General features: G+C 35.4%; 1 long non-coding RNA gene and 1 other non-coding gene across 3 annotated transcripts; both read right to left on the bottom strand.

Annotated features, from left to right (window-relative positions):
- Positions 1 to 12864: 12864 nt before the first annotated feature.
- LOC138708038 (uncharacterized) lies at positions 12865 to 60727 on the bottom strand. 2 transcript variants are annotated; one of them, XR_011334554.1, is made up of 5 exons: positions 60308 to 60727; positions 60024 to 60162; positions 45152 to 45242; positions 30804 to 30989; positions 12865 to 22737 (listed from the first exon to the last, which is right to left on the bottom strand). It is a non-coding gene; the product is annotated as an uncharacterized lncRNA (long non-coding RNA). The 2 variants fall into 2 exon arrangements; XR_011334553.1 differs by lacking the exon at positions 45152 to 45242 and having other exon boundaries at positions 60308 to 60710.
- TRNAY-GUA (transfer RNA tyrosine (anticodon GUA)) lies at positions 46734 to 46805 on the bottom strand. The gene has a single exon. It is a non-coding gene; the product is annotated as a tRNA-Tyr (tRNA).
- Positions 60728 to 72089: the final 11362 nt, after the last annotated feature.

Below are 72089 nucleotides of genomic sequence, written 5' to 3'. Positions count from 1 at the left end.
ATTTCATACACAAAACAAGTATGAGAGGTACCTGTAACTAATATACCATATTTTGTAAAAATCTGTTAGAGAAGATATTTTTGTATAGATTCACACATATAAAAGGGTTGTTTTCCCAATCCAAATGTAACCAGACTTCGTACATAAAACAAATATGGTACTCGTAACTAATATACTATATTTCGTGAAAATCTGCTAGAGAGGACAGAAATTACTTTGTATATACTCATCCACTATGACAGGGTAATTTGCCTCACACATACGTATTGAGACTTCATACACAACACGAGTAGGTATGCTACATAATATGATATATGATATTTATTCCACTAGCTTGCATCGGTCGTGATGGCTCTTCACATTTCTGTAGACAATGCCATCACTCCCTTGGATACATATTCTGCTTACGTTTCTTTTTCTTTTCTTTTTTATCATCCAGCTATTACATATAAATAACACTGATCACTTTTCTGCCACTTCTCTCATCTCTGTTTCACCTCACTTCTTCTTCTACTTCTCCCTCCCTTTCCCAGTTATCCATCCTATTCTTACTAATCTCATTTAACTAAACACTCACTTCTCTCAATTCCTTATTAAGGGAAGTATAAATGGCAATTTTGTTGAAAATTTTTAAATTTTTTTTATGCAGAAACATTATTTGGAATTTGCTGTTTAATTTGGTGTACGATTTATTAAATTTGATTGACTGGAAGTATACTTAATTCTTTTTTTTTAATTAGCTGCATAGGCCATTTTTAGAATTTCACAAACTATTGGTCAGTTAAAAATTAATATCTCAAGAACCTTAAGGTCTACAAGGCTGTGGTTTGGCATAAATTATAGTGGAAGCATTGCTGCATAAGTTGCTAGGACTTTTATAACAGTTTTGATTCTTGTTTACGTTATGCATCCGATATTCTTATTGTAACTTGGGTAATTTTTTCCTTCTTTATGTTGTTGTGCTAGTACACCATTGATCTTGCATATGAATTATTACATTTGATCATGACAAGAGCAAAAGGAGTGTTCAAAAAAGTAAAAAACAAAGGAAATCGGTACTACAGATCTTATCCTTGTGTATCAGAGGTTGAGAGTGGGGTTAGGAATCAAAGTTCACCTAGTACTTCAGCTCCACACACTGCGACATCTTCAAGTTCTTCCTCCAAAAAGAAACTTGTGAAATGTGATGAACTATATTCAAGTAAGAGAAGTGCAAATAATAACAGCATTAGCATTATTATAGATTTGAGTATTCTCAATTCAGTGTTCAGTGAATTTACTAGTTGTAGTTTATGTGGAGGGAAAATAAACATCACTGAAGATGCCTCTAAAAGATATGGGTTAGTTTGTAGCTTGAGTTTCATGAAAAAATTGGAAAAGCCAGAAAAATTTTTTTACTTCAGAAAAGTGCAAAAATAATTAATTATTTGAGTCAAACATAAGATATTTTTATGGACTGAGATGCATTGGGAAAGGGCCTACTGCTGGGAAAATATTATGTGGTATAATGAATCTGCCACGCCCCACTACAAGCATATCAAAACACAGAGACATTTTACTAGAAAAAGTGGCAGAAGAATCAATGAAAACTGCAACACAGGAGGCAGTTGAGGAAAATAGAGACAGTGAGACACCTACAGACATTACAATTGCATTTGATGGTATTTGGCAGAAGAGGGGCCATCAGTCTTTGAACTCCTGTGCAGCTGCCACGAGCACTGACACAGGTAAGGTCCTAGATGTAGAAATGTTATGTAAACATTGCCATGGATGCAATATTGCTGGGTCAAATGCAGACAAAAAGGCGCAGCATGAACCAAGGTGCACCAAGAATTATACAGGCTCTAGTGGAGGCATGGAAAGTACCTCAGCTGTAAACATTTTTCATCGGTCTCTACAAGAACGAGGTGTTCGCTATGTGCAATTCATTGGAGATGGTGACTCTAGCTCATTCAAATCTGTTGTTGATAGCAGACCTTATGGCAACAAGATACCAGAAAAGTTAGTGTGTGTCAACCATGTACAGAAAAGAATGGGCACACGACTTCGATGGAGGAAGCAGGAGCTGTCGAAGACACCGCTGTCTGATGGCAAGACTATTAGGGGTTGTCTGCTAGACAATACCATCAATCAACTATCAGACTACTATGGTTAAGCCACAAGAAGCAACGAAAATAACCTAGATGGTATGAAAAAAGGCTGGATGGGCAACCTTTTTTCATAAAATATCAACAGATGACAAGCCGATCCACAACTTTTATTCAGACGAATGGTGTAAATATAAAAAAGCTGAAGCAGCTGGAACTTTACATAAGTTTACCCACAAGAACTCTTTACCTGAGGCTGTTATGTTGGCTATAAAGCCAGTTTACAGAGATTTGGCAAATCGAGATCTATTGAAGAAGTGTCTGACAGGGAAAACACAAAATGTGAATGAGTCATTCAACAATGTAGTGTGGACAAGAATACCTAAAAATGTATATATGGGGTCTCACACATTGAAGCTTTGTGTGTATGACGCTATCATCACATTTAATGATGGTAATGCTGGCAGACTGAAAGTCTTGGAAGAGTTGGTAGCGAAGACTGGCTGGAATACGCGAGTCATACTGGAGGAACTAGACGAGGAGCGAGTCGACAAGGCAGAGCTACAAGCCCAAAAAGTGTCCAAGGAGGCAACATCATTGAGGAGGAGGAAGAGGATGCACTTGGATAATGCAGAAGATGATGAAGACTACAGTGCTGGAGAGTTTTAGCTGTTGTTTCTATTAAAAAGTGAGTGTTTGTTTAAATTAATTTTTAATTGCAATTTCAGAAAAACTTATTTTAAATTCAGACAAATAACCCATTTTCTCAGGAACTATAAAAGATTGACCCTTGATTTCTTCACAGTTCATTTATAATATTCTTCTGATACCATACCTCTAGAAATTGAACATTGAAATGATAAGAGGATCTTCTAATGCTACGTGCAAACGATGTAAAAATAAAGTTGTAAGTGGAGTTAAATGTTCTGATTGTGAAAGTTTGTTTCGTAATAGCTGTGCGAAACTATCAACTAACGTTAAAATTATAGACGAAAACACAATTAAGTGTTGTGATCAAAGTGAGGTTATGCAACAAGAACTTAATGATGAGGCATTCTATGAGGTTTTAAACGAAATATGTGGTGTGGATAATAATAAAATTGATATTTGTTTAGTGAAATACTTGTTGAAAGAGAAAGATGACGTCATTCACCATTTAGAAGAAAGAGTGAAAACTCTAGTTCAGCATATTGAAAATATAACGAATCAACACGAGATGAGAAGAGGATCTAACAAATGTAATCAAAAGATGGACAGTAGTGGAAATAACTCAAACCATCATTCAGTCAAAAGACCTGATTTTACTATTACTGACAGTGATATACAAATCAGAGCAGAAAAGGTTACCCCAGCAGTTAAACACAGTGACGTTGTTAAAGAGTCGTGTCGTTCTGTAAATCATAATAGTGGTGATAATGTTCAAAACGGTGAATGTAGTTCACAAAATAATGAGTGGCATACCGTAACGCACAAAAGTAAAGGGAAGGTACCCCGGCCCGAATTATTTCGAAATGCTAAACGTAAAACAGTTGTTGGAATGAACTGTCAACAAGAAGGCAGTAATCTGCCTCAGTTACAGGGTGTCCCGAAAACTATATCACTGCACGTGTATAGGTTATCTCCTGCTACAAAAGTAGAACACGTCATCGATTTCTTGAAGAATAAGTTTCCAGAAGTTAGAGTTGAACAGTTAACATCAAGACATCCCGATATGTACTCATCTTTCAAAGTCGACATCTACGAAGAACATTTTGAGGCGGCGTTGGACCCTAATCTATGGCCCTTGAATTCCTGTGTACGACGTTTTTTACATTTTCATCCCAGTGTAACAGAAGACAAGTGAGGAGTAATGATGCAGGTCAGTTGAAAGTGAATAATAGTGGAAATAGGAGGACTGGTAATTTTAATGAGACTATATTTTTCATTAATATACAGTGCATCAGAAATAAAGTACATGAGCTTGATGCTTTTCTTCATAATAAAGACTTAAAATTTTTATGTTTTGCAGAGCATTGGTTACATACTGATGAAGTATACTTTTACAAAGTAAAAGGTTATTCAATTGCATCTTTTTATTGCCGTTCTCAGTTAAAAAATGGTGGTGTCTGTATTTTTGTAGCTGTTGGTATTGATTTTAATGTAATTGATTTGTCTGAGTATTGTCAAGAATATACAGAGGTAGCTGCAATAAGTGTAATACATCTTAATCTCACCATAATTTGTTTATATCGTTCACCAAGTGGTGATCTTGATATATTTTTAATAACCTTGAGGCTATGCTTTTAATGATCAATAGAAATAAAATGAATGTCAGTATCTGTGGTGATTTTAATATTAATATGAATACAATTCATTTTAATAATAATCGTCTGCAAAATATATTTAGATCTATTGGATATTTTTATGTTAATAATGAACCTACAAGGATGGAAGCTTGTTTAGACAATTTTGTGACAAATATTGATAAACATAGATACCCTGTTGAGGTATTAGACCCCTCTCTTTCAGACCATTCAGCTTTAATTTTATCACTAACTGGAATTAATTATGTAGTTAATCATAGTCATTCGATAATGTACAAACGATTTTTAACTGAAAATAATATTGGTGCTTTTATATCTTGTTTGAATAATATAGCTTGGGACAACCTATTAATTAAATAGTGATAGGTCAGATGCAGATAAATTGTTTACAGAATTTTTAGATACATTTCTAGAAGTTTTTGAAACGTGTTTTCCACTTAGAGCTGTAAATGTAAACAATACTAAAAAAAAGACAGAATGTTAGAATATCAAATAATGGTATAATACCAATTTAGAATAAATGAAGAAAAGGGTAATGACATTAAACATTGTTTTTAAAGTAACAAAATCACAAGAATCTTGGATGCTGTATAAAGAATATAGAAATACATATATGAAAGCTCTGAGGAATGCTAAGTTAGCTAACAATATGAGTTATATTGAAAAGTCTAATAATAAATGTAAAGCTGCATGGAATATTATAAAGGCTGAATCAGGTAGTTCAACTCATAAAATTCCTATATCTATTTCTCCAGACGAATTTGTGAATTACTTTTCAAATTGTATTAGTGACATATGTTGTAAAGCAAAGTTAATTTCTGACACTTATGGTGTATCAGCTCAAAGTCTGTTATTTAATAACCCTATTCCTCAGGGTATGAGTTTTCAGTGGCATGCAGTAACAGAAATAGAGGTTCTAAATGTAGTTAAAAAAATGAAAAACTCCAATAGTATGAATATTTATGGTATAAGTAATACTTTAGTAAAAATATAATACATCATATACTTTTGCCACTTACTGTTTGCATTAACAGATGTTTAAAGGATGGAATTTTTCCTCAGAAATTTAAATTAGCAAAAACTGTCCCTATTTATAAGAATGGTGAAAGAAATTATGCTGGAAATTATAGATCAATTGCTATTTTACCCAGTTTTGGTAAAATACTAGAGAGTGTTGTACTCTTACAGTTGAGAGAATATTTTGAACTACATGACCTTATTATTCCTTCACAATCTGGGTTCTGTCCAAGGAAAACTACTCAGGATGCAATTGATGAATTATTGAGAACTATATATACATCTTTGAAAATAGAAATTATACACATGATATATTTAATGATTTAAGTAAGGCATTTGATTCCATTCTGTATGATGTATTGTTAATGAAACTTGCATACTACAGCATAAGGGGGATAGAACAAACATTTTTCCATTCATATTTGCTTGGACGTTCCCATATTGTTGATGTAAATGGAAAAAGAAGTGCCGTAGCTCCAATTAAGTGTGGTGTTCCTCAGGGCTCTATTTTTGGTCCATTCCTGTTTCTTATTATGATAAATGACTTGCCATAAAATGTGTCGGCTAAAACTATAATGTATGCTGACTATACAACTTTTGTTATCACACACAATAATACTGCTGAGTTAGATTTTATGAAGCAAGCTGTATTTGCTGAAATAAGAAAGTGGTTTTCAATTAATGGATTTATTGTTAATGATGAAAAAACTCATGTGTTAAGTCTAAGTTTGAAACAAACCCAAAATAATGTGATAAATGAATCTGTAAAGATGCTGGGTATGTATCTGCATCCTAAACTAAGGTGGAACAGCCATGTCAGTTATGTATGTAAAAGAATTTCTAGAGTAATTTATCTCTTGAGAAGCATCATGTACAAGATTCCCAAACATTATTTAAAACAAAGTTACTATGCACTATTTGAAAGTGTTATTAGATATGGATTACTTTTTTTGGAAATAGTTCTGATCTTCCAAACATTTTGTTACTGCAGAAAAAGGCAGTTCGTATTTTAACAATGTCACCACCCAGACTATCATGACAATCTACAATCTATATACTGGGTGTTCATTTCAAAGTGTGTCATGACGTCACTGTTGTTGGGTCACCGATTTGAAGCGAGTTCCAGCTTATATGTTAGAGAAGTTGCCTATTATTTAAGGCGTTCTTTAATCTGAACTTGAGAACGTGTACGGTATAACTTAAACGTCATAGCAACAGATGGCGGTCTGTACGGTCTGTGTGCTACCATAACCTCTTTCGAACTGTGTTTTGCGCCGGCAAGTTGTACGCAGGATATTTGTTATCATCGGTTGCGTACGGTAACATTCCACAACACAAATCAAATGCTCCGTGTCCATGTTGACCGTCGAAGTTAATGTCAACAAATACGTAAGTAATCGTCTTAACCCTCTCCCCATATCCCGACAGTGCGTATTTCCAAACAGTTCACATTCCTGCCACTACCAGCGTTACAGTACGTATCGGTACGTACTCTTCAGAATGAACGCCGTACTTGCTAGGCAACTTCTCTGCCTCTTAGGTTATACACCTCTGCGGAATTGTAGGAAGATTGAATTCTCTAGGCTCATCGGCTAGCCACATGACGGCATACAGCGAGCCATGACACATTTTGAACTGAACACCCAGTATTTTTGAACTTGTAATGTATGTAAACAAGAATATTACTAATTATACAAGTATAGCTGATCTGCATTGCTATGAAACCAGAAATAATGACCAATTAAAAGTATCACATGTCAGGTTGCAAAAAACACAATCAAGCTATGTAATTACTGCAATAAAAGTATATAATAAGATACCAACAAATATAAAGGCACTTCATGAAACACAATTTAAACTTCAGCTTAAGACATGGCTACAAAATAATCCCTTTTATAGTATGATTGAATTTTTTGAAAATGATGTAGTATTTTAGTTAAATACTATTATTTTTTACTCTTTTAATATTTTAAATTACATTCTTGTACTTTCAGGCAAATAAAGAATATGAATATGAATGGTAGATATAGCTTGTACATTTGGCGTAAAATTAAAAAAAAAAAAGTTAAGGAAAAAATGTAAAAAAAATTCTATCCTAACTCCTAGCATATGTAGTTCAATGAAACTAGAGGAGTAAGTTCATAAAGGATATATAAGTGACCTGCAAAAGTTTAATTATGTTGCATGAAGTAGTTCTTTAGAAAATGGGTCATAAAGTTAGCAAATTTAATATTAGGAGGATAGGCCATTCATACTCCCCTTTGTTCCCAATCTTGTTTACATTAAGTTGAACTCTTTCATTGTTTTCATCTTATTTATTCACTTGAATCACTAATGTTCACTGATCACTTATTCCAACTAATCTAATCTGTATATTTTCAGACAAACTAGTTTCTATACTTTCATTACATTTCCACTCCCACTTCCTTTATTATATTTGTATCATTACTTATTTATTTTCACTCCCTAGCTATTACTTGTATCTTTCTCATCCTTTTTGCCTTACCATGTTTTCTGTCATCATCATCATTTTTGCTTTATCACTTTTATTTGCTGACCCATATTTATTCTTCCAGCTGGATCCACTCAACTAATTTTGCTGTTCTCAGCTCCTGTATGCTGTCCTTCAGTTCTCCCCTGTATATCTGGTGCCATCATTATTATTTTGGTGCAAGCTTCTTGCTTCTTCCTCAATAGCTTGTTGACGTCATTCTCGTCTGCTGCTGTGCTTTGCATTATTACACTGGTCACTGACCTCTCTTCCTGGTTCCTGTGATTCGCTGACCGTTTCATTCCATCACTTGCTATTCTTTCCTGTGTGATGATGACCTTTCCATCTTCTATTTTTCTAAATAGTTCTCCATCGTATGTTTTACTACAATGTTCCTTATCTCCTCTTTTAGGTCTCTTTTTTTCATTTCGTTAACATTTGTCCCTATCTCTGCATGATTCAAATTTTCCAAACAGAATACCACACCAAACACACCAAATGACTATTTTTCCTTGCAGCCTTCATTAAAGGAATCAATATTCTTCTCCTGTATTTTACTTCATACTCAAAATCGTGTTCCAGTCTAATATTTGAGTCTTTTAAGTACTTTTTGTTTGCTCAAATTTTTTTCTTTTGCCATGCTTGAGAATGTGTCTAAAATAGGTATATTATATTTTTCCCGATTCTGTATGCTTCTTTTATTTGCCCATCACTCACATCAATCCTGAACCAATCCCAGCACACTTTCATTAGAGTCTCGTATGTTTCCAATTCCTGTTCTTTCTTCTTTTTTCTCGATTCTAAAAAATATTAAGTTCCTTCTTCTCTGATCGTCTTCACCTTACTGTTCATTTGGTCGTTTTCCCTCTGTAGAGTTTACAACTCCTTGTAGATCTCTTCAATGTTTGCTTAAAGGTTTACTACTGTCTAATATTTTCTTCAATATTCGCCATTATTACACTGTTGCGTGATGTCTTGTGTCAGTGCTTTTACTACGTTTCCTCACTGCAGACGTCCCTCCGCACACGTGCGTACTAATCTGCTGTTTGCTGTGGACTGAAGTGAGCTATATGTAAATCATATACAAAGTTTTGTGAAAATATGTTACATAGTGGGGAAATTATCAATTTATTCCACCTAGATTGCCCAGATGTCCCACTGTGCAAGGGCTCGAATAAAGGATCAGACTTCAAAGGGAAGCAAGTTGATAGGTCAGCAATTATTCACTGCAGTAAGAATGATTGCACTAACAACTAAAAATAATATTAACCCATTAGCGCCCACAGGTACCATTTGGTATCAGCTTGCACTATAAGTGTAACGTTGGTAGTACTAGCCCCTGGTATTTTAGGAGTTGAGTCTGAGGGTCATATTTGCTTCAGCTTGAAGTAGCAGATGCACTCCAGTAGACATTCCACACGTGCGAGTTGTTAGTGAGCTGGGCCAGTCTCAAGAATGTGGACGTGGTTGTGAGAAGTGAAAATCATGGAGGTTCAATACGTGTAAGTACAATATCATCCTTTTAACCTTCATTATCTTTCTAACGAATATGTGATATGTATTAACAATGAGTCAAAGAAGTGGCATGCAAATTTTAAATGTCAGTAATATAAATAACTTTTATGCAACAATGTCTTAAAGGCCACGATACCATATGGTATCACTGGGCGTTTATAACATTGAGGCATGTATATGTGCATCATATTTTCTAAATGTTATGTTGTGCCTAATTAGACAGCATAACCATAAATTATATACAATCTACAATCATAGACATAAAAGTATGGTATATTTATATATAATTAAATTATATATATTTATTTATTTTATTTATTTATTCCAGTGATGGATTGACACTATCTGAGTTATTAGATATAATAGAATCAAATGATGTAGCAAATAAAACTCAGGATATATTTATTGTGCCACCAGACGTCCATGTTAACACTGATGAAGATTCAGCAAATGAAGATGAGGGAGGAATGATATATAATCTAACAGGATGTCAGTTACGTGCTGCAGCTGAAATACGCTTAGCAAACAATGAGCAAATTGGAGGAGATTATGAACCATCTGAAATGTCTTGTAGTGTCACCTCACTATTGTACAACCTACACAGCAGTAGCTGCAACAACGACCTCAACAACATACATGTAATTTGATTCAACAAAGTTTAGCTACTTCTAGTGTCTTCTTACCATCTTTGCAGTCTACAGAACAGCAGCAGCAGCAGCAACAGCAACAACAACGACGACCTGAACAACAAGCACCTGATTTGATTCAACAAAAAGTGACTGCTTCTAGTGTCTTCCCACCATTCATACAGCCTACACAGCAGCAGCAGCAGCAGCAGCAGCAACAACAACAACAACAACAACAGCAACGTAAGCAACAACCACCTGATTGGATTCAACAAAGAAAAACTAACCCAACTACATATGACTGGATCGAAGGTGATTTGGAACATAGTAATTTTTCATTTCTTCCTGCTGACTATACACACTTTTCAAATATGCATTTGTTCACTTATTTGAAGATTTCTTTGATGATGAGACACTAGAATATCTTGTCAAAGAAACTCAGCACTATGCACATTTTCTAACTGAAGCGGATCCTCAAATTACCATGTCAGAATTGCGGTGTTTCTTTGGTATTTTGATTCTAAGTGGGTAAAATACTTTGCCTTCTAAAAGGATGTATTGGGAAACTCATGAAGATGTAAAAAATACCACGGTCAGCAATCCAATGAAAAGAAATCGGTTTCTCCAGATAAAGAGATTTTTACACTTTGCTGATAACACAGCACCGAATAGTGACGATAAAGTGTGGAAAATTCGCCCACTTATGGACAGACTAAAGAAAAAAATGCCTGGCTAATTTTGTACCTACTGAATCATTATCTTATGACGAATCAATGATTAGGTACTATGGACGCCAAGGTTGCAAACAATTTATACGGAGCAAACCCATAAGGTTTCGGTATAATGTGTGGTGTCTAAATACTAGTGATGGATATTTAGTTGATTTTGACTTGTATCAGGGCAAGAGCGAGCGTGGTGACAGTGATTATGACAGTATATTTGGCAAAGCTGTATTTCCATTAGTGCTCATGCTGGATGAACTACCAACCAAACGTGTACCCTTCACCATTTACATGGACAACTTGTTTACAGGAGTGAATTTATTCGCTTACCTGAAACATTTAGGATATGGTGTAGTTGGTACCGTAAGAGAGAACGGAGTACCAAAGTCATGTCCATTACCTGATAAGAAAGCTTTCTCCAAGGAAATCAGGGGCAAGTTTCAGCATATTATTGAACACAACAATGGTATTATTTTTGTGAGATGGATAGATAATTCTATTGTTACAATTGCATCAAACAGCACTGGACTTGCCCCAATTGGAAATGTGAAGAGGTACTCACTGAAAGACAAGAAGAATATTATGGTATCTCGTCCAGACTGTATTGCAAAATACAATTCCAATATGGGAGGAACAGATATCATGGACCAAGGGATTGTGCAATACCATATCAGTATTCGATCCAAAAATTGGTATTGGCCCATTGTCACTTGCTGTTAGATATGGCCGTAATGAACTCATGGTTTCTCTACAAGAAAATCCACAAGGGAACATCGCAGCTTGACTTCCGAAGAGAAATTGTCCAAGTGTATCTAACACGCTATGGTGTTCACAGAAATCCCCTGGAAGAGCACATCCTTCCCGACAAAATTTATCAGATTTGAGATTTGATGGACTTCATCATTTTGTTGCTCACTGCAATAGAAGAAGATGTGCTGGAGAAGGATGCAAATCTTTTGGCCGGACAATGTGTCAGAAATGTAATGTAGTCTTGTGTGTGACATGTTTTACAAAATATCATACACCATGAACTGAATGAAGAGCTTCAGGCCTCATTATTGTAGCATAGGCCATCTTTGTATTTTTGTGTAAACACAGTACTGTAAGCGCCCAGTGATACCATATGGTATCAGCTAATATCTAATAGATTATATATATATTTTTTTTCAGAAATGTGGAATTTCCTTAATTCTTACACCCTTAACACAATAATTTCATAAAAAAAAATTGAATAACTTTTTTTCTGGGCGCTAACGGGTTAATATATTCGTAATATGCTATAACCATTGAAATATATTCAAATAACAATACAATAAACGTTGAGAAAATTACTAATCCCCTTCCTAAGCAACAGCTTCCAAAATAAATAAGAAGGTTTAGATCTGGCTGTGTGTTAACAGAAAATCTTACACTGACACAATACCAAAGCTGCAATCTGAATAATGGTTCTAGTCAATTCAAGGTTTTTTAAGTCTCAACTTTAGCTTCTGAAGTGAAACTTCAAGTAATTCCTAAGTTACTCTTAAGTCTATACTTCAAACTTTGCAGTAATTATGTTAGTAATTACAAGTACAGGAATTACTTTGACAGGAGAACTGGTGTTTAAAGTTACCCACCTAACTTCTTCGGCGGCCGGGTAGCTCAGTTGGTAGAGCAGCTGGCTACGGACTGGAAAGTCCGGGGTTCGATCCCACATGGTGGCAGGATTTTTTCTCGTTGCCAAACTTCCAGAAGGCCCCGAGGTTCACTCAGCCTCCTATAAAATTGAGTACCGGGTCTTTCCCGGGGTTAAAAGGCGGCAGAGCGTGGTGCCGACCACACCACCTCATTCTAGTGCCGAGGTCATGGAAAGCATGGGGCTCTACCTCCATGCCCCCCCAAGTGCCTTCATGGCATGTTATGGGGATACCTTTACCCTTTTAACTAACTTCTTCAGAAGTTCTGTGTATTCCTGTTCTATGTCAGCTGTCTCAGGAAAGAGAATGTCTCTACATTAAAAATGTTGTATTTTTATGCTAATTTCGAAGGACAATTTGCACTCAAAATTCGACTTTCTATTGGATGCTGTCATCGTAGATGCCTGGAGTTAAGATATAAAGTAACTTACAACTGACTAATACAAATTTATTTCATAGTTCGTGACACTAACAAGACACGTATAAACATATTAGATAATTCAAAAGAACAGAAAAACACAGGATGATTTTGTGGGAAGCCATATCTCAGTATCCTGGATACTGTGGTATGCACGTAACATTGCTCAAAGCACAGGTTAAAGATAGTATAATTATAAAAAATAAAAATCGTAACTTCAAACAGAAATACATTTTTTGTTGGTACCGGTATTTTAAACTATACCAAATATCTATGCTAACTGATTATATTGTGTTGACCATATGTAGGAAATCCAATTATTCTATTTATTTTGGCTAACAGCATAGTAGCCTTCACATTGATCATCAAATCAAGTGTACGAACACTTGGGAAGGTGAAATTACTCCTATGCTGGTCAGGTCAGAGCACAACATTGCTCTTGCCTTTAAAAATATTTGGTACATTTCATAAAACAAACATTTTACAATACATCATAAATGATTACGTGAAAATTAAGTACATATTATTAATTATATAAATATTAGTTTCTGGTGTACCACTATCAAGCAATAGAATTTTGCGTCCTCAGCAGAGATATGAGTTAGCTAATTTATCGCACTCGACTTCCTGCATATATATACTACCAAGAACTAGTTACAATTTCGGTGTCTTGAAGTTTCTTGCTTTACAACCTTCGACATGTTGACACAGAGAAAGTGTCTGATTAAAGTTTTTAGTGCTGCAGGAACAATGGGCTGAGTCCTTGCATATTTTCTGATGACTTTTAGAGAATGGATTTTTCTTCTTCTTCCTCTGCAAGTTGTTCTGTAGGTTCAGAGAGTTCCAGTGTTGTAGCCTCTGATTTTATAAGGCAACGAATTCATGGCGTCAGCTGGGTTTCAGAATCTTCTAATAGCGATGACACAAGTTCTGTGAAGTCCATAATTTTTTCATAAATATGAAAATTAACGAGCCCTGATGTAATTACAGCAGCAATTATAATTATAAGTATAAGCTGATTTCCTGGATCAGTAGGTCTAGTCCTGAGTTCAGAGGCAAGACTTGTTACATCAAATCTTCATCGAACTTGAACAGCTTCACTTTTTGCTATTACCTTGTTAAGTGATTGCTTCATCAGAAGATTTTTTTTTTATTTTAGTTGGTTACTTAACGACGCTGTATCAACTACTAGGTTATTTAGCGTCGATGAGATTGGTGATAGCAAAATGAAATTTGGCGAGATGAACCCGATTCGCCATAAATTACCTTCCATTCACATTACAGTTGGGGAAAACCTAGGAAAAAACCCAACCAAGTAATCAGCCCAAGCGGGGATCGAACCCGTGCCCGAACGCAACTTCAGACCGGCAGGCAAGTGTCTTAACCGACTGAACCATGCCGGTGGCTTCATCAGAAGATTCTGTTCTTCCTTATAATATACATAATAAAAATATTTAATTTTTGGAAGGAAAATATTAAGATTTCTCCATAATTTTAGTTCTGTGCATCCCATAAAATGTGGAAACAGTTTGAATGAATCAGAATAAATGTAACAATTAGAACTATTACTTATAAGACTAGTGTTCTCCAATCTGTGATTCATAACCTCATTCCCTGTAGGTTCATCTTCGAAACAAGAAGTGTAGCACTTAAGAGTGACATTGGTTAGCTTGTATAAGCTAAACCCAAAACTGGGTATCAGGTGAGCTAATCCAAGTAGCTAAGAATGGAGAGTACAAAATTAATCTATTACATTGTTCCATAACAATTTTTGTTTTACCCAAAAAGAGTGCTATAACACAATTTGGTTATTCTTGCCTATACAGTGTTCTGTTCGCATTTCAGGAGAAGATCCGAGAAAGGAATGCGAGTTTTTCCCTCACTCTTATAACCAATCCCCGATACAGAACTGGTCGGCCAATGACTGAGCCTTGTTTGTACCAGCTGTCTATTGACAGAGCCTTGTTTGTTCGAGCCAGCCAATGACACCACCCTCATCTACCTCCTCCTTCAGAGATGCTAACTTACTCGTACTAGCTTATCCTCTCCTCTTACTCTTCAAGGACCATACTCCCCTCGCAGAGATCCCCTCATGAAATGTGAATAGTATAATCTTATTGATAAATCGTGAAATAACTTTCAGTACACTTGTTCAATATTTCATCATATGATATTGTGCAAAACTGTCTGTCCTCATATACTGCCAGATATAGTTCATCTATGTCAACCATCATGTGCTTCTCCAGGAAGGTATGGAAAATTAGTAAAGGATGGACACGACATAACTCAAAATAATGATTTACAGCTTTCAAAGGTATTTATACAAATAGTCTAATATCGGTACTATTAAAAGTAGTAGTTGCATGGACAGTGACTATATCATAATACACAACATTGCTGCACATCCCATTTAAACAAATTTTTCAGGCAAAAGAAAAAGCATTATCATTTTAATTCCCTTGATTTTCAAAGCTACTTTGGTTATAATTTCAATCATTACAGAAAAATGATCAAATTATACCAAAAGTAACTTTGAAAATTACGGGAATTAAAAGTGATAATGTTTTTATCTTTCTCCTGAAAAATCTGTTTAAATGCATATAGTGGATTTTGGAGGCACAGCGATGACATGCATACCCTCAAATGTTGAGGTTGTTATCACTGACATACCAAAATCAATTTCAACGAGACCTGTTGCAAAATTTGAGAGAGATCATGTGACCTAATTAATGAAGTAGACAATTTGCCTTAAGATGTCACATATATGTTGTAAGAGTGTGCAAAAGACAAAATTTTTATTCTGAAACAGCTAGTTCCATTTCTCTAATTAGTGAACTATATACAGTTTGTTTTTTCAGAAGAAATGAATATCATTCATGTAGGTTTGGACTTTATTTATACTTATTGCAAAGTCAGAACCTGAATCTCTCAAAGTTTTAGTCAGTTGTATAGTGTTCTGTGCATTTAAATTACGTGTTTCATCCAAATTCTTGTTCCATGATGACTGATGTTCCTCAACGTGCAACATTTTTTAAAATCCTTGCAGTTGATCAGTAACTAAATTAATATCGCGGACATCCCTTGAATCCACAATTCCAAATAAATGTTCTAAAATATAACCTCCTACATCAACAAGTCCACGTTTGGTTCGATTTTGACATTAATAACAATATATGATACATACCAGATGAAATTTTCATCATATTCTGGCAAGATATTTAAAGTATCTTTTAAATCATCAGCTAATTTATTCAGTAAAATTTTAATTCTATCATTCCAAAAATTTGTTAATCCTCCAATAATAATTCTGCTATGTTTTCTCTGGGTTCAGCAAGCACTCCTCTTATGTGATGAATCACACATGCAAGCGCGCGCGCGCGCACGCACGCACGCGCACACACACACACACTCTTCTTCCAGATCAGTATTGACTACTATGGTCGTGGTAGAAATGAGAAACTTTGGCGCTAGGTGCTTTCTCCCCTCAAGCACTTAAAAAAAAAAAAACACACACACGCACGCACGCACGCGCACACACACACACACACACACACACACACTCTCTCTCTCTCTCTTTCTCTCTCTTCTTCCAGATCAGTATTGACTACTATGGTCAAACTTTCACCTGTCAATAGAATGTCATGATCTTTGAGAAAGACAGTGTCGTTTAATTTCAGACCATCCACCAGAATTCCTGGGTTTTCTGATATTGTATACACTATGCATACAGTAAAAACTGTAAGAAATAAACAACAGTTGAGTCCTACTCGAGTATTTTAATATTACTCTTAAAGTTTATAGGGGCCTAAACATCTTTTCTACAACAATATTATTGTGTGAAACCAGGGCTAAGTAATTATAAATTTAAATAGGTTTCACCAAACACATAATGGGAATAAATATATTTACATAAATTTCAAAAGGTATAATTTTGCTCAATGCTACATGTGACTTCAAATATGCTCTAGTTTCCTTTGTTTCTTTATTTAATTGTCAATATCTACAGCATATGGGTATCTAGTTGCTTGAGCATTTTCTGTACTATTATTATCATTATTATTTATGCTAGACTCGCTAGATCTTTGAATTCCTCATTAGACTCTTGATTAGGGTTGTTATTTTGGCTCCCACAATAACATCAAAGGTCGGTCATTTCGGCTCCCACTTCAACACTGGAGACTGGTTGTATTGGCTCCTGCTTTGCATTTAACAGGCTTAGGACTAAAATATTGGCATGGTTAAAAATTTTGTTAACATAAGAACATTTCGTCTAAGTAACAAACATAATGTTAACATAAAATACTTTTCGTCCATGTTATAAACATTGACTTGTAAATTTGTAGCTCACTTTTTGCATATACTGCAGTCTGCTGATCTTCCTTTGTTGGAAGTCATTTATGGCTGCCTCAATAATTGTATCAACTGTGTTTCGCTTCTTTAATTTTCTTTTGTCGTTATTGCTTCGAAGCTTTTATGTACGTGTCTTCTTGAATTTCCTTCAATATTTCCATGAAATGATATATATTAGCATGGGCATCATTAAATTCCTGGTTGAATTTCGCATGAAACGATTCACAGCAGTTTGTAGTCCAGTCTCCTGTATTACCAAAATTAGCCCACATTTCAGGAGGGAAGTAAGATTCATAACACACAACACAAGAGCCATTCAGGGAAGAATACTGCTCCACAACCGGGAGCCGAAGTGACTGTTCAAAAGAAGAATACCACTATACACCTGGAGCTGATACGACCGTTCAGGTACAAACAACTTTTCAGACCAGGGAGCCAATATGACCATGAACTGTAGCAACGGGAGCCGATACGACTACCCCCATCTGAAAATATACAAAAACGTACTGGAGTATTTCAACTATCCTGCTTGGTATAAGGAAGGTGCTGAAAAGCTTGGGACTGTGAGTGTTAATATCGTGGCACCAGTATAGACAACAAATTCCCAGATTTTACCGTCAACATCTAAGGTAGGCTAGAGACCTTGTTCAATGCAGAAGACACTACCATAGCTGCATATTACTAGTTTTCTGTTCTTATACCAGGTGTTTTCTTCACAGACCGGTCCTGTTTGGGTATTGTTTAGAATGCCCCTCCTGTCCTCTTTTTCAATTCTGTTGGATGTACCCAAATAGCTCACATTCATAGCATTGGATGCTCAGTCAGGTACTTTCTGCATGTCCCTCATCTAACTCTTGCCCCTTTGGTCAGCTACTTCCAAAATTATTGCTGTTATAATTACCGAAACTGCCTCTGAAGTAACTTCTCCACGACAGGTAACCTCTTCCATGGATCACATCAAAATTGTGGGTGCTCCATTTATTTTCATTGTTATTTCTATTAATTGTTTGGCTTTTTACAGTAAAAAATATGTCTATCTTTCAAGTTTTTAGGAGTAGTAATCCCTTCATTCTTTCCTGCATTGTAACACTAGTGTAGTTGGCATCCTGAGCCAAACTTTCCTTTCTGGAGTTCCCTTAAGGATATGAATGAATGCTGCTACTACTCGTCCATTAGCTTCCTTCTTTACAACATCTCGTTCTGATACAAGTGCATCAGGATCAATAGTTTTGATACTGTCATCTGACTCTATCGCAAAATTCCTCTGGGCTCTCATGTTTTTCTTGTACCACATTATGGAACCATGGATAATGGAATACCTTAGTCTTCTTAAAAACTCTAAATGTAATTTCTAAGATTTGCAAACTAGAAGTGGTATCAAAATAAATACGAAATGTTCCTCGCAATTTCAAAATACCTATCTGTAATATGTCTGCTTCTGAAAGTCTTCCCATTAACCCCACTGTCTTCATCTGGTCGAAAAAGCAGTAACAGAAATACTATGAGTCACCCTTCCATGTGTCTACCAATTTGCAATGCTTAAATCTTTCAGAACTACACAGGTGGACACTATTAAGCTCCTGGAGCAAGACTATTGTCCGAAATTTTGAATTTGGTTCCAATCTTATTTCAGTTTCCTTTTGTTTGTTTTAAGGTGCATACACACGAACAATGAACGAATGATGAAGCATAACATCGTTGTTTGTTTGCTGTTCAGAGCAATGTACAAATCATCAGCACTGCTGATTATCTGCAGTAATGGCAGATGGATATAATTATAGCAGTGTAACCATTGTTATTATTATAGACAGTTTAACAAAAAAAAAGTTATAAAAACAAAAGGCGATGGTGGTAGACACCACTCTACAAAAGTTGCAATCGATAGAGGTACTGACTTGCTTCATGATTTATGTCAAATTGAATCGGGACATTTTCACAATTTTTGTCGCATTTCAGAAACAGACTTCGAAATATTACCATGCAAAATAGTGCCATAAAATTTTCTGATCCCTATATACATCAATAAGTCTGATACCAGCTTCTTCAGTCCACTCCAGTTTCGACATCCTGTTGCTGAAATTAAACTAACCGCTGCATTCTGCTACAAACTACAAACAGTGGCAAATCCGATCCACAACGAACACCAACTTCCTTTGATGTACTGACAAGCGATGGATCACTACCGAAGGCAAACCAAACTATCGGTTTGCCCTTGCTGTGTCGTCCACATGTTCCGATTTCAATCAGCGAATACATTTGTTTGTAGTTTGTTTGCTACGTGTGTACACACCTTTATAGTTTAGCAGCTCTGGAGTATGAGCTAGTTAACAATAGTTTCACCAAAAGTTCAAACCTTCTGATTCCTAGCAGCTACAATTAATCCTGCACGGGTCATTATATGTGTTCAAAAGTCCTGAGTGCACATAGAGATTTCTGTACCCGTGGTAGTAGCTTTAAACAGACTAATATGTACGGAGATTTCAGCTGTGCATGGAGACCCATGCTCCTACTCATATGTTGCTGCTCATCCAATATTGTGGAACATAATCTGTCCACTCTATCTCAAGTAGTGGATAGACGTAATCAGATTAAAAGCCTAACATCAAAAATGAATTCGAAACCTTCAGAATGTTCGTAAATATATATCTTCTGTGCATGTATAGTTTGAGACAAGCCTTGATGGCCTTATTTCCTGAATATGGCAAAGAAGTCTCCCCCTTCCAGCCATTTACTTAAAGGGACTAACCCTCACACCAACAAAGGAACAGTAGCAACCAAACCCTCATTAAGAAAAAAATGAGGTGTTGACAAGGATCTAACATTCTAACCAAAAGACAAATTTCTCAGTTTCTATCGGTCTGGTCAGTGTATGTATCTGCAGTGCAGTGATCGAATGAAACACGTTCTTTCGTTTTTAGGCCGTAGATCAGTGGTGCGGAAGTTTGCTAGGCAAGAAATGAAGAGCAAAATTAAAATCCTGACCCTTTGTCTGAAAGAATTCCTACAAAAGGTTTAAATCCTGGTCCTTCATCTAAGATGACCCACATAAAGAAAGAGGACCTTGTTACTGGAAGAGAGCGAAATTGCGAACACAGACTGTGAAGATGATGTAAAAAGCTAAACATTTTCTGTGTTCCGTAGTTGATAAACTGGATGTGTTAATAAATAGCAATTTAAAATAATTAACTGTGGATGCAACAGGTGTAGTAATTACCACGGTAAAGAGAATTTCATCCATCAATCTCAACATATATCAGACTCCAACTAAAGAACACAAGAAGAAGAGTCACTTCTCTTCTGAACTAAGTGACGACTTTTCTTGTGACCTATTGTGCAGAACAATCTATGAGTGTAATTGAAACAGTGTGATAGTAAATGGTCTCGAGGGTACACAACCTGCTGATGGCTGTGTACTACTTAAAAACTCGGGAAATTCCATCTAATCCTACAAAGTCCTACACATGCATGTCCTCGTCATGATCCCTGGAAAATACTAAGTCATGTGAGAGCGCAAAGTGGGTTCTTGACGCTATAATTAAGACCCATCAGCTAAGAAAGAAAACCCCGACAGAAAATGATCATCCTCTCAGGATTGCTGGGTGTTGGGCATAGGGTTGGCTACTCTCTCCTGTAAAAAACCCATTGCTAGGAAACCAAAAGAATCAGAAACCAAATTTGAGGGAAGAAGAGGTGTGGTGTGGGACAGCCGAATCTGCGATGGATAGATGGGTGGATGGATGGATAGAGTTTTGGAAGACTTGAGAAGGTTAAGTATCAAAGGATGGTGGCTGGTTGTCAGAGACAGAGAAGCCTAGAAGAGGATTCTAAGGGAAGCTGAGGCTCATAATAGATTGTTGTGCTGCTGAAAATGATTAATCAAAACCGTGTATCATCTATTTCAGAGAACTTGATACAAGTCATGCGGGAAAACACTGAGCTATGTTTCCATTCTTTTTCATAAACGCTTTTTTTTTAAGTTTAATGATTCTATTTTCTTATTTTTTTATCTAATAAATATTAAGTTCTAAATACCATGGTCGCAACAATCGAAGGGTTCATAACGTATTAATAACATATTTAGCAAAAGACTCGGCATATGTTAAAGGTGCTTTCAGGCAGGGGGATGGAATAATTTTTTTATACAAACTTTCAAACTGTGTTAGGTACTGGGAGTAGGATCTATGTACAAGAGGATGATTATCCGTCAGATGGCTCAAATGAGGCTTGGATCACACAGTTACAATGAAAACATTCACAATTTATTAAACTGTACTTATCTTTTTCTCTGTTACCCTGCTAATTCATTTTTCATGTTTCTATTTTTTGCTATAAATGATTTATGTTTGTTTATTTATTTTTTAATCTTTATATGTGCTTTCGCCTTTTTACCTGTAATAAATTTTAATTCCTAAATAACATGGTCATAACAATCAAACAGTGCACGTCTTATAATGTATTTAGCAAAAGATGCGGCAACCCTGTAAAATCTGATATTTTGCAAATATTAAAGCTGATTTCATGCAGGGGGATGGGGAGAGGACGTTAAGGCTTGTTCCCAAGTATACTCTGAATTGCTTACTGAGTCTGTTTGCAAAAGTTATATCTAATCGCAATCCTGCTTGCAATCACACAAATTCAGTAGACCTTTTGTGTTCTTGAATTAACATTGTTTCAATTGTAGTATAGTATCAAAAAACTCTTTCAACAAGACATGAGTAATTACTTGAGTCTAGTGATGGTAATGGATGAGAAATTACTATCAAATGAAACAACAAATTGGTAAATTCTTTGATCCTGTAAAATAATCTATAGGCAGGACAAAAGAAGGCCATAGGTACACATACACTACCATCAGTTTAACTAAAAAAAATTCAAAAATAAAAACACAAACTAAAAATTATTAAATTATATAAGAAAAATGCACACATCACAAAAAATATATTATAAAACACAAGAGCTACCCATTTTGAAAATCTTGCAACATTCCCATCACCTATCATGCCCAGGCAATGGACAAAGGTTGAGAGGTAGGGTCCTGAGAAAGTTCAGGTAACTCACCTATCAAACTTCAATGTCAAGCAAGTTGGTAGGCCAGCAATTATTCACTGCAGTAAGAATGATTGTACTAACCAACTAAAAATAATATTAATATATTCATAGTAAGCAATAAACAATAAAACTTATTCAAATAACAATATAATGAATTTCGAGAAAATTACTAATTGCCTTCTTAAGCTAGTTTCCAAAATATAAGTAATAAGCTTTAGATCTGGCTGTGTATTAACAGACAATCTTACACTTACATATTATCAAAGCAGAAATCTGCATAATGGTTCTAGTCAATCCAAGATTTTCTAAATTACAACTTCAGCTTCTGAAGTGATACTTCAAAAGTTACTTTTAAGTTAATATACTTCAAACTTTGAAGTACAAAAATTACTTGGACAGGAGAACAACAGGTGTCTATAGCTACCAGCCTAACTCCTAACTTTTTAAGTAGTTCCGTGCATTCCTCTTCTATGTCAGCTGTATCTGGAAAGAGAATGATTCTATGTTAAAAATGTGGTATTTTTATACTAATTTTAAAGGACAATTTGCACTCAAAATGCGATTTTCTATTGGATGGTGTCATGGTAGATGCTTGGACTTATGATAGGAAGTAGCTTACAATTGGCTAATACACATGAGTACCTCCATGGAAAAAAGGTTGAATGTAACAAGTTTTCCAAGTGTTACATCCACCCTTATTCTACAGAGGTATTCAAATATATTTCATAGATCATGAGTGACACTAGCAATACACCTTAAACATATTAGGTAATTCCGAAGAACAGAAAAGCAGGACGAGTTGGTGGGATGTCACATCCCAGTATCTGGATACTGTGCTGTACACGTAGTATTTATTGCTCAGACCACAGATTAAATTTGGTAAAATTGAAGACCTCTCCGGAAAAGGATGTAACATCAAATTATTGAAATATGAGACTTAGGTTGAAAAAGTAATTTTGAAACATTCATTTTTAACAATAAATTAATGCATTCAATAGCTAAATAAACTTGCATCCTTGATTAGTCAAATGGTTCTGCTACTAAACATACGCCTAATAAAATTTGCCACTGAATTTATTTTTTTCTTTCTCCTGAAATGAGGAGTGTTGTTTCAAAACGTGTTAAATCCCCCCTCCATCGAAATTTAGTTTGATGCGATTTCGCACTTATAAGCATGTCTTCGATCATATATCATAACAAAATTGGAGCATTTCGCATTATATTCTGTGTTTTTTGTATGCGCTTTCTGATGCGTCGGATGAAATCGTGTTATGTTCGCGAAACTGATCGGTTCAAATCGTCTTAAATTCCCAACTGTTTTCCTTTCGCTGGTTTACCTGAATGAAATGCCGCATTTTTTTCCTAAGTTGTCACCGATGTTGTCGATGTAATGAATAACGGTTGCTTACTACTTTTGTGCAAAATGGATGGTTATGCAATAGTTGGAGAAAGATCAAAGAGGATCAGGAATAGGCTGAGAACAAAAACAAAAAGGAATCGCGAAATGGAAGCAAGTTAAGTACATCAGCTGTGTTACTACAATAAACTGAATTATATAAGAGATAATATTATATTCTAAACTACATGCATTTCCATATACACACAATGGGGAAAACTGGACCTTTCTACAACTAATGGTATCCAATTCACCATGCATCATTCTCACAAAGTTCCCAACATTCTATACATGGAACGAGACTCAGTCTGGAAGAGGGGCAAATGAAGTGACATCAGGAGGAATGTCATTTCTCGAAGCACTCAGTTTTGAGCAGGATGTTACTTGCATAAGATGCATAAGACTTTTCTTGACAGTTGCAGCAGGCAGAACAAGAACATGCACATAGTACACGTCCTTCCTTTTTGGCTCCAAAGCAAGGCAACCCCACACATTTCCGTAGTTGTAATGCATTTTCCAGTGCGGGGCCATTCATTTTTACCTCCTGACAGACTTTTCAGAGTCGTAGAGAAAACGTTGTGCAAGAAAGCCGAGATAATATTACCCCTCTTGAATATAGGGTTTTTTAATGAAACAGTGGGTTCCCTTAAAACTCTAGGAGGAAATTGAACAATTCGAGATTACAAATCTCTAGCTTCACAGTACAAAAAGATTGACAGAATCAAGGATATGAAAAGAGTTACGTTGAAAAGGATCTATAAAAATGGAAAATTAGAGGTTACTTTGAAAATTGAACCCACATTTAGATATGATGATCCTTTTAAAGTAGGCACTCGTATTATAAAACGAGGAGTAAGAAGAAAAACAGAACCACAAATCTTACTATACTAAGAAGAACGATGTGGATCCTTTGCTGAAAGTGAGATTTGGAGATAGTTGGGAAGAACTGGATGACGTGGGGTTCTATGTTTCTGCCTCAGCAATGATACACGATCTTCTACTGAAAATAACGAACATGGTGAACATCTTCATGAAGAATCAGGTTTTGAAAGACTCTGAAAGACTGTATTTTCATAATTATATTACTTATGTGTATTCATTTTAGGCTAAAGGGTACAAAAAAAAACAATGTACCTTCAGTTTTCTTAGTGCCCTAGTATAATTTATGATAGGCCTATTTCATTGATAATAAATACGGAACACACAATTTTAATCTCAAATAACCATTTCTGTTACTTTATAATAAATAATAAACGAATATCTGTGTGAAGAAGATAAATAAATGAAAGAGCATTGTGTAAGAAACAAGAGGTGTTGGATCAAAACGTATTAAATTCATTGTGTCGGTTCAAAACATAATAAGTAAAAAATTAAAAGTGAAATTTCTCCGCAATTGATAGGAAACACATTTCAGATTTTATCAGTATTAGTTATAAATGTCTATATTAACACAATGGCAGTTCATTTTTATACATATTCAAAACACTTTAGGAGAGAAACGTTTTTATTGTTTCCTGTAAAATTAGAATTCGGGAACATAACACGTTTTGAAACGATGCTCCTCAAATATGAATTACAGTTCTGTTTGTTGCATCCTTATTCCAGGGAGGTTTTCAAATATAAAAGATAGAAATCGTAACTTTAAATGAGAATACGTTTATTCATATTTTATACCATATCAAATATCTAAGCTAACTTGCTACACTGAGTTGTTCATACATAGTAAATTCAATTAGTCTACTTAATTTAGCTAACAACGTAGTAGCATTCACACTGATCATCAAAAGAAAGTGCATGAACACCAGGGCAGGTGAAAGTACACCTATACTGGGTCAGGTCGAAGCACTACAGTCTACACAGTCATAAGCAACACAACAACCTAAACATGTGTTAAAAAAGATGTGATCAAATTTAAGTTAGAGACACTAAGGTAATACATTGATCAGTACAGGTAAAATGTGTTTTCCAATCACGCCAGTGAACCCTTTTTGTTAGTTGTGTACAGTGAAAGTGGCAAGGTACACGGTATGTAACATTAGGAAACACACAGCTTGGAAGTGAAATAATCCTACAGATTGAAAGGGACAATAGGGTACACTTATGAATAGAAAAACCTATAATATGTATTGTGATTAAATGCACCGTTAATTAGAAAATTAAGTTGGAAGTTTCAGCATCCTGCAACATCGCTACTAACACAGTGCTCTTTCTTCTCGTAATACAGATGTAAGAGGTCAACGAACTCAGGTCTGTCTCCTTAGGCGAACCTCACTCTCTGACAATGTTGCAATCTGTTCGCATCATACAGTGGCTTGAAATCAGTGGTTTTTAATTAAATCTACCTGAAAACTGTCCACGCTATTGAAAATGAAAATTAAAAAATTACATCAAAAGTATAAATGATTCTTTAATAGATTTTCTATTGATATGGACAAAAAGCACAATCTGACTCGCAACTGTTACTGAATAAGAGTTTGTTAAACATTTGGGAAAAAACATTTTTTTCTGAGAAAACTGTGAACTTTCCATCAATATGATATTACACTTTTTTATTACATAGAACATGAGCTCTTCTCTCTAAAAATCTGCAGATATATTTCACTTATACCCTGTATAAAGTCTACTTACCTACCTACTTACAAATGAGTTTTAAAGAACTACTTACAAATGGGTTTTAAGGAACTAAGAGGTTCATTGTTGCCCTCACATAAGACCATCAGTCCCTATCTTGAGCAAGATTAATCCAGTCCCTACCATTACATCCCACCTCCCTTAAATCCATTTTATTATTATTCTCCCATTTATGTCTGGCCTCCCCAAAGGTCTAACACTCTATATACCGGTACATTTCTGCCCTGCCCATCTCAAACATCTGGATTTAATATTCCTAATTATGTTATGTGATGAATACAATGCATACAGTTCTACATTGTGTATCTTACTCCATTCTGCTGTAACTTCATCCCTCTTAACCCCAAATATTTTCCTAAGCACTTTATTCTCGAACAACCTTAGCCTCTGTTCCTCTCTCAAAGCGACAGTCCAAGTTTCACAACCATACAGAACAACTAGTAATATAACTCTTTTATAAAGTCTAACTTTCAGCTTTTTTGAGAGCAGACTGGATGACAAAAGCTTCTCAACCGAATAATAACAGGCATTTCCCATATTCATTCTCCATTTAATTTCCTCTCGAGTGTCATTTATATTTGTTAATGTTGCTCCAAGATACTTTAACTTTTCCATCTTTTCAAAGGATAAATTCCCAATTTTCATAGTTCCATTTCGTACTAAGTTCTGGTCACAAGACATAATCATATACTTCGTCTTTTCGAGATTTCCTTCCAAACCTATCTCTTTACTTGCTTCAATTAAAATTTCCGTGTTTCCCCTAATAGTTTGTGGATTTTCTCCTAACATATTCACGTCATCTGCATAGACAAGCTAGCTGATGTAACTCTTTCAATTCAAAACCCTCTCCATTTTCCTGGACATTCCTAACGGCATATTCTACAGCAAAGCTAAAAAGTAATGGTGATAATGCATCTCCTTGCTTCAGCCCACAGGGAATTGGAAAAGCATCGGATAGAAATTGACCTATATGGACTCTGTTGTACGCTTCACTGAGACACGTTTTAATTAATCGAACTAGTTTCTTGAGAACACCAAATTCAATAAGAATATTATACAAGACTTGACTCTTAACTGAGTCACATGTCTTTTTGAAATCTATGAATAACTGATGTACTGTACCCTTATACTCCCATTTTTCCTCCAATATCTCTCGAATACAAAAATCTGATCTATAGTTGATATATTATGCTTAAAACAGTACTGATGATCCCCAATTACTTCATCTACATATGGAATTAATCTTCTGAAAATAATATTAGACAAAATTTTGTACGACGTCAATGAAAGCGATATTCCTCAAAAGTGACTACGGTACAGTTGGTCTTTTCCCCTTACTTAAAAATACGTACAATTATGGACTCCTTCCCCTGTTCTGGTACAATCACCTCTTTCCAAATAGCAAATATTATACAAGTTTATAAATTTTGCTAGATAATGCGTTTCCAGTCTTGTGTATTAATTCTGCTGGAATTTCTTCGATACCTGGAGACTTGTACTTTTTCAGATTTTCTATCGCAATTTCGGCTTCAGAAAGTGTGGGTTCAGGTATAAATGGCTCAGTAACAACGGAAGACTATATTACAATTAAATGAAAGAGCATTTTCTGAAGCATTTATGGCAGTGAATATTCTGCTAAACAAACTGCAGAAGGAGAAAATGCATGGCTTTTTAGAAAAGTACACAGGAAGGAAAATTCATACGGAATCAACACTGCAAAAGAATTATGTACAACACTCATACGACAAATATACAGCTGAAGTGAGAAACAAACTAAAAGATAAGACATTTTGGGTACCAAATGATGGAACTACAGCCTCAGTCAGACGCCATATTGCTAATGTAAGTGTAGGTACATTAAATATAGAAGGTGCTGATAGACTCTACCTTCTAACCATTGAAGTGTTAGGCAAGGTTAATTCTTCTACCATATCTTCTCTTTTTAATAGTGCTATGAGATTACTTTGGTCATCATGTGCAGTAGCGTACAGTATGGAAATGTCTTGCTATTTGTCACAGATGCTGCAACTTACAAGAAGAAATCTGCTAATTTCCTTCAACAGTATTATCAGACTGTGATACAAGTGACATGTCTTGCACATGCTTGTAACATTCTTGCATAAGAAGAGCGAGTGTAATTTCCTGATGTTTGACAGCCAAATTGCCATTGTTAAAAAAGTGTAGTTAAGGCACCATATCATGTTCTAGAATTAAAAAAAAAAAAACAACAGTCTCCTGGAGTACTTATTCCAAGAACTACAATCATTACACGATGGAGAACATGGTTGAATGTATACAATTATTATTGTGACAATAACTAATCAGTGAAGTGATTCAGCCATTTGATTCAAGAGATGGCATAGCAAACTAAATATTCCAAGAACTATTTAATGATGCAGCTATTCAATATAGCATTAATTTTATATTTAGTCGAATCTTAGATGATTTCAATTCACAGGATTCAGTCTCAGACATTATTGTAGCCCACTTGAAGATGTTGTTATCGTTTGAAAAGTACTATCCCAAACACAATGATCCCCAGGGCAAAACGTGGATTGTGAACTCTTTTGTTGAACACAAGGAGACAATCTTCTTCATATGAGGAAACCCTTCCACTTCTAGAATTATCATCAAAGGACAGGAAAGTACTCTCAAATCTTTAATTCGAAATTCTGGATAGGAATGAAAAATGAATATCCAAATTTACATGAAATAGCAATCAAATTTCTTCTTTATTTGTCCACCACATATTTTTATGAAACTGTATTTTCTGCCATGACTATGCTTAAAACGAAACAAAGGAACCGCCTGCAACTTTCTGACCGTCTCCATTTGGACATAATTTCAATTCACCCCAGAATTGACAAGCTAATTGACAGAAAACAGCAACAAAAGGCTCACTAGCCTCGTTAAAACCTTAAAAATTCTCAGGTATAATAAAAAATAAAATAAACTAAGAACTAAGGTTAAATTTTTAAAAAATTATAATTATTTCTGTGTTAATGTGCTGTGTTTTTAAATTCATAACATTAATTAGTGTTGGAAATAGTGTGTACACTTGAAAGATTCACACATATTTATACACAAAATTACATACATTGCACATAAAACATTTGGCATGTGTATGTGTGGTAAGTGTTCTGCTGACATCATGACACCCTTCTGCTGCTTTTCCTGCTGACTTCTATGGTGTGTTACAGTGCATAATCATTCTCCTTATTACCATTTCTTTTTTAAACTAACATCATTAAAATGAATTTAATAATACAATAATCAATGTTATAAATTTTATAAGTCTTTCGTGGTCAGAAAGGGATAATATGTAAATAAAAATTAGCATAAATTATTTCATGATTTTGGACTCAGGCAACTAAAACATGCTATAGAATTTCATTAATCCAGTGATTGATGATTAATTTAATTATTTGTCAACATGTCATGATGTATTCGTAGTGTACTAACAATCTTTATGTCTTAAGATTACATCATACTTAATTATTAACATTATGTTAATTAAATATATGAATGTTAAAGGAATTTATGAGTAAATTTGTTGGGACTCAGCCCTCATCTTACAGAAAAAGAATTTACCAGGTCATGGTGTCGCAAATTTTGAGAAAAACTGTATGACAGGTTTTTTCAACTAATTTTTTCTACGTGAGTCATTCTATGTGAAATGGAACACTTAAAAAAAAAACACTACATTTTTATAAAAAGTTGAAACTTATTTTATACATTTCCTGTATCAAAGGAAGTAACTTCACAGTGTTAATTTTCATGTAACATAACTTCTTACAAAACTACTCATAGTCAAATTTATAGACATTAGCCAGTTGCGGTGTTCTAAGTATTCTGTAAAAACCTGGCTAATGATATTTAAACTAAACAGATTGTTCTCCATGCACAACACATGAAAGAATGGGGTTTATTAGTTTCTTCACTCCTTTCTTTCTTCCAAGAGAAACGTAAATATACAGTGCTATAAATAAATCAGTAGGAATTTCTGTGTATGTTCATATAACATTGACTTTAGGTGAATATATAATTTTATAAAAATAAAATGCATAAAACTGCCTCAAATTTTATTTTTAATTCTATAAAGTATATTCTAAAAAGAGGGCTTCATTTTACCTTTAAATTGACATACACAGCAATACTCTATGATGAATATAACCAGAGATAAGCTTAGTTTCAAGTGAAGAGATGCACAAAATTTTGATAAATTAGACAATCAATAATGGCTGAAATATAATTTTCTCTGACAAACGAAACTATGCATGCCTTATATGTTATCCATTAGAATACAATGATAAGAGTTTGAGAAACATCGGAGACCCTAAGGTCAATGATCACCAGATTTTATTCAATTTGAAGTGGAAGGACTGATGTGTAAGTTGAAAATTTCAATTAAATTGGATGCGAAATCTATTGTACTAACACATTAAACACTGAAAAATTTATCAATAAGTGTTAACTAGAGGAAAGAATTTCAAATTACATAAATACTTTTTAACTTTCATACCTCTGAACATCTTAAACCCTCCTGTTTTGTAAATGGGACTGTCTTGTTTCTTCTTCCTGTTTTCAGTAGAAATGTTTGATAAGCAGGATGATTCAAATATCGTTTTGCAGGAAATTTCTCCATGTTGCAAGTGATGGCTGCCCCAATTATCCCTATTACGACCAATCTTGTAGACTGATGGTGGGTCTTTCCATGAAATAAAGGACAAAAACAATGAATTACAAAATGATCATTCTGTTTGAAAGTTAAATATTTCCTTTAAGTACATTAAGTGAACATTCATAACATTAATATATTTTCTTCTACAAATGCATTTTCTCGCAAGTTAGTTTGGTTATTAATAGAGACGAGAATTTCATGCACTATAAAATCCCAAAATATGCATGCATTCATGCACTATCAAACTATGAAACATGCACGATCAAGCGAAAAATACATTAAAATATGAACTTTCATTTTTGTTCCAAATTTCTTATTTCACTTCATTTTTTTTTTTTTCTTTTTGCACAATTAACAGCTAACAACATTTCTAAATTGGTTTCTGTAAGGTTCCCGTGCTTGTCAGTCAATATGTTTTTGTAGGCAGAGTATGACTTCTCTACATTGCAAAAAGTTATGGGTGCAAACTTGAATAAAACTTTTTCTGTAATTTAGTTTTTTTTTCCTCTTCCAGCTTCTATCGTGATTCTTGAAGCTAAAATAGTAGACATAAAAATCAAGGAACTGAGGTGTCCACTCAAAATCATTAAAACATGCAATTTAGACTGAACATAATGTATATTATATGCAAAGCCAAGCCAAAAATTGCTTAAATATGCATTATGCATGTTTTATACCCAAAAATGCCAGAACATGCAAATACACACGGAAAAAGTACACATATTTGGAACCGGAAAATAATGAAATGGATAAGTACTAAGTTTGAGCTATGTCCTATGTTCCTATAAAAACATGCACTTGCATGGAATTCTTGTCTCTAGTCCTTAATAGCACTTGTTACACCTGTTTACAAGCAACTCTTTCAGTGTACAAACGAGTCTGGTTAGGAGAGACAAAAAACACATACACACACCCACGCGCAAGCCCATGCCCACGCACACATCCTAGGCGCAATGTTGCGACTGGAAGGAAGGGCCATATAAGTGTTGGCTGTGAGTTGGAGTGTAAGATTGGAGTGTGGGGTAGTGGGAGTGTAGGCTCTATTAGAACAAAGTAAGTTCAATGACTTTAAGCATTGTTAAAAATGGATGAAGATAGGGAAGCTCGATTTGAGAGAGCTTTAAAAGCTCTTCTTGAAATTAATGACAAAAGTGGGAATTTAAGAAGAGATCTCAAGGAAGTCATAACAAACTCTGTCAGTGAGTTGAGGGAAGTGTACAACACACTTATACTTGATCTCAAAGAAAAAGATGCTGCAGTGAAAAAACTTGAGCAAGTATCTCAACCTCTCCAATCCGCAATAGAAGCACCGAAGAAGAAGACATTCGCGGAAATTGTAGGAAATAATGCACTAAAGAAGATGTTCCTAAAATATATAAAGCAATTGTGAAATCAAAGACCAAACACACTGCTGTACATATGAAAATACTAGTAAAGAGAAATGTAAATCCAGTAGAAATGAAAGTAGCAGTGAGCTCCTTGAAGTCACTTAGAAATGGACAACTCCTCATTGAGTCACAAAATAAGAATGAAATTGAAATTATTTGTCAGAATATAAATGAAAAATGTAAAACTGAACTAGAAGCCACTGCCATAAAACTGCGTAATCCAAGGATGATTATTTACAATGTACCAGACGAAATAAGTGTTGTCACTGCACACGACACTATTCTACAACAGAACTGTGAATTAGATTTGCAAGGAACTGATATTCATCCCAAATTCATTTTTAAGGATAGAAAGAATGCAAAAAACCTCGAGCTTGAAGTTAGTTCACAAATAAGAAAAAACTAATTGGAAGAAAGTTAAAAATTGGATGAAACATGTGCAGCGGTGAGGATTATGTTATAGCCAATAGGTGCTTCAAATTTAGAAAGTTTAATCATAGAGCCCAGGACTGTAAAGGGGAGTTAACGTGTCCACTCTGTGCTCAGAAACACACAATCCATGACTGCAAAGCTGCAAAAGAGCAGTACAGATGCATCAACTGCATTACTTATAACAAGTACTGCAAATCTCCAGTAAAAGTGAACCATTTTTCACTTGATAAGGTCTGCAGCTGCTATGAATCAACTCTGCGGAGGTACATTCAAAATACTGACTACTGAAATGGCTTGCTGCAACTCTAGACAAAACACAGGATCTGCAGTGTCTTCAAATTAATTTGCAGCACTCTCCCGCAGCTACTAACAACATTGTCGCTATAATTAAGGAAAAATGCACTGACATAGCTTTTTTGCAAGAACCATATACAATCAATAATAAGTTAGCTGGAATACCCAACTCCTTCAGATCTTTTACACACGGAAATGGCAGGAAGAGATCGCCCATAATTGTGAACAACGAAAAAATAGATGCCTTACTCATTAAGCAATTCTCAAACGAAGACTGTGTTGTTGCAGAAGGAAGATCACATGAAAAAGTTGTATGGGGTAAGCAAATATTTCGATATTAACGAAGATATACAAGTCTGCATAAACACATTGGAGAAGATTATGACACACTAAAGGAACGGGACTAATAATTTCTGCTGATACAAATGCAAGAAATAAAATGTGGTATAACAGGCTCACAAATCAACGAGAAAAATACTTGAAGAGTTCATACCTACAAGCAATCTCTATGTAATCAACGAAAACACAGGAGTCTATAGATTCCAAACGCGATGGGGAAGCACCAATGTTGATTTGAGAATGAGCAATGGCACAATATTAAAACACATAGTAGAATGGAAGTGTGGAGAGGAGGAGAGCTGTTTTGACCACAGAATCTTGACCTTTAAGATTGAAAGCGAACACCACAATCGGGCAGTAGAAAGTGACTCTGGAATTCAATATATATAGTAAAAAAGGAAAATTGCAAATCTTTTCGGAGACAGACTTGCTGCAAATCTAAGATTAATTTTTTAATGTAGGGATGGAGTGGAGCAATCAAAACTTGATGAAGAACTCAAAAACAAAGTAACATACAGCACAGATACGGAGGAAATAATAAAACAAAGTTATTCTTGTATAACAGAAGCCTGTAATGCGGCATTTCGCAAAGCCAGGAAAAGAAAATGGCCAGACAAACATAGAACTGTTCCATGGTGGACAAAAGAACTAACGATTCTGAGAAAAAAAGTGAATGCCCTGAGAAGAAGATACCAAAGAACACTAAACAATAATGACTTATGACTACAAAGACAAAATCAATATATAGGAGACGAGTTTATCAAGCGAAAATACAAGGAGAGAAGCTAAAATCCTGGAAAGAGTTTTGCAGCATTAATTGCAATTCAAATCCATGGAATGCAGATTATAAACTGGCATCTGGAAAACTAAAGCACAAGGTTAGCCTCACAACACTACAAAAACACGATGGCACTTATACTGAGGATATAAAGAGCACAGCAAGATATATGCTTGAATACTTCATACCTGAGAACAATGAAGAAGAGGACACTGAAAGCCAGAGGCAAATTAGAGAACAAATAACAGATGTTCCCGATACAGACAACGATAAATGCTTTACTGAGCAGGAGATTGAGACTGTATTACAAAAACTGAAACCTAACAAGGTACCTGAAGAAGATGGTCTGAACAGTGAGATATTGCTACTGGCTTTTAGACAATTTCCTCACTTTTACACAGAAATATACAATCAATGCTTCAATCGAGGCTACTTTCCAAAACTATGGAAGAGGTCAGTAATAATTCCCATAATTAAGCCTGGCCAAGATTATAATAATGAAGTGACAAAATACAGACCAATAAGTCTATTAAATGTGGCAGGAAAGGTCCTAGAAAAACTTATGATTGAGAGAATGCTTTACTGGATATATGCGAATGATCTATTAAACAAAACCAATTTAGATTCATTCCTCAGAAGAGTACTGTAGATGCGGCTGTGAGTTTGTAGAAAACAATTTCAAATCAAAAAAGTGCACGATAATAGTAAGCCTGGACATTAAAGGTGCTTTTGATGGGGCATGGTGGCCTAGCATACTACTCAATCTCAAGAACTTAAACTGTCTAAAAAAACCTATACAGTATATCGAGAAGTTATTTCAAGGATAGGACAGCAATATTGAACGTTAACACATTCAAAGCAGAAAGGCAGGTAACGAAGGTATGTCCACAAGGATCTTGCAGTGGTCCTCAGTTCTGAAACATTCTGTACAATGATCTACTTAACATAGAATCTTCATCTCGGACCAAAGTCACAGCCTTTGTAGACGACCTAGTAGTTTTAACAACAGGGGAAAACTCAACTGTAGCAGAAAATTATGGAAATGAAGACATCAAGAAGATAGAACATTGGGCTGAATGAAATAAAGTACAATTCAATGACATGAAATCCAAACCTGCAAAAATACCGGTGAGTGCAGAGACTATGAATATAAGAATGGTTAAAGCATATAGAACATTCTCCTACGAAGCATCATGTATGCTGGCTGGGATATGTCCAATAGGAGTCAAAATCAAAGAGAAGATGCAAATTTACCAAATGACTCATGGAAGAGATGTCACCGAAATATATGACGCACCACTAGAAATAAGTCACTGGCCACATCCTGCAGAAAGAGTGACAATAAATAAAGTTAATACAGTAAATATATATCCTCTAGAAGTGTACACTGATGGTAGCAAGATTTAAGAGCAAGTTCGAGCTGGAGCAATAATAATGAAGGATAATGACATAATACATAGGCTAAAATATAAACTACACCACCATTGTTCTAATAATCAAGCAGAACAATTTGCCATTTTAAAAGCACTAGAAAAATTAGAAGATATGAGAGAAATTCATCCTTCAGAAAGGAAAGTTGCTATCTACACACATAGTAAAATAACAATAGATTCACTTAACAACAATTTCAAGCATTATCCAATAATAGAGAGGATAAGAAGTCTACTAACGCAGCTTCAAAACCAACAATGGACAGTCCATCTCAGCTGGGTCAAGGCACACATTGGGATACATGGAAACGAAATGGCAGACAACTGGCGAAGGAAGCGGCTCTAGACCAGGAAGGAGAAATAGTGTACTCAAAGAAACCAAAAGAGACAATAGTCAGTGAAGAAAAAGAAAAAAAGTGCAATGAAGTGGCAACATCAGTGGGCGAACTCCACAAAAGGAGCAGTATGCCGATCATACTTCCCAACCGTGAGAGGACGGCTACAAGTCAAGTTACCATTCACTCCGGAGTTGACTGCAATGATAACAGGCCATGGTCTCACACGGGCCTATCTTCACAGATTCAAGATCATCGATAATCCAAAGTATCCTTTCGGAGCAGAACAACAAACCACACAACACATAATATATGACCGCAACAAGCTACAACTGCAAGGCGATAAACTAAAGACTGGTCTAAGACAAAATGGTGGCTCATGGCCCCCAAGCGAGAAAGAACTAGTTCACAAATATGGAAAATTGTTCGCACAGTTTGTCGCAACAATAGACTTTGATGCATTGTAAATATGTAAATAGCTTATGCCAATACCAATTTTGTGAGTGAGTGGGTGTGAATAGAGATTTTGTAAATAATTGTAAATACTATGCTGGTACTGTTAACATAGATAATTGTGGTCGAAATAACAAAATGATCAGAATTAAGTCGTAATTATCATGGATATAAGACAAGGAAAAACAAGTATAAGCTTATTCCAAAGACAGAATAATAATGTTAAAATATAAGCAACAGTATGTTACCTGTGAAAGTTTATTAGTATAAGATGTGCAGTTTACTTAAGGAAGTTGAATTATAAAGATTTATGTAAGTGTATTAATCACATGTATATTACTCGGTAATGGCGCATGTGGAATGATTAAAAAAAAAACGCGCGCACGCACACACAATAAACAGAGAGATAGTGGCCTAAGGTAAGTTATGGCATGTTTATAACAATAATAATAATAATTATTATTATAATTATAATAATAGTAATAATAATAATAATAATTCAATTATTCTGGCGAAGTTAAGGCCATCATGCCTTCTCTTCCACTTAGCCAGAAACAAAAGAAGCTGATACAATTTTACTAATATTTAAAGAACATTAATAAAAAATTTATACAGTCATACAAGCACAACTTGAGTAAATTAATGCAAACATACTAAATAAGAATTACAAAATAACATAAGGCTCGAAGTTACATACAATGAATATGCAAGTGGTAAGTGAACCAATATTACAAATTACAAGAATAACAAATTCAAAGTAAATTATAACTATACAACACTGAGGAAAATTATATGTATTTATATATACACACAAAGGAGAATTAAACATGAATACTGGTGGCTGTTTATTAAACAATTTACTTTTAAATTGACCTCCCCAAGTCCAACCCCAACGTCCTCGCTGTGGGAGGTGGTAAAGTAGTAAAGTAGTGGATGGCTCGTTAGGGTGATGTACAGCGGGAACTTCATGTGTCCCACAACCGTTACGGTAGCTGTGAAGGCCTAACAAGAACCACGAAACACTAGGCGAATCGGGGCTCTGGTGAAGCTATCGCAGGGCTAATCACCTGCATAGTGGATTCTTATTGATTCAGAGGATACATATGAATATAGCTGTGTACCCGACACTGCAAGGCATAAGGGATAGATGAAGAAGAAGAAATTTTAAATTGCAATATCGTTTGCCAGTTCCTGAGGAAGCTGGTTAGGGAGCTCCAGAAACGAATTGCTGATACTGTGAAAGAGGAAGAATGAGCTGTTTTATGGCAAGGGATAGATAATAAAGAGTCATTTTTAGAATGAGTACCCAGGCTGTGATAAAAGGACAAGAGATTAAAAAGCACCGAAAGATAGTTAGACAAAGAAGTAATGATGATGCAATATAGGAAAATTAGTGAATGGATATATCTTCGGTCCTGTAATCTTACCCATTGGAGTGTTTCAAGGGAAGGTGTAATGTAATGTTTAAACTTGAATATTACGTGTTCATTTTGCTTATAATGACACAATCATGTGCCACATAACATGAGTCATGAAAACAACCTTTTTTTCCATAGATATGTACATAAGTATGTTTATTATCATCAAAATTTTATAAGATTTGTATATCATGCATTATTGGTGGTCCTCTTACATTTCTGCTTTCGAAGAACCCATCCTTAATCACATTTTTATTACTTATACAGGGTGAATTGTAAGTAATGCCATTAAATTCAGAGGTTTATTCTTTACGAAATTTCAAATGAAAAGCTTTAATACAATTTGCTCCTCTTTTGTTTCCTTTTCGAGATCAAAATTATTGTATTAGTATGAAGTACCGAAGTACATATGAGGAGCATCGTTTCAAAACGTATTATGTGCAACTTACAATTTTTTTACACGAACGACGAAAAACTGGATTACTCGTAAACGGGAGAAGTTTTCAAAACACTACACAAAACCATTTTTAAGTACTGGTTTCACAGTTTACAAATATGACGACTTGGAACCATCAGACTTCACAGCATGAAAGATAAATAAATAGAAAGTAACAAATTTAATTTTGTCCACTGGGGACTTAATACGTTTTGAAACGATGCTCCTCATATGATACTTCCGTGCAGGAATTCTGCACTGCCATATGGTGAAGAATGGGTAGAATGAAGAAAAATTCTCTCTGGCACTGGGACTCAAATCCAGGTTTTCAGCTCTATGTGCTGATGCTTTATCCACTAAACTTTACATCTCCAGTGTGGCTTAGTGGATAAAGCATCAGCACGTAGAGCTGAAAACCTGGGTTTGAGTCCTGGTGCCAGAGAGAATTTTTCTGTGTTTTACCCATTCTTCAGAATTATTGTTATATATTAAACATTTCATAGCGTGTTTTGAGTAAGCCATTAATTTAATTCCCTATGTGTTCAGTCAATTTAAGAGAGCACTGTATTATGATAATAAATGATTCAAAGAATTTTAGTTTTGTCCTTTAATTGTGCAGAAATTTGATCTGAACAAATGTAACTTTTCATTCTGTAAAGGAATTTTGCAATGTTACATTTGTTCAGATCAAATTTCTGCACATTTAAACAACAAAACTAAAATTCTTTCAAAAACCTACACATAATACTCTGCTCTCTTGAACTAATTGAGCAAATTGGGAATTAAATCAATGGTTTTCCGAAAACATGCTATAACATGTTTAATATAATACAATTTTTATCTCGAAAAAGAAGCAAAAATGAGTAAAATTGTACTAAATCTTTCTGGTTTGAAATATTTCAAAGAATAATCCCTCAAATTAATGACATTACATATGGTTCATCCTCTGTACTATTCAGTCTAGTTTTTTTTCTTTATTTACTAGTTCTTATTAATATACATATGTTTAAGTCTTATTTTTTCTGTACTGGTACTATATATAAAAATTTTCCTAGTTTCTTCAATTTATTGTTCTATATAATTTCCTATATGCTCTTGCTACATTTAATTTTAGTACTGGTTCTTCAATAAATATTTTCCTTGTTCTCTCATTTTCTGGGCATAATAGTAGGCCTATAATATGTATCGCGTCTTCTTTTTGATTACATAAACAACGTATATATAATTTTTGCAATGTCTCCTGTTCTATTTTTTAACTCCAAATTCCCAATCTCCACCATCTTCCTTGGTGTTAACTTTCGTGTATTCTTCCTTTCCCCACATGTTTTTAATTTCTTTATTATCTTTTAATTACTTTAGAGTGTTTAAATTGCTGAACATACTTTTACCTTTTAAATTTATATTAATTGTACCAATTTCCTGCCATATCCAATTTAGTCCGAATCTGCTTACGTTATTTTATAATTCTTGTATCCAATTAGAATTTCTTTTCTTTGTCTGAAGAGATCTTAAACATTTTTTCATATCATTGTCCTCTTTCCCTAAAATATAACCCAAAAATATAATTTTCCTAACTAATATTGTATTTCCAATCAAGTCGCTATATTTGAGACATTCCACAGGATACCCAAATATTTTTTTTTACAAAATGTTGATCTTATTCAATCTATATTTACATAGACATGTTAATAATCACATCTGTCTCTTAAATTGTTTAGTCAACTTCGTATTCATCCTTGTCTTCAATCACAACTAAGAACTGCATTATTGGAATTATAGTAGAGCCTATTTTGTAATCTGGAAATCTGTAATGTAAGTGATGGTAATGTGAGTTAAGTTAGGCACATGTAATGTTAGTTACGACAACATTTATATCAAATTTTCCTTAAATATTGCAAATATTAAATGTCTTAGTTGGTTATTTAGCATCAATGAGATTGGGGATAGCGAGATGAGGCTGAGGATTCGCCTTACAGTTGGGGAAAACCTCGGAAGAAACCCAACCAGATAATCAGCCCAAGCAGGAATCAAATCCATGCACGAATGCAACTCTGGATCGGCATGCATGCGCCTTAGCTGACTGAGCTATAACAGTGGCTAATGAGGAGTTAAAATTCTTGAAGTTAGAAAGCAAAAACAAAGTTACTTCCAATGTGTGTCAACTGCAAAATTTTTTGGTTTTGACCTACTGTCTGCCTTTGCTTCAATGCTTCGTGGCAGACTCAATTTAACCCTTCTCCGGGCAACCAGGGTCCGTCGGGCCCTGGCACTACTATTTTTGCGAATAAAATTAAAACTATAATTTCTACCTACTTGAAATTTCATGACTTTGTTTATTTCTGTGTTTTTTATAGTTAGTGAGAAGGAAAATATTGTAGCATTTTGCACAAATGTTCTACAACACTTTTACTTCTTTAAAGTCTTAACCGGGCATGCAGGGTCTATTGGACCATAGTATATTTTATTGGTTTTTCTCACTTCGTAACGAGGTTTCACTCTTTCAAACCATTCAGTGATAATCTGACGGCAATGGAATGTTGGAAAAATTATTTCAGAGGCTCAACAACAATGACATTTAAAAAAAATAGAGCAATTATGCATTATAATAAATATAAATAAGTCAGTGTGAAGTTATGCTAGCCATAATACGGTGTAGTTTGTAATAGAAAGAGTGACAATCTGTCACCTTTACTTTATTTTCATATGGGAGTAATTATTATGGAAAAGCCGAAGAAAGTCAAAGAAACAAAGATACGGCCTTTAGATGTTACAGTATATTTGAATGCATCTTAGTTATGCTGTTATACTGAAGAATTATAATTAGGTCAAATATTCTGACAGACTCAGCGTAAGTACTTATGTGAAGAATCCATTCAGGATTTGCTTAGAGAACCTGACCTAAGAAAATATGATTCTAGCTACGATCCAGACGATAACGCCGATAATAGCAAATCTGATCATCAGAGTGAAGCATCAGAAGTTAGTAATCATCATTTAGAGCCACCATATGACTCTGAAACCCCTCATGATGAGGATCTATCAATGAAAAAAGCAGTTATCAATCACCATTGTGATCCACAAGTGGTTAGTGTCGTCCATCTAGAACTAGGATATGGGGGGAAGCATTTGTTCAAACTGCTAATTTCTTTGGTAAAGATGGCATCATGTGGAACTCTCAGCCTTTTCCGACAGGCCAAGCTAGGGCTCACAATATTATCAAAGGGTCAATAAATAAAGTCACTCTTTCACCTGGGAACTCTATTGATGCCTTCAATATTTATACTGTTTCAGTTATAAGTAACATATATAAATAATCAAAAGGCTGAGCGGCTGTGTTTAGAAAGAAATGTTGCACACCCATGGAAGTGTTGTAACGACACTGAATTGCGGCCATTTTTCGGTCTACTAGTAACTGCAGGACACCTCAAAGCAAAGTACACTATTTATGACATTCCATGGAGCAGCTTGTATGGTGTTCCAGTATTTAGAGCGACCATGGGTCTCAAGAGATTCAAATCTTTGCTAGCGTTTACTTGCTTTGATGACAAAACAAGATCCATTTGCCGTGAGAAGGATAAGTTTGCCCTGGTTATAGATGTCTGGGAAAATGTGAATTCGAATTAAAAAAAAAAAATATTGGGCCTATATTACTTGTATTGATATAACGGTTGATGAGCAACTTATTCCATTCCGTGGTAGATATCCTTTCAAGGAATGCACAAATCGCTGGGCATTTGCATTTTTATGAATCTATTAGATGTATGTGGAATTACTGCATTTGTTGTGTGGATGAGCCTTCATCCTTCGTGGAATCTTGGAAAACAGAACAACAGGAGGTTGTTCCTTGTAGCTGTTGCTGAAAGTCTCATCTAACCTCAAATTGAAAGAAGACCTAGAGGAGGACTTCAGAAAAAAGTGTAATGACCATTGCTCCTTTCATGTCAAGAGCTAGTAGGCCTTTCCATCAACTGCGCCTCAACTACAGGAGAGCACTAAAAGGTGTCATATGTACCAGTATGAAAAGAGTCGAAACAAAACAAAGCTGTGACAATTGTGGCCAATCTGTGTGTAATGGCACAGTGAAGTGACCCGTGTGTGTAAAAACTGTAAGAATGATGATGAGTGATGACATGTGAGAGTGATGACGTGTGAGTGTGTGAGAGTGATGACGTGTGAGTGTGTGAGAGTAATGACGTGTAAGTGTGAGAGTAATGATGTGAGAGTGTGAGTGATAACGTGTGAGTGTGTGAGAGTGATGACGTGTAAGTGTGAAATTGATGATGTGAGTGTGTGAGTGATAACGTGTGAGCATGCGAGAGTGATGATGTGTGAGAGTGATGACTGTGAGTGTGTGAGAGTAATGATGTGTGGGAGTGAGTGTGTGTGTGTGTGTGTGTGTGTGTGTGTGTGTGTGTGTGTGTGTGTGTGTGTGCTAGAAATGAGAAAATCTAAAATTTGTGTAAATGTGTGTGAGATTTACGACGAAAGTAAAAAAAAATTGTAGATCATACACTAAACATGTTTCTTTTATTGCATGAGAAACATACTAAAATTATATAATTTATGTATATTATCATGGATACTTTGATCACTATAATAATATTATTATTAAAGAAGATTAATATTGTATACAATAAAATGATTTTCATCTGTCAATATATTAAAAAGGCATGTGGGTCCGACGGACCCTCCTTGCCCATCAACGTTACAAAAGTAGGTTGCCCGGAGAAGGGTTAAGTATGATGTTTGAAAGTATCAGAACCATAACCATACTCGGTTATTTAGTGTCGATGAGATTGGTTATAGCGAGATGAGACTGAGGATTCGTCTTACAGTTTGGGAAAATCACCAACAAATCTCAACCACATAATCAACCCAAGCAGGAATCAAACCCAACCCCGAATGCAACTCTCGATCGGGATGCAAGCGCCTTAGCTGACTCAGCTATACTGGTGGATAATGAGTTAAAATTCTTGAAACTAGAAAGCAATAAACAAAATTACTTCCAATCTGTCTCAGCTGCAAAATTTTTTATTTAGGCCTACTGTCTGACTTTGCTTCAATTCTTCGTGGCAGACTCAATTTAAGTATGATGTTTATAAGTGACAGAACCATAAAAGGGATAGGTCTAGCACATGTAGAGTGCATTAAATCTTTCATATAAGAAGGAAAAGTTGATAACTCCTTTTTAAGCAAAGAAGCCAGATATTTCCAGACAGGTATCAGCCCTTCGACTTTAAAATATGTTTATAAGAATTCTTTGGTGCATGGTATAGGTCTGAAGTCACCAGATAGAGTTTCTTTCAAGGAAAGGAGTCAATTAATGTCTACGGATATTGAAGTAGGAAATTTTGTATTAGTCAAATTTAATGACAGTATAACCAGTTTCAGATATGTTGCAAAGTTCTGTAGATGAAGATGACATTAAAATAATGTGTCTCAAAAGTGCTGGCAGCTATGATCTGCTTTTTAAAATCAATGATGAAGACACATCATATGTCAAACCGAATAAGATTTTATGCCAGCTATCTACATCGCTGTTTAAATGAAAGAGGAAAGAATGTTTACAAATTTGATAAGAAACTTGACATCAAAGACGTGTAATTGGGTTTATATTATATGTAACACCTCTGAATTTAATGTTATTTTGAAATAAAATGTTCGTTTGTCATTGTGTATGCAGAGAAAATTTAAAATAAGGAAGTCATACACCATTTGTTGAAGTAAGAAAATCACCTTGGGTGGCAATATTATAAAAGACAATCATTAAAAAAGTTTATTTTTCTATATATTTTCCACTAAGATTTATGAATCATCTGTGCAACGAAACATATTGATCACTAATTCACACTTACAGGAAAATGTATCACGAGTTACTAGCACTTTCCAATAAAATTATTTTCCTTATGCCTCTTTTTATTATCCATGGTTCAAGAAAATGTCTCTATGTTTTATATATGATAAAATGTAACACTGATAGAGCTGGAAACATGTAAGGCTTTTACTTTCAGAGAGATTTGAATTAACAATGCTGTCCTTTTATGTAATGCGAGTTAGGCCTATAACAACTATTTCATCAACAGGCCTAAATCACAAATAATTAATTTTTTTCATGTTTACTACCATGAAGAATGTTCCTAAATGCAATAAATAAGCCAAAGAACTTACAGTTGGGGAAAACTTCAGAAAAAATCCAACCAGAAATCGAACCCATACTTGAGTGTAACTCCAGATCAGCAAGTAAATGCGCTTGCTGACTGACCTCATTAGTGGCTGCATTGGTATATTGACATTATCTTTGCTACTACATCAGATTTTAAAATGGTTTGCACATATTGACACAGTCTAGTATAAACAGTCACGAAGCTCAATACGTAGTAAATATACATCCATAGATAGTTGCTAACCACTAGGATCGCTCATTACAGACAATGCAAAATAGTACCGGCACAGTCAATTGTTCCTAGCACCCTCAAAACTCAAGCTTCATGACTGTATATACTAGACTGTGATACTGAGAAGAAAGAATGTCTGAACCACGGAAATTAGCTCAGAGAGACAACAGAGGTTTAAGAAATGTTGTCTAGGAGGGGAAAAGAAAAATAGGCTAAGCTTATTGATCCTGGATCGTCCTTCAAATCAGTGAATAAAAGACATGTGTTTTCGAAAAAAAAAAGACTAGTATTTTCCCTGAATCAAAAATGTAATACAAATGGAATAAAAATTAGTACTTTTACTTGGAAAACAATTGTGGTAAAATTGCTAAAGTACACATTACCATGGATCACTATGGCTCTTCTGGAAAATGTCATAGCTCAACTTTAGAATTTGTCCCCTTATGTTGTAATATATGTAAGTCTGCCAACTTGCTTCTTGTGCTACCAACCTAAAACTCATCTGCTGCTGCCTCCACTGTGATGCTGATGACAGTTATTACTTATGCCAATCATCGCCTCTGTGGTACATGAATATGACTGCTGCAAAATTGCCACAGATGGTTACTATTTGAATCAAATTATCTTATAAAGAGTATATCGAAAATGGTGGGCAAAACTTCAGGTACATTCCTCATATGTAGAGCAGAAGGAAAGGTTATATCAAAATGGGTTTGGAAATGCTTGGTTGCCACGTTATAGGGGTTACAAGTACAATAGCATATGTTTGTTGGAATTAGGCTAGTTTATTAATGATGGGCCATTCCATGCATGCACGTGTGACATCTGAACAACATTTTCAATGCAATAACAATGTTTATACATCCTAAAATATAATAATTTTTATTCAGGTACATATGTATAAACTCTGCTGACCATGGACTAGCTTGTTTTACTTTTATTCTAACAAAATATACTGTATTTTAGAGACCTTTGAAAAATATGTTAAGGGTGTGACAAATTTTGTACATACCAATATAAAATTAGCTATTTATGTTGAATTCTCTGCGAAGTCTTAAAGCTATTTTGCAAAATAAAATGGTGGATGGTTAGTGGAAGGAATGCTTATCTCTTTGCTAGGTATATATTTTAATGAAGACGTTTCTCTCTTTCACAATAAATTTGTGTGTGTCGCTACAGGTGTGACTGCATACAAACTCAAAGCTTAGGAGCATCTATCTAAACATATTTTTTTTACATTAAACTCATAGGCTATGTTACATTATCGTAAGAAACAAATGCAGAAATAATTAAAACAGAAACTTTACAATACCGGTAATGAATCTAAATACTTCTTCATTTACTTCAGTGCTATCTGGTAAACAATTTGCACTAGAACTTTAAATTCACAAGGCCTATGAAAACATATTGAGTAACTACATTACGTCACAATTGTACAAACCTCAAGCAAACAATTTCACAAACATTACATTTGGATTCAACTAAATTATTATGTTATGGCTCAAAGACTTCAACATCCTTCTGAAATTCGTAATACACTCTGTTACCAACTATCTTCATTGATGGTTCTGGAAGATATTTCAAAATTTGCTTGATAAAGACAAAGCATGTGTCATTTTTATTCATTCTGTATAGGCCTAGTTTGTATTATTCTTTTCATTAAGTTTCAAAAATGTCATCTCATTTTCTTCACCATCAGGCTTGCTTTGGCATATCCCTACATACTTGTTCTTGTTCTTTTTCCCTTCATATTCTACTAGTACACACTGTCCTGGTTTGAGATCGTCCTTAGAAACTGAAGGGATGGTTTCGCCATCAATAACCTCACTTGATTCTGTTTCTGAATAAGTGCGTTGTGCAATCCTATTCTTGGAAAATGAAGTTTGGCCTATTGAGAGACAGAATTTGTTACCTGATGGTTTAAAGCTGTGTTTTGATTGAAGTCCAGAAACAGCATTTACATCATTCCACCTGTCCACATTCTTTGCAAAGTCTATGTTCATCTGTTAAAAACAGTAAATAAAACTTTAAAATCACATACGCTGAAAGAGTAATGGAACGGAGAAAAATTCTCTCCGGCGCCGGGATTTGAACCCGGGTTTTCAGCTCTACATGCTGATGCTTTATCCACTAAGCCACACCGGATACAACCCCAGCGTCGGACAGAATTGTCTCTGATTGAGTTCCAACTCTTGGGTTCCCTCTAGTGGCCGCCCTCTGCACTACGTCATAGATGTCTATGAACATAGGACCGAAGTCCACACATGTGCTGAGGTGCACTCATTATGAGTGACTAGTTGGCCGGGATCAGACGGAATAAGCGCTGTCTTAAGGTATATGTATACATTAGGGGGTGAAAATTTAAATTAGGCAATATTTAGGGCTCTCAATATTTTTAGCTACAAGAATACATTGTTATTAAGAGATTTAACTATTTTTAAACAATTGTTCTTTGAAATTGTTTATAATAATATTTTTTTTGTTTAAAAAATTTAATAAAACGGTAAACATGATATCCTCTTTCCTAATGAAGCTATTTTCAAAATTCCTTCACTGTTTTATAGGAAAAATGTTTGTCTAGTGCCTGAATAAACTTTGAATAACATTTTGCTGTAATTTACCATAAATATCTTAAATTTTGTAAAATATTAGACAAAAAAAGTATGCAACCTTGAAGAAAAAAATGTTTAATGGGACTGTGAACATGTAGATCAAATTTTTATTTGATTCATGCACTAGATTACATTCCAAGCTTCAAAATGATACCAGAATCATACCTCTATCTTTTTTCTTGGATGAGATATGATGTTTTCCTTAAGCCAATATGTCAAGAAACTGTACTTACGGGAAACGGCAGTTGAAAGTTAGGCTGTCAAAATCCTCCTGCTTCATACGTTATACCCTCAGCAATAGTCTCGCGATCCACCTTCATTTTTTTTCTTCCTCTCAGGTATCTTCTTCTGCTTCTTGCTTCTGGTGTAGCCTGATTTCTCTTCATTATATCCTTTACAACCTTCGAAGAAGATACGCCCGTAGTTGTGTTCAGTCCAGGTTCAATTCCCATCTTCCTTAGGATGTCCAGCTCCACTTCAGGACCACGGTTGTAGTGGCACACTGCATCCATTACACACAAATTCAGTGTTGCATGTCCCACATAGGTTTCTTTTGGACACCTTTTCCAGATCATCCCATTGAAGGACTCGTTAATGTTCTGGGTCTTCCCATGCAGGCACTTCTGCAACATTTTATCGTCCGTCAGTCTTTCGTAGACCGGTTTCATTTGTCTAATCACTGCAATGGGAATACCAGGACCTTCATGCTTGTAAGGGATGCCTTTTGCTTTGGCCACTTGATAAGTGCACCAACTGTCTTCACCTAGTGGACACTTTGCATGAAGTGGCTGGCTGTCATTTGCTGCGACATGGAACATAGAGGCCCAGATAGCTCTTTTCATTTTTTCTACACTTTCTGTGTTAGACCTGAGGGCAATACCAAAGTAATTTTGAAGTTTGTCTATGAGGGCTTGAGTCAGTTTCCCCTTTCCACCGATCTTTTTGGTCTTAACTAATTGCCTAAGACCTTTGCCTAAACGCTTTTGGTAATGCCCCACACATTCTAATTTCACAATCTCTTTCCCATCATATGGGTCAAGTTCAGATACAGTTTTGAAACTTTTTGAGTCGCCATCTCCTAAATATTGAGTATAAAGTAATCCTCTATTTTGGACTGACCTCAAAAAGAGCCTACCTGCCCCAACAGGTTCCATGTTAGGTGAAGATCCCTTGTAGTTACAGGAGCATACTGGTACATGGTCTGCTAGCCAAGTCTGATATGAAGGTGATTTTTTGTCTTCCTTAGCATGCATTCTGCAAGACATGCAGCTTTTGGACATTACCTCCACATCGAGAACTTTACCAGTTTTTACTGACATGGCTGTCACAACACCCGACAAAGAAGAAAATCCCCTCCGTTGCCACGTTCCATCAACTGACACTGCACATTCATTGCTACCAGTATTTTCACGTACTTCATTAGCAGCATCATTCATTGTATCATAAGCAAACTGTGTTATCACTTTGTTTACATGCTTGATATGACCCTGATAAGAATTTTTACTGAGGCCACATGGCAAGCCCAGAAGGTAACATAACCTGTTCAGTTCACTATAGCCACAACCAATTTCTCGGCTCGCATAGACAATTCTCCTGTTTATTTCAAAATATTTTGAAACTTTGTGGCTTGAGAATAATTCATCAGAATTATACCCACAGGCTGAACAAGCTAGTTTCACACATACTGCCAAACCATTTCTCTTGCCACTATTCAAACATAATGAAACTGAACCCACCATAAGACATTCTGGACAAGCCAGTAGTAAAATTAATTTTGTTAAATATCTAACATCAAAAAGAATAAAGCCATAATGTTCTGTGTGTTCACTTGATGGTGGGCGATGTCTATCTGTAGTTACATTTGTTTCCTTCTTCTTCCCATAAAATTTCCTTTGCTTCTTCCTGCTTGTATTACGTTTGTTAGCCATCACTGCCACACAGCACTATAAAATAACACTAAACTAAACGCACTATAATAACTAACACTAAAATAAATATGCAAAGAGAACACTAAACTGAAACTAAAGGCACAAACAGCTGGAAATAATACTCATAACCTGTGTAACCACGTGTATGAAACTTGTACATAAACAACTTTTCTTTCTGCTGTTTTATTTATAATTTCTGTTCATAGATGGCAGGAAGGGCTAGAACTGTGCACTATCGCTATCTATGAGTTATTTGTGAACTATTAGAAATTCCAGAGTACTTTGAAATGGGTAAAAATGGCTTAGTATTTCACGAAAAAAATCTGACATTTTGACAGATAAAAGGGGGTGTAACCATTTGTTACTATCATAGAAAAGTGCCATTATCTACAAAACTACCAGTCAGAATTAAATAAGCAAACCAGCAAATGAAAGAAGAAGAAATACTGCATCCAAAACATACTGTTTCAAAAAATGCCATTTTTCATAATTTTTTGTGTTTCTAACGTATACATATACCTTAAATCACGAAGTGATTTACGCATATCATATATTATTTCAATGTACCGAAGTACATATGATATTTCCATGCAGATATTCTGCGTCATCATACGATGAAAGAGTAATGGAACTCAATCAGAGACAATTCTGTCCGACGCTGAGGTTGTATCCGGTGTGGCTTAGTGGATAAAGCATCAGCATGTAGAGCTGAAAACCCGGGTTCAAATCCCGGTGCTGGAGAGAATTTTTCTCCGTTCCATTACTCTTTCATCGTATGATGACGCAGAATATCTGCATGGAAATATCATATGTACTTCGGTACATTGAAATAATATTTAAAATCACAGTTATCGTACTTAGCTGAAAAACTGCCTTCTATATGTATGTTTTAAATTTTTTTTTACTTCTCAAACTATGCTTTATTGTAACAAACAAGAAATGTGTATATATTGGCATTACGGGTGTGACAGAGTTTAATGCAAATTTTTGTTTTATAAACCAAATTGTAGCCAATTAAGTTATGATTACATTGAATATGTGTCAAACTTATCCTTATATTCATATGTGGAAATCATGTTCAGTTTAATATTTTAATTAAGTAAGTAAACTTTTGTCTGATTTTTGTTACGGGTGTGACAGATATGTACTTAGTCACAAAATAGCTACATATATAGAAAACTAACTTACCTGGAGACAAAATTTGTCAAATTTCCTTTAGTGTAAAAGCTTGGTGCTGTGAACCTGTCTTGCAGATGCAAACATCATTTTAGATGGAAAATACAAATATACCAACCAAGCACATCCTAACAGAAAAATTTACTGTTGTGTGCATGGTTTCCTTTATCATTGGAACCATCAAACTTAACATAACAAAAAGTACATTATTATATCAAAAATATTAAATTCAATGTTTGAGCAACTTGAAAGAAAGCAAATAATTATCTACAACATTTTTTAAAATTTATACCAAATGTCCACTTCTGCATGGAATGGCCCTGATGCAGTCTGTGTCCATTTGCTTACAGGAACTGCTCAAAATGTCCCATTCTGCCTGAATATAGGTCCCAGCTCGTCTCATTGACATCCAAACATTCTTCCAAATGCCTGGCATATCTCATATTGTCTGACAGTGTTCCTGAATTCATTGATGAAGAGCTTCTACATCATTCACAGGGATCGAATACACAAGCGCCTTCAAGTGCCCCCACAGGTATAAGTCCAGTGGGTTGAAATCTAGTGAGCATGGGGGCCAAGCAATTGGTCCACCTTGTCCTAACCATTGGCCAGGGTAGACGAAGACTGAAATGTGGGGGAAGCACCATCAACACATGTCGCACATTTAATTCTAGCAAACAAAAGTTCTGGAGTGCATAATGATCTTCCTTTTTCCGCTAATAATGCAGCAACCAAGCATTTCCAGGCCCATGTTAATATAACTTTATTTTTCTTCTTCACATATGAGGATCCATACCTGAAATTTTGTCCACCATTTTCGATACACTCTGCATAAGTAATAAAGAGATATATAGTCATCTGTAATTGTATGTAGTTGCAGTAATCACAGAAATGTAGGGTCATTCCACGAGATGAGGGACATAAAGACAAAATTTTATATTTAATCGAAGAAACTATTCTTTTGCATTAAAAAGTTCTCCAATACATTGACTTTGTACAGCACGGTATAATTTTAATTTTGGCGCCATAATTTATTTGTTCCCAACAAGCAAAGTCGACATGGCTGCTACAGAGGGATTCTGGTAAGATTACGTCATTTGATTTTAGGACATAGCTATCAGAACATTAAATTCCATGAAGTTAGTGCTATATTACCTTTGAAAGTAATTGTTTCAGTGCCTGTATGTAGTAACAATGAGTGGAAATATAATTTATTAAAGTAGTTATCCACTGTTAAAAGAAATATTAGTTTATGTAACGTTTGTTACAAAAATATTAATTTTATTTCATAATTAGAAAACTGTTTTTTATTTTAAAATGAAACTTTGTATTATCTTACTTCCTCATTTACATAAATTACATTTACATAAATATTAGACATTCTGATTTTCAAAACAATAATTTTATATAAATTCTGTGTAACAAACGTTACATTAAATAGTAACAAACGTTACATATCAATGTGGTAACGTTTGTTACACAAAAAATAAGAAGATAATCAGATGTAATACATGAAATTATTGATTAATGGCCTATGTTTGGTAGGCCTATATTTAAAATAAGACGTGTTTTAGTACGTTTTCATATTTGATGGGCCATATATGCATTTCAGTAGGAAAAAACTCCAAAATCTGCTGCTGAGAGAATGCGTGAGTACAGAGCTAGAATGGACACACAAAAAACTCAAGAGAGATTAGAAAAATGTCGTAATATTATGAGGTAACTTAGGAAAAAGCCAAAATCAAAATCGGAAAAATCTGCAGAAAGAGAAGCCACTAGGAAGTGAGTACAAGAATATCGTAGAAGACAAAAAAGCAAGAGTTTTAAGTTCATCTATTTTGAAAGATGGTTCTTCAGGAAGTCCTCCTTATAAGAGTCCAAATTCTTTTGGAAAGGCTATAAAAAGAGCATAAAGAAACCTTCCAAGGAGCCCTCGAAAACAAACAGCAATAGTAAGAAAGTTTGCCAAATCATTTAATCTATTAGTACAGCCAGCAAAACATTCCACATCTTCTACATTGTCTATTACTGCAGATACTATGCAAATGGTGAAGGATTTTTATGAATGTGACGATGTTTCCCGCCAACTCCCTGGAAAAAAAGATTTTATTATAATACGTGAGGATGGGAAGAAAGAATATATGCAAGAAAGGCTGCTTATGTATCATTTGCGTGAAGTATAGCCTACACACTTTTTCAAGAACAAAATTCAAATTAAAGATTGGTCTATCAAAATTTTGTGAAATGCGACCGAAACATGTCAGGTTGGTCTCTGATAAGGATCAGATAATGTGCTGCTGTCCTTACTGTGAAAATACGCAGTTAATGATTTCAGCAGTGCCCTGAAAAACAAGTGAAAAACCAAAAACCATCCAGGAGCTTCTGAAAGAAACAGTTTGTCAAACTGAAAATAAGAACTGTATGAAAAGAGTTGCCAAGAATGTGGAGATATTGAATCCACGCTGATTACAAAAATTGATGATGACTGTGATGAGGTTCACACCAAGCAATGGGAAGGTGGACGTCTGGTTCAAAAAGATATGTCTATAAATGAATTCTCCACTTATTTCAAGAATCAGCTAACTCAACTATCCAATCACATATACAATAAAAGAAGACAATGGAAGGAACAGCAGAATCAAAATTCATTACTACAACCAGGACAGCTGATTCTCCTAACAGATTTTGCTGAGAATTATGTAGGAAATTTCAGACGGAAGTTATGGCAGCACACTGGACACACACATCAGATGAAACATCAACGACAATCTATACTGCAGTTTGCTATTTCCGAAAATCTTCTACTGATGATGTCAAAACAATATGTTTAGCAGTCATTAGTGATACACAGAGCCATGGCACTGCTGAAGTTGCTGCTTTCAATGAAATCCTATTAAACTACCTGTCTACATTAAAGCAGTCTCCTATAACTTCAGTTTATCTGTGGACTGATGGTGCTCCACATTTTAAAAACCGAAAGGCAATATCATACTTGTGCACATTATCCAAAATTCTAGGATGTAATGTTGAGTGGAACTATAACGAGTCTTACCATGGTAAGGGCCCACACGATGGTGTTGGAGCTACCCTTAAACACAGTGTATGGAAGCGAATTTTACAAGGAAATGCTACCGTGCAAAATGCTGAACAATTTTATGACATCACAAAATCTAACATTTACAACATACATTGTTTTTATGTCCCTGCTGGTAAAATTGACTCAATTGCTGCAAAATATGTAGAAGAATGGAGAAATGGGCTCTTCTCAAATACTGGAGATGTGGAACCATTTAAGAAACATAAAATAAAAGAAACGCAGGAAGAAACAAACAGTCCTACAAAATCTAATCATTCCATTGATCATGCCATGAATTCAAAATTTTCAGAAATATCAGTTGGTGACTACGTATTGGTTCATTACTCACAAACTGGACAATATTATGTCGGACATATAATCCTTCTCAATTATGTGAGTAATATATGTAGTGTACAGTTCGTGAGAAGAAGAGAAGGAAAGAACACTTACTTTGTGTACCCAACAAATGACGATATAGATGAAATATCCCCAGACCTGGTTTTAAGCACATTGCCTAAACCTAAGCAAGTTAGGGGAAAATTTATTTTCAACACAAATTTTACTGTGCTAGTTGAGTAAGAATGTTATTGTACTCTCAAAACTTACCTTTTTTTCAAATTATCACTAGGATGTTCTTTACAAACTGTTCAATTCTGACTCTGTAACGTTTGTTACACAGTTGTAACGTTTGTTACTCTAAGCTTTTAATTGTTTTCAAGTAAAATACATCTGTAGAATTAAAAATGCTTATGTCATTTAGTTCTGTAATCTTCCTAGATTCAAGCTGTATTTTTTTTTATCTGACATAAAATATTGTAAGAACAGAGAATCACAACAGTCTTTCACAACTTGAGAATCCATGTCCTTTGATGTAACGTTTGTTACATTTTTTCAAATTGTAAATTCAAGAACACGCACCATCACAATATTATATTTTTGGTACTATATAATCTTCACACTATCCTCTATTACCAGGTATGGTCCAAAGCATTGCTCTTGTCTAAAGTTTACTGTAGAAAAATGTCAAATGTTCAAATCCATGTAAGAATGTAACGTTTGTTACAATGGAATGTAGTAGTAATGAAACATCTAAATATCTGGTAGTTGTAGTACAGAAGCCGTGACAGAATGAAAGGAAATTTTTACCTATTAGAAACAGAAAAAAAATATAAGTATGTATGTATGTATGTATGTATGTATGTATGTATGTATGTATGTGTATATGTATGTGTATATGTATATATATATATGCAGTTATGGTTCCAACACGTCCACCACAGTCTCACAGGGGCGAATGTATTACTAGCAGATTAACGCCAGTTTATGAATCTTTGAAATAAGGTGAACATATATCCATGATCTAACATTTTATTGATACTCGACCTTATGAAAACTTGCTTTATATCTATGTACCTACAAAAAAGCTTACATGCAGGGCATGCAATCCTGCCTCTCTGTTGGTCACCAATTTCACAGCAACTTTTCACCATTATTCAGGTATGAAATTAGATCATAGCACAATTTGTCTTTTGTATAAAGTATGTACGACTCAACTCTAAGTTAAATATGTAAATACATCCTACCTTCCTTTGGTAATGAACTTGTGAAGTAACGACCAAAATAATTTCTCATATTTGTTTTGATCTACCCATCCATCCATCCATCCATCCATCCAATCAACTACCAAGTCGCTCACCTATCTAGCCACTAATCTGACTGTCTCTCCTTGTTGTCTTCATTATGTTGCCTAATTATGAAATATTAATTAGGAATATACAGAGTGTCCCAAATTGATGTATACACTCTTTGAAATACTATTTCACAACAAATAAATGAGATAGAAATACAATTTTTGCGGTTTATGATTCAGAAGGTAGTGGAAAGCATGGAAATATGTTAATCTGTTTATAAACAAACATGGCGGTGCAATTATCATTCGATGCACTATCTCCTTTACTTTTTAACTTCGCTCTAGAATATGCCATTAGTAAGTTGAGGATAACAAACAGGGCTTGGAATTGAACGGGTTACAACAGCTTCTTGCCTATGCGGATGACGTGAATATGTTAGGAGAAAATCCACAAATGATTAGGGAAAACAAGGAAATTTTACTTGAAGTAAGTAAAGAGATAGGTTAAGAGGTAAATCCCGAAAAGACAAAGTATATGATTATGTCTCGTGAGCAGAATACTGTACGAAATGGAAATATAAAAATTGGAGATTTCTCCTTCGATGAGGTGGAAAAATTCAAATATCTTGGAGCAACAGTAACAAATATAAATGACACTTGGGAGGAAATTAAACACAGAATAAATGTGGGAAATCCTGTTATTATTCGTTTGAGAAGCGTTTGTCATCCAGTCTGCTCTAAAATAAACCTGAAAGTTAGAATTTATAAAACAGTTATATTAGCGGTTGTTCTGTATGGTTGTGAAACTTAGACTCTCACTTTGAGAGAGGAACAGAGATTAAGGGTACTTGAGAATAAGACTCTTGGGAAAATATTTGGGGCTAAGAGGGATGAAGTTAAGGAGAATAGAGAAAGTTACATAACGCAGAACTGCATGCATTGTATTCTTCACCTGACATTAATAGGAATATTAAATCCAGACATTTGAGATGGGCAGGGCATGTAGCATGTATGGGCGAATCCAGAAATGCATATATAGAGTGTTAGTTGGGAGACTGGAGGGAAATAAATATTGGAGAGGCTGAGACGTAGATGGGAGAATAATATTAAACTGGATTTGAGGGAGGTGGTGTATGATGATAGAGAGTGGATTAATTTTGCACAGGATAGGGACCGATGGCGGGCTTATGTGAGGGCGGCAATGAACCTTTGGGTTCCTTAAAAGCCATTTGTAAGTAAGTAAAAAAAAGGGTAAGCTTGGAAAAGAAATAATTGCTCGATTTCAAAATGGAATGGAAGGATAGTGGACTTGATATTCACATAATACCCTGAAAGTGTCTTGCATTTATAGTATTGATGAGTAGAAATTGATGTGATCATTGGGAGAGCTGTAAGTCCACCCAACCCGCCCTGAATACATACCTTACTTATATACGAAAATCGTCAAGCGTGAATGAAGAATTACGGTCATATTTCTTTAATGTAAAAGTGGGTTTCAATGTCGCCAACACAGTAATAATACTACACACCTAAAACCTAAACCATAATGCATATACCTCATCAAACCTAACCTGTCACATATTACTACACACCTGTAGTAACATTCCTCACGTTTAGTATCATTTCGTTTGCATCTATTGCCGACCCTACTACTCATATCAGTAGCCATCTAATGGAAGTGGATCGTAATTCCAGGAAAATATGGCGTTCAGTATATATTTTCTGATATATTAAATGTGCTAATGTAGTAATAATTCCATATATATATATATATATATATATATATATATATATATATATATAACAATACGAATTGAAATGTGTTGTGGCTGTGATAACAGTACTGAAAATTGGTTTATAGCACCACTTTGGCAGTGATAAAAATGTGCAATATCTGTTCAGTGGCCAGTGAATACTGTACCTTGACCTAATTTAACTTTCTGGTAGGCCTATCTTTCCACTGGCACTGAGAGTTGTTATTTCATTTTCCAATATTTATTTATTTTGAAAAACGTATTATATGTCTTTCACGTGTTAAATTTTATGTAAAGCTACACTACACATTAGAAATTGAAAACAACAAATCCATAAATTTTCTAGACATCACAATAACAAAAGTCGACAACAAACACACATTCAAAGTATACAGAAAACCAACAACAACAACACACATACACAACACATCCAATCACTGAACAACACAAACAAGCTGCATTCCGAACAATGGTACACAGACTACTCAACATACCAATGAACCAACATGGTTACAAAGAAGAGCTAAACACAATCAAATACATAGCACAAGAAAACGGACATAACCCCAACATAATAGACAACATAATACGAAAGACAAAACATAATTACAAAAAACATACGAATACAACACAAACACAAGAACACAAAAAATACATCACTCTAACATAAGAAAACAAAAAAACACACAAGATTGCAACCTCATTCAAGAAATTAAATTACATCACATATGGAACAAATAATACTCTACGAAAACATCTGAACACACATACAACACAAATAAACAAATACAACCACACAGGCATATACAAACTCAAATGTAACACCTGCAACAACTTCTACATAGGACAGACAGGCAGATCATTTCAAACACGTTATAAAGCACACATCACAGCCATAACAAAATTACAAAACACTTCCACATATGCAGAACACATCACAAATGCTGACCACACATACAGAGACATCAACACAGACATGGAAATTCTACACATCCAACCAAAAAGCCAGAAACTAAACACCCTAGAACAATAGGAAATATACAAACACAAAAAAAAACTCATGCAAATGAAATTCTCAACACACAACACACACTCTTTGACTCCACATTAGGCCTACACTATACAAACACACCCCCAAACACACAAAACAAAAGGCGCCAAGAGCAGCAACAACCAGTTCTGATGATGGCCAACAGCAGGCCGAAACATGTTAACAAGGTAACATAAAATTTAACACGTGAAAGACATATAATACGTTTTCCAAAGTGATACAGTGTTAAAAGTTGTGTAATCAAGGAGTTTGTTCATTTATTTATTTATACTGGCACAGTTAAGGCCATAGGGCCTTCCCTTACACTCTACCAGGTCACAAATTATACAAGCAATGAAGTGGTAAGCATAAACCTTCACTTTCTTCCAGAACTCTCTCTAGTGCGGATTGGTTTCCACAATTTCTTACCCAAGAATCGCTTGCTTATTTCCAATTTTGGATGGTCCCTTACTCTTATAATAGGGGTCATTATTCGGGTTTATTTGATTATAGGATATCATTATTGTTTTTATGAGAATTTATGTTGGCTTGATGACGTCACTTTTTGGATGGACGTGGTTAGGTTGGTAGATTTGTAAATTTTGTTCGTGGTTGGTATTCATGAGGTTTGAATGGCATACCGGTTAAGGATGTGTTTGGATCTGAGAGAATAAAAAGAAAGTTTGGATGGTGAGCGTTTTATTTGTTTTTTATAAGGATGGGTTTTCGTTTGCTAGGGTAGTAATTATGTATCGAGGATAATGTTTAATTTATTTATTGTAGATATATGTTTTTATTTTTGTTGGTTTTGTATATATGGGTGTGTGTGTGTGGATCTGTTCGTTGTTTCTTTTTAATGATTTTATTTGGGGTTCAAAATTGAACTCTTATCCAAAATACGATATCACCAATAGAAACGGGGTATCGGGGCTGCAAGCCCCGATGTTGATCCAACATGTAGCACATGATGCAAAAAGCAGGGTATCGGGGCTGGAAGCCCCGATGATGATCGTTGAGGTGATATTTTAGTGACATGAGATGAATATATGTTTTGAAATTGTTTTGCTGATATTCTATTCTGGATATGAGGGGGTGCGTTATATTCGAGGATGGGATGTTTGTAATTGATTTGGTGATATCGTATTTTGGATAACAGCAGATGGGTTATATTTCAGAATGGAATGTTGTGATATTGGTTTGCTGATATGGGCTCTGTTCCAGTATGGGATATCGTGAATTGTTTTGGTGATATCGTATTTTGGATAAGAGTAGATGGTGGATGGGTTATATTCCGTAATAGGATATCGTGAATTGTATTGGTGATATCGTATTTTGGATAACAGCGGATGGCTTATATTTCAGAATGGGATATTGTGATATTGTTTTGCTGATATTCTATTTTGAATAAGAGCAGATGGGCTCTGTTCCAGAATGGGTTATCGTGAATTGTTTTGGCGATATCGTATTTTGGATACGAGCGGATGGGCTCTGTTCCAGTATGGGATATCGTGAATTGTTTTGGTGACATCGTATTTTGGATAAGAGCGGTTGGGTTATATTGTAGAATGGGATATCGTCAATTTGTTTTTTAAATTTTTTAGATAGTTTTATTTATTTATTGTTTTGGTTTACGTCAGCGATGTTGTGACGTCATTGGAGCTATATTGTGACGCCATAGTTTGGCCAACTTGACGAAAATTAAGCGATATCCTATAATAAATGAATCCCCATTATTCTATTCATAACGAAATGTTATATTAGACCTTCTGTAACTAAAAAAAATTTATAAAGTGCTGTCATGGAGGCCATACAGTGTCTGGGAACATATGATGTAAACAAAATTTTGCCCATACAGGGCCACAGCATATGGGTGCCTAAGATTTGTACATGAAGATTATATTTTTACAGGGAAATCTGTACGGTACTGATCTTAGATCATCTCTTGGTGTTCCTAATGGATCTTCTTCGATGTTCATAAACGTAAGCGCTCCAAACTCTACAGTATATAAAAGAATGATATTTTTCCAGAAAAGCTACACCAAGGAGGCACAGTTTTCTTTTGCTTCACTGGCTTCTGTGGGATGTAAACAGTAATAAACACATGAGTTTAGTTTGCAGCAACATACACTTTCAACATAAAAATCGTTCTAGACTTACCTGTTTCTTAGAATCCACTGTTGTAATTCCCCTCACCTACCAGTACTTATTGGCACAGAGTTTCGGTCCCTACACTCTGACAAGACGTCCCTTGGCTTACGGAGGGAATGTAGCAATGAGTTCAATGACCTCCCTGCAACTGACATAAACCTAACATTCAGTATTGGGACCCAAAATAGGCTGTCTGCTTATTACTAATTACCAACATTCCGAAATATGAGGTGGGGCGTATGGTCAATAAAAAAATACCATGAAAACACTGATAATAAATATCGTATTATTACCTTGACTAAAGCAATGTTCACGTACACTCGTCAATAATCACAACTGAATAAAACAACCTGTATGTTATGTACTCGTAACTGCAATAACTTAAAACAATGAAGGTACCAACAAACAAATATATACAGTATGATGTATATGATGAAATAAAGGCAAAGAACAGATTTCCAGTAGAATTTTAGAACTAATTCACAAGCAAACACAACTCTTTCTTCGAGTACTGAAGTTTCGCCGGCTTTAGCACAGTGTTGCAAACTGAAGTGTACAGGTAGTCGCTAAGCAGTAAACACTAGTTCAAAAGTCGCTAGATTAGTCATTATCAATGCAAACGTTTTACTTTTGCTGCAAGAGAGTGATGAAAAAGTCGCCAACTCCATATTTAATCAATGGAAAAGTTCAAACAATTTGTCGCCGGAAAATAGTTATAAGTCGCTATATTGGGCACGCTGTTTAGGGTAGTCTTCATCTGTTTCCAGGATGTCAAACACAATAATTTTCCCATGTTGAAATGAATATACCAGCATGACTATAACCCGGTAAATTCAAATGTGGGTGTGAATGGTTACCAAGAAGTGTTTTGGAATGAACTCCATCGAGAAAGAGAGGAAGAGGTAGACCTGCAACTCATGGTTACAAGAAAAAAAAAGTACTACAAGAACGCGAATGGGAGGATAGAGGAAGTTGGAGTTCAAAAGTAGAAAAGTCTGTTAATATGTACAAAAGATTCAAGCTGGTACTTAATTTACAAGTTGGGAGACCGGAGGGAAAAAGACCTTTAGGGAGGCCGAGACGTAGATGGGAGGATAATATTAAAATGGATTTGAGGGAGGTGGGGTATGATGATAGAGACTGGATTAATCTTGCACAGGATAGGGACCGCTGGCGGGCTTATGTGAGGGCGGCAATGAACCTTCGGGTTCCTTAAAAGCCATTTGTAAGTTAGTAAGAGATTAGAGATGTAAGATCAGATCAGTCTGATAACGAGTAGCAGACAAAGAGGGCAACTGAAATGTGAGTAGGTCATTTAAAAGATCACGTGAGAGTTTGTAGAACCCTCTGTAACAAAAATGGAACTTGATTATGAAACTAGACAGTGTAAAATTACTTATCATAACATTTTTTAAAAGTCCCTTTTCTTTTATTTTGATAAAATTTTCACCCATCCATTTCCTTCACTAAGAAAGTAAAAGAGATTATTATGTTCAAATGCACAGAGAATAAAACTGTCTACGTGCTCCAGTGAAGTTTCAGCTAAATTAAACGAGACGCATCGCAAGTATGGTCAAAGAATACAGAGCAGAACTACTGCTCCAAGTTTGGACTCTGGTTTGAGTTCTAATACTGCTTGGACTCAGAACCTGGCTCGAGTTGTAAAGGGTGCCGGGGGTGTCTGCGAAGCCCCTAATAAACCTATGGACCATTGAAAACACATAGATTGTAAGAAATACCTCGAGAATTTACCAAACTCGACAAATTTTTGCGTCAAACTACAGTAAGTTAAAGGAACATCTTGAATTTGCTCATTAGGTAGAGGTTTTAAAAGTTGGAATAAAGTTCATGAATATTTCCATAAACATGAAATATCCAAAGAACAAGAAACTTTAATATCCTAGTCTGACTATGAAAAAAAGAACAAACTAAACAATGGATGTCGATTTTGTTTTCTAAATCCAAACTGCTCTAAACTAAAATATTGGTGGATTCCAAATAATGGTGTAACCTATTATATACAACTTTCTCAAACACTTTTATGCTTCTGTTACTTATTGGGGTTTAAAAAGGGCACGTCAGCTACTATGGCTATTTGCGCCCTTATCTAAAATCCTTCACAAAACAGAAACACAATACAATAATCAGAATGCTTAAAAGAACTAAAAAGCGTTGTCACTGTTAAAACGAGGTTCACAAATGCAGTTTCAACAAAGCGAGGCATAAAAATCACAAAAGTGAGCAGTTCTCAGACCCTACCTAGCATTTGAAACATACAATAAAATAATAAAACAAATGCCACCAGAAATAACTTATCTGACTCATTTCTAAAATACTCGGATGTAAAAGGTCCGAATGTCAAGTTTGTTAAAAAATATATACTAAATAACAAGTGTAACCTCCGGATGTAAAGGGTCCGGAGGATAAGTAAAACAGGTCAATAAAAACGTATATCACACTGTCAAGTCCACTACTCGATAAAAATCTCAGAACTGCATTTGTACAATTAAAATCATTTCCAAGAGCATCACGCAGAGTCGGCTGAATTCCAGATTGCCGACGGACATGGTCATATTTTCTACAATGCAATAAAAAATGTTCCACCGTAAGAGGAACATGGCATATATCAAACTCCCGCTGAGGCTCGCCACGTAGGATGTGTCCATGTGTCAGAAGACAGTGGCCAATCCTCAACCAGGTGAGTAAAACTTCTTTGTGTCATGACACTCTTGTGAACGAATCCCAAACTCGAACAGTATTCTTTATTCTTCGTAATTTATTTCCCTCTAGAGCAGATAATTCTCCTTCCCATTGCCACTGTATTCTATATTTCAAGTGATTTTGTAAGTCTTGCCACCTCTCGCGCCAATATACCATGGTGCCATTCATAGCACCATCTTTGGCTGCAGCATCTGCGGCCTCATTCCCTGGAATTCCAAAATGGCCAGGAATCCACACTACTCCAATCTCGGAGTCAGAGCTTAGGAGTGTGTGGAATAGCTGCTGTGTTCTTAACACAAGAGGATCATCTGCATGGAAAGACTACAGAGACTGAATGTCACTTAAAGAGATGGAGCAGATGAGATATCTGCTCCAAGATTGTCTAATTAAAAACAATAAAGCTCTGCAAAAAGCATATAATTCTGCAGTAAAAACACTGGTATATTCGCTCAGTTTATATTTAAATATCTGTCCATTTGCAACGAAGGAGCAACCAACACAATTATTTACCCGGGATCCATCAGTAAATACTAAAGAATAATTTGAAAAACATGATAAAAGTTTACTAAAACAAAGTCTATAAACAAAAGCTGGTGTAAAATTCTTAAAACTTCGGCTCAGACTTACATCAAACATGGGACGTCGCATAGTCCACGGCGGAGTGGTGGTATACTGCAGTGTGCGAATTGATGGTAGATGGATGTCGAGCTCAGAAAGCAGTTCTCGAAATCGCACGCCTGCTGGACGAAGTCTCCATGGATCTTCACTATATCGGCCGTAAAGAGACGAATGATGGAAAGAGTCGTAAGAATTGTGCTCAGGCTGCAAGTGGAGCTTAACAGCATATGAGCACAACAACACATTACGTCGCCGATACAGTGATGGTTCTCCTGTTTCACAATACAGGCCCGCTATCCGACTCGTTTGGAAGGCACCAGTAGTGTGTCGAATCCCATGATGATGGACAGTATCTAAAAGACGTAATTTAGATTTACTTGCTGAGCCATAAATAAACAGCCATAATCCAGCTTTGATGGGATAAGAGTACGATAAAGCTTTAAAAGCATTATGTGGTCTGCACCCCAGCGAACCCCTGACAAAAGGAGTAAAATATTTAGGTACTTTTCACAACGCCTTCTTAAATCATGTATATGCGCCTCCCACGTTAATTTATAATCAAAGATAAGGCCCAGAAATCTCGCAGTTCTGTATATTGCAATTCCACTCCATTAAGACGCAGTTCAGAATGTGGATGGAGTTCACGATGGTTGTAGAAGTGGACACACTGCGTTTTTTGAGTCCATTCTGATAGCACGTTGATGACCAGTTGCAACTGTCGACCAATAGACGGAAGATATTGGGAGCTGTAATATAAGCTGAAATCATCAACGTACAACAGAGAAGATACTCAGTCACCCACACAGTGGGCAATTCCATTGATCACAATGCAGAAAAGAAGAACGCTTAATACAGATCCCTGCGGAACGCTGTTTTGTTGAAGATGTTCGTTAGAACTCGGAAATACCGCTCTGCCATGAACTTGGAAATAAACGTTGGTAGACTGCCATGAAGTCCCCAATCATGCAGAGTTTGCAGAATTCCATACCGCCATGTGGTATCATAAGCTTTTTCTAGATCAAAGAAGACAGCCACAAGATGCTCCTTCTTGAGGAAGGCATCTCTAATGGCAGTCTCAAGCCGAACAAGATGGTCTGCAGCAGATCTGTGCTTATGAAAACCACATTGGATATTAGATAATCGGTTTTCCGATTCGAGTACCCACATCAGGCATTTACTTATCATCATTTCCATAACCTTGCATATGCAGCTGGTGAGACAAATTGGCCTATAACTGCCAGGTAAAGAAGGATCCTTTCCCGGTTTCTGGACTGGGATTACAATGGCGGAATGCCAAGTAGATGAAAATACACCCTCAGTCCAGATTCTGTTGTATATTGACAGAAGGAAGGATTTTCCAGCTGGCGGAAGATGGCAAAACATGCGGTTATGGATGCTATCAGGGCCAGGGGAGGTGTCAGAGGATGTGTCTAGTGCCGCCTCCAACTCCTCGGATGTGAATGGTGCATTGTAGGTTTCAGTGTTATCAGATTTAAAATTTAGTTTTCGTTTTTCTGCAGCATCTTTGATTTTCAGAAATTCCAGGTCATAATTCCTTGAGCTGCTTATTTGTGCAAAAGTGGTACCAAATATTTCAGCAATTTCTATGGGATTGGTAGTCGTTAGGCCATTGTTCAGAAGGAATTACAGAACTATGTTTCTCCATTATACAATGGACTTTGTCCCATACGATGTTAGCTGGGACGTTTTTTTTTCAATGAATTGACGTTGTTTGTCCACGAAGTCTTCTTGGCATTGCACATAGTGTGACGAGCTTTGGCTCGAAGACGTTTAAACTGGACAAAATTTTCTTGGGTTGGATGGCGCTCAAATTGGCGTAAGGCACGCTTGCGGTCTCGAATTGTATCTCTGCAGGCATCCATCCACCACAAGGCCCTACGCCAGTGGCTGTGCAGACCATACGGGACAGGTCAAATAGAACGGTGCGCACGACGCCATTACTGTGGCAGCTCAAGCTAAAAGTTTCTAGCTACAAATATAAGTATCCGGACCCTTAATAATACATCAAAATATGATAAACTGTGAAATTATTGTTTATCCTTATTACAATAAAATAATAAGTACACAATACGATTTATAAAACCAATATAACTGGATTACATTCCGTCAATATTGTTTCTTACGAAGGCCTGCCTACTGCACTTGAAGAAATAAAGTACCTACAGTATATGCTCTATAATTATATATATTTTTTTTCAAAACTAACAATCCTCTTGATATTCATATATTAAATACTATACACGTGTTATTGTGACGAACAAAGTGACAATAAACACGGAGAGGAATGAAGAAAATGTATACCTACTATTTATCCTAAAAAAGTAAAGAGACTTTATTATGTTGAGTGCTATTAATCAATCCACTAAATCTTACTTCAAAATGCATTAAATTGGAATCTCAATAATAATAATAATAATAATAATAATAATAATAATAATAATAATAATAATAATAATAATAATATAGAGTTATTATTATTATTATTATTATTATTATTATTATTATTATTATCATTATTATGGGATATTGTAGCTCCCTTTATTAAATCAAGCGTCAGATCTGAAAAATTTACTGTTTACAATGTCTTGCAAATTTTCGTTAATCACGCTGTTTTTCCTTCAGTTTTTTAGTCAAGCTTCTTAAGTTTAATATTATAGTTGATTTCTGTCACATTCTCTGATTGAGGTTCTGGCTGATATGTAGGCCTACATCTATTATCAGGCAGTACATCTCACTTGACGATATGTGTCAGAGGAAGAACAATTGTTTGCATGCATCTGAAGTCTGACTAGTGTAATATGTAGCAAGTCGGCGATGTATGCAATGGAGGGGAAAATGAACTGGCCACCCTACCCCATCATCTCCTGACCTAGCTGCCTTAAAAGTGGAGCCGTCTTGGTATCACTTGTGATGTTCAGACCGGTCTTCGGACAGTTGACTAAACAACAATCTGTAATATTTTCTTTTACAAGCCAGATTTTCATTTTTCAAAATCCTAATCTGTTCATTCTTTTCCTATAACTCACCTTTTCCATTAATCTCAATTCTTTTTGAGACTGAGCATATAATCGTGTTCCGCACTAATAGTATCAGGGACGTGTGAACAATTCGCAATAGCAGTTACGTTGTCTGGTTCTTAGCCTCCAGTACTTTTCAGAATCCTCATAGGATGTTTTCCTACCTAAAAATAATATTATACCACGACAAAAAGAAATTCTACTAAATAGCCTATACTTTCAAATGATGAACTTCAAGCCAATGGAAATTAGGTCTATGTGAACTTAACTTGTTTCAACAATGAACCTATCAGCAGAAGATATTCTGAAAAATTCAGGGGCGTATTTTGTGGACTACCGGGGCTACTGGCGGTAGCCCAAGGAAATTACAAAAGAAAAAGTTTATAATATAACATAGTGTAATAATTTTGTATTATTAGTTTTACCACAGTAATTAAAATTAAAGTAATTGTTAGATTTATATGTGCTCTCTGCTCTCGAAAAGAAACAAGTTGTCAAGGCGCATCACTGGAGAAACCGCTTGCTACGTGAGGTAGCCTGTCACCGTACCGCGCACGCTGTCCGGTCGCACAACTGCCCATCCCCCCGCTCTCTTCTGTTTCCATCGTGCAGTGAAAGGCCGGGTGAGTTGCCGCTCTCGTGATCGGTTTCTTCGCAGGCGCGAAGCAACAATACGCTTAGCACGCTAGCTCATGAATGTAATTGTGTTCTTGCAGTGCAGTATTTTAAATTTGTGATTTGTGTCTAAGAGTTATATTAATTGTGAATTATTAAGTTTTTAATTTCCCAATTAAGTGATATTGTGAAAAATATGGCAGAACAAGTTTCTGGAGAGGTTTGTGTTGAAAATGACTGTGTAACAGAAGGTTTATTAAAAGTGCCTTTTAACCGTCGTACATACAACGAGGAAGTTGAAATTGTGAAAATGGAAAGACCAACTCCTGAGTTAAATTTGTCCATGGACGTAAAAGAAAAAACAGCGTGAGTACACACGCCATTTCACTTCAACATCATATGGTAAGTGGAATTGGTTGTGTGGTAGTTCTAAACTGTCTAAACTATTTTGCTGGCCATGTTTGTTATTTAGCCGCGAAACTAATGTGTGGTCAAAAGAGGGGTTTTCTAATATGAACTCCCTTCGAATGGCAGTCCTAGAATAAGACAAATCAAAAGCTCATATTTGTAGTAGCATGAACTTTGCAAACTTTGGGAAGACAAGAATTGATTTACAGCTAGATAAGCAAAAAGCTCTACACATCAACCAACACAATGCTCTTGTGAAAAAAAAAAATCGGGAGATTTTACTGCATCTTATTAACGCAATCTGCTTTCTAGGAAAACAAGAATTGGCTTTTCAGGGTCATAACGAGAGTGTGGAATCAGACAATATAGGAAATTATATTGAATATTTAAGTTCCTTAAGTGAATTTGACCATTTACTGGCCAATCATCTTGAGAGTTCAACAGTATTTCGTGGTACTTCTCCCGCAATTCATAATGACTTAATATTTGCTATAAGTGGGGTTATGATAAAGAACATAAAATCTGAAATAGAAGAAGCACCTTTTGCAACCATTGTTGTTGATGAAACAAGTGACTGCTCTAATCAGAGTCAATTGTCCACTGTTTTAAGATACGTCGATAGTACTGCCAATGTTCAAGAACGGTTTATAGGATTCACAAATGTCAGTTCGGGCAAAACTGCTGCTGCTTAGTTTCAGCATGTGGAAGGTGTTATAGCAGAATACAATGTCGGCAATAAGTTAATTGCACAGACATACGATGGTGCTTCAGTTATGGCGGGAAATATTAATGGCTTAAAAACAAAAGTTCAAGGAAAGTATCCTCAAGCACTATTTGTCCATTGTTACAGCCATGTTCTCAATTTAGTTTTGGAACAAACTACTTCATCCATTCCAGAATGCCGCATTTTTTTTCAAAACACTGTCGGGTTTAGCTGCATTTTTCTCATCATCTCCTAAAAGATCAGAAAAACTCAAGAATTTATGAAAAAGGAACTCCCAAAAGTAGCACCAACTAGATGAAATTTTACATCTCGGCTTGTAAATACAGTAAAGTAATACAGAGAACTACTGACTGCTTTCTTTGAAAATATCATTTGTAATGACTCTGAAGAAAACTGGGTTGATGATGTAATTGTGCAGGTTCAAGGATATTTGTATTTTTTTTCACACAGTTTCAGAATATATTTCTTCTTGAAGTCAATGCTAGCGTGTTCGCACATACAGATGTGCTCTACAATATTCTTCAGACAAAAAGTCTAGACATAGCATACTGCTTGCAAGAGGTATCAAAGTTAAAAAATACTATATTCGAGTTCAGACGTAGTGGGTTTCCGTCCATATGGAGTAATATGGAAAATGAAAATTCTTCAGCCAATACAATAGAACCACCATTAAAGCGAAGAAAAGGAGATGATGAATTGAAATACAGGCAGCTGTACTACAGCATACTAGATCGTATGCACATGGAAATTACTGACAGATTTTCTGATTATGGAAAGCTTCAGTTCACATATCTTCTAGATTGTCAAAAATTTTCTGCTTATAGAGAAAACTTCCCGAATGAGGCACTAAACAAATTATTTCAGTCCTATAAGAGTCACTTTGGTCATGTACGTTTGAAAAATGAATTAAGTGTATATGCAGATGACACTTCTTTTATAACATGTTCGACTAGTGCAGCAGAACTGTGTCAGCTAACCTCAAATACAGTTTTGGAAGCAGCAGAATGGTTCAGAGCAAATAAGTTAATTTTAAACGAGGAGAAGACTCAAAAATTAATTTTGTCATTGAAAAAAGAAGAAGGGTCTGAAGAAAAGGCAGTAAAGTTACTTGGTATCCATCTTGATACAAAACTAACCTGGAATTGCCACATTGAATACATCTCTCGGAGACTGTCCAGAGTCCTGTATCTCTTAAGAGGAATTAGAGATAAAATACCCGGGCAGTACCTAAGAAGTGTTTATTTTGCTTTTTTTCATAGCATATTGAAGTATGGAATCCTGGTGGGGGGAAACAGCAATAAACTTATTGAAGTCCTACTCATTCAGAAGAAAGCAATAAGAATTATCACAAAAGAACCAAGCAAAGCACATTGTAAACCACTGTTCATACAGGCGTCCATCTTAACAGTTGTTAATGAATATATTCTGGAACTCCTTCTTTACATCAAGAAAAATCTTTATGGCTTCACCAGTAGGATGGATAAACATGAGTATAATACTCGGAATAAAGAAAAACTGGACATACCATTTTGCAGACTATCCAAAGTTAAAAGTAGTCCTAACATGTTGGGCTGTAGAATGTTCAACATGTTTCCACAGGAAGCACAGGAAGTGTCACTTGACATATTCAAAGTCAAAGTGAAAACGTGGCTTCGTAGAAACCCATTCTATTCTGTACAAGAATATTTTGAATCAGAAAATCAAGCTGTTGATATTTTTTAGGTTTCTTTCTCTGAATTGTATTATTATTCTGTAATATATTAGGAAATTCTCATAAATTGTTAATCAAATCAATATTTGTGATCAGTGTGTTACAATTTTCATCTAGATATTAGCCTAATTTTGATAATGTTGACTCTCAATTGTAAACTCTAAGGAGTATTTGTGATCATTTTGTTTTATGTTTAGTGTTGTAATAGAATAATTTTCATTTTTGCACTATAATTTCACACGTGTAATTTGACAATGTCATTAGCTTTTGCTATAACGACAGCTAATAAATACTATACTATATTCAGCAGAGGTCTTTGATTTTTCGAACAAACCTATCCATGAAATATCTGCCATATATGAAAACCAGCTGAATCAAGTTATTCCTGAAGTCCTCAAATTGGCAACATTAATTGTGACAATACCAGCTACGTCAGCATCAGTAGAAAGAACATTTCCTGCGTTGAAGAGAATAAAATCCTACTGTAGATCAACTCATACATAAGAACGTTTATCCGGCTTGGCACTGATATCCATTGAAAAGTCATTTCTACAGAAACTTCGCAAGCGGCCCAACTGTAATTTCAATGACGAAGTCATCAAAGTATTTTCGTCCCAATCAAGACGTCTGGAATTCATATATAAATAGGTAAGGAATTTTATTATAGGGACTTTAAAATATATTTTGTGTAATAATAGGGTCAGTGGTAGCCCAGGCCCTTAAACCAGTATACGCCACTGGAAAAATTAAAGAGGAATGAAACTGCGTGACTTTCCTTTTTTCATGTGATTTCCGGAAACAATCTTCTATGAAATGTTCAGAATACAATTTATTTTGTGATAATTTGTTCGAATAAAATTATCTCTTCTAATGGCAGATAACCAATCGCAACAGTAGTTCTGCTTTTTTAGGGGAAAAGCTAGAAACAACACATTTTATAATAATGTTTTTATTTTATTAAAAAAATAGCAGCAATATGTTTGCCGAAATAGTTTTAGTGTAAGCTAACAGAATAATTCAATCTACATAAAAGTGCTATTTATTGTCTGCATTAATTGCACCTTAAACTATTAGATGCATTTAAATATCGTTATTTACGCATGAAAAGTGATGCTGTAGCCTTTCCTGCAGCGATTTGTGCAGTTATAAGCCTTACAATAATGCATCATTATGATAGATTCATCAAATGCACACTGGATATACTCGCAGTCACTATCACAACTACCTGTTAAATGCCACACTTGCCATAATGATGTTGATGCGCGAAGGGTTTCAATTTTGTACAGCACAGCAGCACTCGCTGTGCGTCTAGGTAGGTAACTATAACGCCATTGGTCCACCAGGGGACAGAGAAGCGTTTTGGCCTGCAAGACGACCGGAGAGATAGATAATTCCACTGACTTTATAACCACATTTGAGAAATATTCTACTACGGAGTCCACACTTCCATGTCCGTTATCATCGAATGATATGGACTCCAAAAATCCGACCCAGTCCGCCTTTTTAATAACCCAGTTTGGAGAGCGAGATTCCGCAGGACATAAAGCGGACATACACATTCGAATTGGGTAGTGGTCACTACCCTGTAAGTCGTGAATCACAGACCATTTGAAATGCGTGGTCAAAACTGGGCTACAAATAGAGATGCCCATCATGGAGTATGTACTGTAAGCAAAGGAAAGGTGTGTTGCTTCCCCTGGATCCAGGGTAATGAGCTTTAGACGGGTACATACCTCTGCTATTTTATTTCCTCTGTCATTATCGGAATTTGAGCCCCAAGAGTGGTGGGATGCATTGAAATCCCTCACTAAGAGATATGGAGCAGGTACCTGTGAGAGAATATGTTCAATTTCAAGCACTGTAAAAGGTGTACCTGGGGGCATATAAACAGAGACTATTGAAAACTGTATAGTAGGTCAAGTTACTCTAGCGGCAATGCATTGATGTGGACTGCTAATGTTGAGAACAGAGGAAAAGATACTTTGGCGGAGTAGGAGGACGCAACATCCATTGGCACGAATACTGGCAAGATGATCATACCAGTGAACACAGTATCCCGAGATATTCAGGGAATTTTCAGGTCGGAGGTGTGTCTTCTGAAGACATAAAATAGCAGGGTTCTCATGATAGATCAATTGTTGTAGTTCTGTATATCTGCTACGTACACCGTTCACGTTCCATTGTATATCAGTCATCTCAAGGAGCTAAATCATGATGGTGGCTTTACGGGGGATTTTCTC

Source organism: Periplaneta americana, chromosome 10 (genome assembly GCF_040183065.1).
Source record: "Periplaneta americana isolate PAMFEO1 chromosome 10, P.americana_PAMFEO1_priV1, whole genome shotgun sequence".
NCBI lineage: Eukaryota > Metazoa > Arthropoda > Insecta > Blattodea > Blattidae > Periplaneta > Periplaneta americana.
The sequence above is the reverse complement of the archived record's forward strand: the minus strand, read 5'-3'. Positions and strand labels throughout refer to the sequence as shown.